Source organism: Tiliqua scincoides, chromosome 12 (genome assembly GCF_035046505.1).
Source record: "Tiliqua scincoides isolate rTilSci1 chromosome 12, rTilSci1.hap2, whole genome shotgun sequence".
Taxonomy (NCBI): Eukaryota; Metazoa; Chordata; class Lepidosauria; order Squamata; family Scincidae; genus Tiliqua; species Tiliqua scincoides.
Genome location: NC_089832.1, coordinates 24004 through 84951, shown reverse-complemented (window position 1 = coordinate 84951; position 60948 = coordinate 24004). Strand labels below are relative to the sequence as shown.

At 60.7% G+C, this 60948-nt stretch overlaps 1 protein-coding gene across 4 annotated transcripts; it reads left to right on the top strand.

Annotated features, from left to right (window-relative positions):
• The first annotated feature begins 317 nt into the window (after nucleotides 1-317).
• Nucleotides 318-11513, top strand: LOC136663246 (ficolin-2-like). 4 transcript variants are annotated; one of them, XM_066640237.1, is made up of 11 exons: nucleotides 318-404; nucleotides 6246-6365; nucleotides 6681-6794; nucleotides 6954-7007; nucleotides 7768-7803; nucleotides 7985-8020; nucleotides 8503-8538; nucleotides 9105-9247; nucleotides 9364-9493; nucleotides 10585-10719; nucleotides 11104-11513. In XM_066640237.1, exons 1-11 carry the CDS (start codon nucleotides 350-352, stop codon nucleotides 11352-11354), a joined length of 1110 nt encoding a protein of 369 aa, XP_066496334.1. In that variant the 5' UTR covers nucleotides 318-349; the 3' UTR covers nucleotides 11355-11513. The 4 variants fall into 4 exon arrangements, with proteins under 4 accessions (XP_066496334.1, XP_066496335.1, XP_066496337.1 ...); XM_066640238.1 differs by lacking the exon at nucleotides 318-404 and adding an exon at nucleotides 3505-3642; XM_066640240.1 differs by lacking the exon at nucleotides 318-404 and adding an exon at nucleotides 3651-3814.
• The last annotated feature ends 49435 nt before the right edge of the window (nucleotides 11514-60948 follow it).

The following is a 60948-nucleotide window of genomic DNA, read 5'->3' as shown; positions in this document are numbered from 1 at the left end:
CTCCCTCAGAGCAGTTTGCGGGCGCCCAGGAGGTGAGCGCCACCCACCTCTTGAAGCAATGCTCGCCTGTCCTGGGCAGCGCTTTCCGCAGCCCCAAAGCCATTAGCTGGAATGAGAGACCAGCTGGTAGACCTGGGCTCCTGCCTGGATATGGAGCCCAGATCTACTGGCTGGGTAGGCCTGGGCTCCCATTCCAGCCACTCTCACCCAAGGCGCTGCCCTGCCCAATGGGCGTTTTCCTGGCGCCTGATTTTGCTCCCCAGCCCAGCAGGCGCCCTTCCCTGCTGGGCTGGCAGTTTGGATGGGCCTCCACCCTAAGGCGGGGAAGCAGAAATGAGCCCAGCAGCACATGCACCTTCTGCAGTGCCCAGCAGGGCCAAGACGCGGAGGCAGCTCCATAAGGAGTGAGTCAGTCCTTGCGCGTTCCCAGACAGGCAGCGGCCTCTGCGGAGACACTGGACGGGGCGGCCTGGGGGGCTCTTGGCTGAGTCTCGAGTTGACTCCAGGGGTCTGTCGCTTTTAGGGGTCTAAAAGGGCTTGGGAAGTCTAAAGGGGTCTCCGGGTGTCATTAAGGGGGTCTAGAGTGGGTTTTGAGGGGTGCCAAGGGGTCAATAGGGCACTGCGGGGTTTTAAGGGTCCGAAGGGGCTTCAGAGGGTGTCCAGGGATTTACAGGCGGCCTTGGGGGGCCTCCAGCGGGCATTTGGGGTCGGGTCATCCTGGGGTCTTCGGGCGCGCGGCCATTAAGCCCTCTGGGGCTGCTGGCGGGGCTCGGAAGGGCTGAACGGGTCTTGGGGGACTGACGGCTTTTCAGGGCCAGTGAGCTTCGAGGGGTCTCGCTGTCAGCGGGCCCTGGAAGGGCCTTTCCGGGCCTCCGGCCACCCTCGGCGCGCCTCGCGGGGTCGAGGGGCTTCCGGGAGCCTCGGGGGTTCTCGCTGGGCGTCCGCGGGCCATTGGGGCTCTTCGGGCGCCTCCAGGGCCTTTCCCGTCCCGACTGCAGTTCCGGGCGCGTCCACCGGAGGGCGGCGTCCCTCGTCCCGGCTGCAGCTGCACGCCGTGGCCGCCGGAGGGCGGGTCTTCTTGCGAGGGTTTCCATAGAGAGCAGGGGGCTGGAGCGGCACACGGGTCCAACGGCCGGCGTTTCCACGGAGAGGAGGAGGGCTAGAGCGGCAGCGGGGAGCCCGGAAGCGGCTCCACACGGCCCTCTGAGCAGCGGACCTTCCTCCGCTCTTCCTGCCCCGCCCCTCGCTTTGGTTCCGCCTCGCAGCAGCCCGACTGCTCGGCTGCCTGCAGCCTGGAGGGGCCTGGCGGCGGCCCGCGTAAGCGCCTGGAACGACAGCCCCGCAGGCAGGCCCCGCCCCCCGCCCTCGCTGCAGCCCGCCCGGCGGGAGCCCGGCTGCCGGTGGGGCGCGGCCTGGCCGGCCGGCCTGCCTACCTACCTACCGGGGAGGGCGCGGGCTGCTCCCTCCGGGGCTGGGCTCCCGCCCTCCGAAGCCGCGGCGCTTAGCGAGGCAGCGGCGGCAGCACAGCCAGCTTTGGCGCGGCTCCCCCGAAGGCCGTGTTTCCGTACGGTGGGTCGCGAGCCAAGGTCAAGTGGGTCGCCATTCATGTCAACGTGCCTGCTATGTGAGGCCAACAGAGCTGCGCTTCCCACAGGCCACTGCAGGCCTCCACCAGCGACAGGCATAAGAACCTAAGAACAGCCCCACTGGATCAGGCCACAGGCCCATCTAGTCCAGCTTCCTGTATCTCACAGCGGCCCACCAAATGCCCCAGGGAGCACACCAGATAACAAGAGACCTGCAAGGCCTCCTGGGAATTGTAGTTAAGAACCTAAGAACAGCCCCACTGGATCAGGCCACAGGCCCATCTAGTCCAGCTTCCTGTATCTCACAGCGGCCCACCAAATGCCCCAGGGAGCACACCAGATAACAAGAGACCTCATCCTGGTGCCCCCCCTTCTCGTTTTGCTTAACAAGCAGCCAGATGAAGAATTTGGGAGACTTGCTCATCACTGTGCAGTTTCGCTAGTCCCTCTTGCCACAATTTGCCAATTTTCAGATGCCCACCCCCCACCCCACACAACCAAATAAGAGGTACAAGAGGCAGTGTGGTCTAAAAGGGGGTGGATTACATAAGAACATCAGAAGAGCCCCACTGGATCAGGCCATAGGCCCATCTAGTCCAGCTTCCTGTATCTCACCGCGGCCCACCAAATGCCCCAGGGAGCACACCAGATAACAAGAGACCTGCAAGGCTTCCTGGGAATTGTAGTTAAGAACATAAGAACAGCCCCACTGGATCAGGCCATAGGCCCATCTAGTCCAGCTTCCTGCATCTCACAGCAGCCCACCAAATGCCCAGGGAGCACACCTGTTAACAAGAGACCTGCAAGGCTTCCTGGGAATTGTAGTTAAGAACATAAGAACAGCCCCACTGGATCGGGCCACAGGCCCATCTAGTCCAGCTTCCTGGATCTCACAGCGGCCCACCAAATGCCCCAGGGAGAACACCAGATAACAAGAGACCTGCAAGGCTTCCTGGGAATTGTAGTTAAGAACATAAGAACAGCCCCACTGGATCAGGCCATAGGCCCATCTAGTCCAGCTTCCTGGATCTCACAGCAGCCCACCAAATGCCCAGGGAGCACACCTGTTAACAAGAGACCTGCAAGGCTTCCTGGGAATTGTAGTTAAGAACATAAGAACAGCCCCACTGGAGCAGGCCATAGGCCCATCTAGTCCAGCTTCCTGTATCTCACAGCGGCCCACCAAATGCCCCAGGGAGCACACCTGATAACAAAAGACCTGCATCCTGGTGCCCTCCCTTGCATTGGCATTCTGACATAGCCCATTTCTAACATCAGGAGGTTGCACATACACATCATGGCTTGTACCCCGTAATGGATTTTTCCTCCAGAAATTTGTCCAATCCCCTTTTAAAGGCATCCAGGCCAGATACCGTCACCACATCCTGTGGCCAGGAGTTCCACAGACCAACCACATACCAAGTAAAGAAATATTTTCTTTTGTCTGTTCTAACTCTCCCAACACTCAATTTTAGTGGATGTCCCCTGGTTCTGGTGTTATGTGAGAGTGTAAAGAGCATCTCTCTATCCACTTTATCCTTCCCATGCATAATTTTGTATGTCTCAATCATGTCCCCCCTCAGGCGCCTCTTTTCTAGGCTGAAGAGGCCCAAACACTGTAGCCTTTCCTCATAAAGAAGGTGCCCCAACCCAGTAATCATAGTCGCTCTCTTATGCACCTTTTCCATTTCCACTATGTCCTTTCCCCTGGGGGCTGGGGATAAGAATAGGCCCTCAGTTTGGCTGTACTTGTCGTAAGAGGCGACTAAACAGCAACCGGGTAGATGGGACTCGTCAGCCTGGGAAGGCAGCTCATCTGAGAGAAGGAAAACTCTGATCCCAAACCTCCACTGCCTTGTGGCTACATCCAGTTATGGAAAAGGCTTCAGGAGTCAACCTCGAGGCAAAATCCGGAGCCGGAGTCCCTGAGGCAGTTCATGGCTGAACACAGTCACGTTCTGGCAACTCCTGCAACGCCGCTGGAACCAACCGTATTGGCCTCTGCCTTTCCATTGGACCATTTCAGCGACGTGGAGAGGGGGAATTTGCTGCATGGGTAACAGCCTATCCTCCATACCTACTTTACCCAGGCTTCGCGCAGTGGAGAGGACACTCTGTTCCAGAACCACCATTCAGAGCGTGACACCATAGTCTTCCGAGACTGAAGGATGCCAACATGTTATGTCCTTTCTGAGATGTGGCGACCAGAACTGAACACATTACTCCAGGTGTGGCCTTACCATAGATTTGTACAACGGCATTATAATATTAGCCGTTTTGTTCTCAATACCTTTCCTAATGATCCCAAGCATAGAATTGGCCTTCTTCACTGCTGCTGCACATTGAGTCGACACTTTCATCGACCTGTCCACCACCACCCCAAGATCTCTCTCCTGATCTGTCACAGACAGCTCAGAACCCATCAGCCTATATGCGAAGTTTTGATTTTTTGCCCCAGTGTGTATGACTTTACACTTACATTGAAATGCATCTGCCATTTTGCTGCCTATTATGCCAGTCTGGAGAGAGCCTTCTGGAGCTCCTCACAATCACTTCTGGTCTTCACCACTTGGAAAAAGTTTGGTGTCATCTGCAAACTTAGCCACCTCCCTGCTCAACCCTGTCTCCAGGTCATTTATGAAGAGGTTGAAAAGCACCGGTCCCAGGACAGATCCTTGGGGCACACCGCTTTTCACCTCTCTCCATTGTGAAAATTGCCCATTGACACCCACTCTCTGTTTCCTGGTCTTCAACCTCCATGAGAGGACCTGTCCTCTAATTCCCTGACTGTGGAGTTTTTTTAGTAGCCTTTGGTGAGGGACCGTGTCAAACGCCTTCTGAAAGTCCAGATATATAATGTCTACATGTTCTCCCGCATCCACATGCCTGCTGACCTTTTCAAAGAATTCTATAAGGTTCTTGAGGCAAGACTTACCTTTACAGAAGCCATGCTGATTCTCCCTCAGCAAGGCCTGTTCGCCTATGTGTTTTGAGATCCTATCGTTGATGAGGCATTCCACCATCTTACCCAGTATAGATGTTAGGCTGACTGGCCTATAGTTTCCCGGGTGCCCCCTCTTTCCCTTTTTAAAGATAGGTGTGACATTTGCTATCCTCCAATCTTCTGGCACCATGGCCGTTTTGAGGGACAAGTTGCATACCTTAGTCAAGAGATCAGCAACTTCATTCTTCAATTCCTTAATAACTCTAGGGTGGATGCCATCAGGGCCCAGTGACTTATTGATCTTTAATTTAACAATGAGGTCTGAAACATCTTCTCTTTTAACCTCTATCTGACTTAACTCCTCGGTCAGGAGGGGCCGTTCGGGCAGTGGTATCTGCCCGAGGTCTTCTGCCGTGAAGACAGATGCAAAGAACTCATTCAATTTCTCTGCCATCTCTAAGTCTTATTTCCCCTTTCCCTCCCTCACCATCCAGAGGGCCAAGCACTTCTCTGGCAGGTTTCCTGCTTCTAACATATTTGAAGAAGCTTTTATTATTCCCCTTAATGCTGCTGGCCATGTGTTCCTCATAGTCTCTCTTGGCCTCCCGTATCACATTTCTTTTGCCACAGTTTATGTTCCTTTTTATTCTCCTCATTAGGGCAAGACTTCCATTTACGGAAGGAAGCTTCCTTACCCTTTACAGCCTCTCTAACTTGGCTCATTAGCCATGCGGGCATCCTCCTGGATATAGTGGAACCCTTCTTTCTTTGTGGTATACACCTCTGCTGGGCCTCTATTACTGTTCTTTTAAGCAGCCTCCATGCTGGAGAGATTGGACTCTTTTTATCTTCCCTTTCAACCTCCTTCTAACCAGCCTCCTCATTTGAGGGAAGTTCGCCCGTTGGAAGTCCTGGCACTCCCGGGCGGGCGGGCAGGACCCCCAGATCACAAGAACCCTCCTGCTGGATGAGGCCCCTTCCGGTGGGTCCTGACAGACCCTCATCCTGAAGGTGGGTCCTGGCGCTGAGCCACCTTCGGGGCTTCTGCGAGGAGGAGGCTTGGAGCGGCTCTTATCCCAGTGGCTCAGTGGGGGGCCTGGGAGAGCCGCCCCCCTGCAGCTGCTGCAACGGAAGAGAGAGACCCCAAGGCTGAGCCGGGGCGGCTTCTGCTGCCTGCAGCCTTCCTTGGAGGGAAGGGGGTGTCGTGGCCACCCCAGAACTTCCCCTTTCAGCCTGGCTGGCATGCGAACTTCCTCTGGCACCAGCTTTGCTTCCAGGAGTCTGGGCAGCATCTCCCACAGTGCCAAAAATACCCTCTTGCAACCACTGCAGCAAAAACAGGAACCTCCCCCATGGTGTGGTGGTGGGGAGACCAGAGGTCCTTCCCCTTGGTGTGTTTTTAGATGAAGAGCAGTGAGCCTTGAAGCTCCACCATAGCCGAGGCTCGTGCAAGGGAAGGGCTGCTTGATCTTCTCCAGCCTGTCACTGCTGTCCTCTGAGCCTTCCCTTCTAGGTCCTTTCCTTTCCTTGCAGAGAAGCGCAGGGCCTGCAATCTCAGCCTCAGGTGTGTGCTTTTGGTTTATTAATTTTTTTAAAAAACCTTTAAGAGGAAGACCTGAGCAACTGGCCATCACCCGCTGCTTGGCACCCAGAGGTGTGTCAATGATGCAGAGGGAAGGGGGTTGTAATTCTTATCTGACAGAACTCTGTTTCAGACAAACTCCTCGCAGAGGAGAGATCCCCAAGTGCTGCCATGAAGAAGGTTACAGAAGAAACCCTGATCTTGCTTTGCCTCATCACTGTCACTTCAGGGATTGCAGACGACACCTGCCCAGGTGAGTGGCACAGAGGCTTCAGCCTGTTGCTTTGGAGCTGTGACTTGCATGGTCACAGATGAGGAATGGAAACTTGGGCACATGGCCAGAGTTCTGAACACCGTCAAAGCCACACCTCACAACAGCCAGAGCCTTGAGGAAGCTGAAGCCTGCATTACAGAAACCGCCATCTCTGGATGAGCTGTTTATTGCCTGACTTCCACAGTGGGCTTTGGGGATGGCAAACATCTCCCCTGGCAGCCAGGTGTGGCAGGGCATCCTCTCTGTCTGGGGGTTTGTCTCCAGCACAGTTGTGTACATTTGGTTTGTCTGCAGATGTGAACATCGTGGGTCTGGGGGGGAACGAGAAGCTGGCCATCCTCCAGGGGTGCCCAGGGGCTCCTGGGGCCACAGGACCCAAAGGAGATCCAGGCACAGATGGTGCAAAAGGTAGGTTCTCTGATCTAGAAGTTTACCCCTCCCTTCGCTTAGAAAACACAGAGCATCTTTGATGGGGCTCCCAACCAGCCACAGCTCAGAACCCCTCGGCTCCACTGGTGCTCTCTCTGAAATGCCCCCCAAGTAGCATTGTGATTTTTGTGTTTGCAGGAGAAAGGGGTCTCCAGGGGATCCCTGGGAAAAGTGGACCTGCTGGTGGGAAAGGTAAGAGCTGAGGCTGGGTGCCGGGGAAAGGAAGGGCGACCCCATGTCTTGAATCTGAAGGAGGCTGTCCTGGGGGGCGTCCCTCCCATGGTTTCCCTGCAGGATGAAAAGAGGAACCTGCAGTGGGTGCCTCCCCTTGCACTTGCTTTTTCTTTTTTTAAAAAATTGCAATATGTTTGTAATGTGCTATTAATGGAGATCACTCTCTGCAAGGCTGATAAGAGATTTGTGCAAAGGAAAGAGTTCTCTATCCTCAAAGAGCTTGCAGTGTGCCTTGAATCTTGGAGAAGACAATAAAGAGAGAGGACAGGGCAAGAAGTCAGAAGGACACATACAAGGGATCATAGAGACCAGACCTTGGTGGTGCCTTGGGGAAAATGTGGGTTATGACAAGGGTTTGAAGGTGAGAGAATGGTGGCAGCACACACAGATTCAGGGAGCCCAAGAGTTGTGTGCTTTGCTGTAAAAACTACTGCAGCCTCCTTTGGCCTCAGGCAATTGGAGGGCTCCACTCTTCACGGGGCACCTCCAGTTCAAACTGCCTTGCAGGCAGCACAGAGACTCTTCACAGACCTGGAGATGTTCCAACTCTGCTTGCAAGTTTCTACGACCACCCTTCACCCCACCTCCAGGTAGAAAAAGCAGAGATCCAACACTCTGCCCCTGTTGGTTCTCCAGTCAGAGCTTGCCCCCTCCCTTTTCACTACTTTCAAGATTAGGAACCCTAATTCTTTCCCTCTTCCCCTCCCCTTTCCACCAGGAGAGAAGGGCGACCTTGGTCCTGTGAGCCCAAAGGGTAAGCGAGCTGTTGTGAGGCTGCAAGTGGGTTTCCCAATTCCCTGTGATTGGGGAGGGAAGGGCTTCCGTGGCGGGACAGACCCTGGGGCTTGCCTCCTGCTCCTAGAGTCCCACCTGCCTGAAGGAACCTGGTTTGCACCCAGTGGTTGAAAGTGATGCATTTTGACTCTCGTTTGTAGGGGATAAAGGAGACACGGGACCCCCAGGGACGATAGGTAAGATGTCTTTGACTTTTATTTATTTCTAGCATGTTTATTCTGCCCTTCCTCCCAGAACTACAGGGCAGTTCCCCCCCCTCCCCAACACTTTACCCTCCCAGCACCCTGTGAGGCAGGCTTGGCTGTCCCAAGGAGCTTCAGGGATGAGTGGGTTGGAGACTCAGCCTCACTGTCCATGGTCCTGGTTCAGTCCTCTTCCTGGCTTCCTCTTTGGAATGGGGGGGGGTATATTTTGGCTCAGATTTCGTGTCTGTTCTCCCCTTCTCCCCCCACCCACTCTCTCAAAATGGCGTCATTGAGCTCACTCCTACTGGTCTGGGGTTTCTGTTCCATATCAAACTGTCTTTGCCTTGAATATGACTGATAGTAATTTGCAGACCTGGCTCTGATTATTGCTTTGCGGAAAGTGTTTCAATTTATTTTCCATCCTACCTGCCTCTTTCCCTCTCTCCCGCTCACCTTCTTGCCTTGTTTTGCAGGTGAAGGAGAGCTGACTGGCATCCAATGTAAGCAGGGTGAGTGTTTTCCTAGACCCCCCTCACCTTCAGAAATACCACCTACAAAAGCATGGAGAGAAAGAAGCTTTTCTCCCTGTCAGTCATTTCTCCCCCATGAAATGGATGAGCAGGAGATTTGGGGCAGGCACATGGAGGACCATGCAAAAGAACAAGAATGAATGCCTGGGATGCAGTGCCAGAAGGGACCCACCTGTGGCTTCCTATGTTTTAAAAGGGAACTAGAAAAGCACATGGGAGAAAGCTGCCTTGACCAATGGCTAGAGGACAGGATGCAGTATGGAGCCTCCATGTTCAGGGGCACTGTAACTGCATATCCCAGTTGCTGGAGAGCACCACAGGAGCACAGGCCTTGATGCCTTGTTTGGGGTTTCTTGGAGGGATCTAACTGGCCAGAGTGAAAAGTGGCAAAGAGGCTTGGCCAGTCAGGGTCTGGGAGGGGAGCGGTTTCCTGGGAGGGCCCAATCCCAAAAGGATCCTTTATTCCTGACTGTCCTGGACCTGTGGTTTGCATTCAGCAATGCAGAATGTGGGGACTGCTGTTGAGTCTCTGTCTCCCGATTTAGGTGCAAAGAACTGCAAAGAGCTCCTGTCCAAAGAGCTCAACACCTCCTCAGTGGTGCTGAGTGGCTGGTATACCATCTACCCCAAGGACTGCACCCCCCTGACAGTGCTCTGTGATATGGATACTGATGGAGGAGGATGGACTGTAAGTTCTGTCAGCCTCATTTTAACTAAGGCCCCTCGCTGCACCACTTCTTGTGCAGTAGTCCTGGGAGCCGGGATTCTGTTGAACAGAAAGGTGTCCTTGTGGCTTCCTTGCAGGTCTTCCAGAGACGGTCCGACGGCTCTGTGGATTTCTACCGGGACTGGAGCGCTTACAAGAGGGGCTTTGGGAGCCAACTCACAGACTTCTGGCTGGGCAATGACAACATCCACCTCCTGACCTCCTTAGGTAAGTGGCCTCACACGCTCCTGCTCCAGTCCAATCTCCAGGGACCCTTTCTGGTGCTTCCCAGCCTATTTGGGGGGACTCCTTGTGGAGGGAGTAACCAGGCACAAAATGGTTGGTGGGTCCAGGTGATGCTCCTTGCCCGACACCACCACAAGCACACGTGTGTCATACTGAGGAACACTGTCCTACATGGAAATAATCTTGATGTGGGTGTGGGTGTCTTCATACTGTGTGTGTGTGTGCAGGATTTTACTCCATTCCGTCTCCATATTGACAAAACACCACACAAAAGACCTGGTATCTACCAAGGGCCCAATGTGTCCAGATTGTCGCTTTGTCTACTATTACTCTGAATCAGGTTTTATGATTGTCCTGAGTTACTTTTTGTGTGGTGTTTTACTGGTGTGTGCATGTGCTCCAGCACATTGGTAAAACCACACAAAAATCTTTCGAAATGGCTATTTGTACAAGTGTGTTACAATTGCCATTTAGCTTTGTTGTCTCAAAGCAGATCTGCAGATGTGGAGAGATGGAAGGACACAAATGGAGTGAAGGAACAGAAAATGGGGTCTGTTTCCAGAAGTACAGGAGGCTGTACATGATTCATAAAGAGCGATTCTCTGCTGTCCTGTTTTTATTGGTTCTATTTCAGAAAAAAGAGCAAGGGCACAATCCTAACCAGGCCTACTCAGCAGTAAGTCCTATTTTGTTAAATAGGGCTTACTCTCAGGAAAGTGTGGTTAGGATTGCAGCCTAAGTCATTTGATTTTGGAATCTGAGGTGGAATTGGGACAATTGCTCTCTCTACCCTAAACTCTGCTGAAAAGGGCAAGGAGAGTGAAGCTATCGTGGAATCCCGTGCAGACTTGTGCAAGAATTCCTGGTGGGTTGTGACTCCATAGAGCTCAAGAGAGTCTTGAGCAACCAGGAGCTCATGCTCTTGATTGGAAACGGCTACACAGTTCAGAAAAGTAGAGTGACACTCTCCCCCTCCACCCAATCTTTTGAATAACAACCTCTTTTTCTGCTTCAGCGGTTTGGGGATTGCAGCCCTAGAATGTAGAGACCTGACCTTTTCCTGTTTTGAATAGGAGAGCAGGAACTACGCATTGATCTCACTGATTTTGATAACAGCCACACATCTGCCAAATATGAGTCCTTCAAGATTTTGGGAGAAAAGGATAAATACAGGCTGGTGCTGGGAAGCTTCCTTGAGGGCACTGCAGGTATATGTTTCAATATGCTTTTCTGCTGGCCTTTTTCATGACAGCTGGTAAAAGTCATGTGAGGTGGTGCACTGTCCCCTCAGGGATGAAAACACCTGTGGCTCCTTGGCCGAGCATCCATGGGGAGGCTCTTTTCTGCCCCATGGTCATGGTGGCCCCTTTCCAGGATAGCAGTTAGCGCAGTGATAGAAACACTGAGTGGAGAATCGGATTTCCCGATGTTCTTGAACAGTGATTGCTGGTTCGATGCCTTGGGCTGCATTGCTGGGAATGGTGGGTCAAAAGCCCTCGTCATGAATGAAGAGCAACTAACTAATAGCTCTGTGCTTTGAATCAGCTTGAGTAATGGCCCCCCTGACTTGGAGCTTCATCTCTTCCTTGCAGGTGATTCACTTTCCAGTCACAACAACACAAATTTCACCACTGAAGACCAAGATAATGACATGTACACGGGCAACTGTGCAGTGCTCTATAAAGGAGGCTGGTGGTACACCGACTGCCATTACTCCAACCTCAATGGGATCTACTGGCTGGGCACGCACAGTTCCTATGCTGACGGTGTGAACTGGAGAAGTGGCAGAGGTTACAACTATTCCTATAAGCGTTCGGAAATGAAATTCAGGCTCCGAGCTTAGTGGAGCTCAGGCAGGGGCGAGAATTTCAAGAGCTGCTCTTAGCTGCTCCCTACCTGGGGCTGCCCTTAGAGACAGTTCAGAAACTTCAGCTGACATAGCAGTTCAGTCACTGAGAGGCACAAGCCCAGTTTTGTCCTGCAATAAATACTTTAAAACATCCACACTGGCTGCTGATCTGTTTCTGACTTCTGTTTATGTAGCTGCCCTCAACCTTCAATGCTTCAAAGGCCTGGGGTCTCAGACCATGATTTGAATCATTTCTGCTGCCCCATCTTCTCCCAGCCAAGCATCAGAGGGAGGTTTTAAACCAGGAAACATCACTGAAGAGCACCGTAATATGCAGATTTTGGGGGCTGCTGTGTGCATTACAAGAAGAGCAAGCAACACTTAAACACTCCCCCATTTCCCTGGTCTGGGACAATGGACTGCCAGATAAAGGACTAGCTGTAGGCTAGGAACCCCTGCCTTTCTGACTGCCAGATGCAAGGAAGTGGCAGTAGGATACAGGTATCTTGTCAGGTGAGCCACTGTGAGCTGCAGGACACTGGACTAGATGGGCCCTTTTGTTGACAGTAAGAACTCTGCTCCCCACTTGCTATGCAGGGGGAGATTTCAGGAGGGGCAATGAAAAGGGATCTTCTTCCTTCCCCCCACACTAGAAATAGTGCTGAGGGACAGGGCTACTACCCAGCCCAAACCTGGGCTCTCACGTAGCACAACGGGAAGGTGGTGGGAGGGTAGGAAAATAAATTTTCCTTTCTCATAGAATCATCGTGTTGGAAAAGAGCCACAAGATCATCCAGTCTTCCTGCTTGAAGATCTTCCTCTTTTCTCCCCCCCCCCAACCTTCCTTCATTCTCTGCAGTCGTGGGACAGATGCTGCAGGGCTGCTGTTCGGAAGTGTTGTAAGCCCCAACCCAGAGCATCCTCTTGAGGAGGGGGCTCTCATGCAACTCTTGGGTCCTGCTTGTTCATAGTCATTGAAAGACACAGCACAGTTCAACACTGACAGGCTCCGGAGGGGATCTGTTCCTTCTATTGCTTGGTATACCAAATGTAAACACCCGCTCAGATATTTGATTTATTTAAAAATTTATCTTGCCTTTCCCCTGATGCCCAAGGTGCATTTATAAAAAAAGATAAAACAGTCTTTTAAAGCAAAAGATAAAATAAACCACTTGCTTTTTTTCTCCATGAGCTCAGAATAGATGCACAGGTCTAGAGGCCCCCATGCTGGGGCTCCAGCTGCCCCATGTTATGTGAAAATCCCCTTTTTCCTTTTAGTTGTAATTTTCTCTTTATCTGGTTATGTTACTAAAATATCATGCAGGCTAAACTTCTCACACAGGCCACATTTCCAGAACTCTGGTCAAGTCACAAGCTCATGGTTACACAACCACCACCTCCCCATGGTCACACATTATGGGAGGAAGTCTGGCATCTTAAATCATGGTTTGTCTCCTACATTACTATATTCATTGTATTGTTTTAACCCAATCACTGTTTAAGAACTGTATGCAAACTTGAACTGCCTTCTTGTGTTGCTGATTCATTGTATTGTTTAAGTTCCCCCATCTAGGAGGCCAGCCATAGACCCCATTGAATTTTGCTGATAACTGACATTCTGATCCTTTCAATGTTTTACACACTCCAAGCACCCTGCTGTGTGGTAGTAATCAAGCTACCAGCACTGTCTGCAAACCCCTTTTAAGTGAGGGCTTCCTCTCTCTCTGGTTCTCTCTCTCCAAGGACCAACACATCTGTGTTGTGTCAGAGGGTCCTCTTCGCAGGACTCTTCCGCCCCCCCCATCTAACTGCTCTACAGGACAGGTAACTATCTTGTGCCCAGAACTCTAAGCAAAAGGGAATTTCTCTGCATTACGCCGGCTTGTTATCCAGCCCACGATCCTAAGGGTCCAATAAGGGCAGTGTAATAATTCCCCGAAACAAAACAGCCCTTTTGGTAACACCCATCCCAAAAGCAATTTATTATTAAGACGTAATTGAAAGGAAGATATTTATATTTGCAGCTTATTCACAGGCCTGTAATTTTTCAGCAGTTATGTGTAACTGGAAGTGTCTGTATTTAGTGGAACCACAGTAATGGGAGGACGCACCAGCAGCGTACGTGGCTTGTGCATAAATCCTGCCTATCGGTGCACCCGTTTGTTTTGATGATGGCTGGGCTTCACGCGCATGACAAAGTGGGGGCTGACCCAGGGAACTCTGCCCACAATCAGGGCTATGTAGAGCTGGATAGAGGCCCGGGCCAGATGGGAAATGAAGGCCCCACCCTTCAAAATTCTACGCCAATTGGCCCCACTGCCCCCCCTTCTGTTCTGGTCTGGTGGCAGAAAATTAGATCATCCTATTTGGGCAGCTGTAGTTCCATGACTTTGTCCTTGATGGTAAGGAATTTTATTGGGATTAAAACCACCGATCTACAAATACAAGTACAAGGAGGGGAGATGCCTGTTACAAACAGTCAAGCAGAGCTCCCCGGCACAACACAAATACGAAGTTAAAAGGTTACAAAGTCACATTCCCCCAAACAGCACCCACCCCCTCACAAAGTCCCTCCTGGCACAAACAGAAAGGAAAAAAACACAAATGCAAAAACACAAAGGTCCATCCTGGGTCCAATACACAGCTAAAATGACAGTGGAGAACTAAGTACAAAAACGCTGACATATATATACAGATATTTAGACAGATATTTACAGTTAATGTGATGGGTGGGTGCGCCCCCAGCTGCCAGCGCCCTTGCAGCCAGCCCACCGCCACTGCCACTTGTCCCATGGTAGGACGCCCCGCTCGTAGCCGGCCTGGTTCCGGAGCCGGGATACCACGAAGTTGGTCCGTGCCCAGGCGTCGGTGGGCTTCCCACCCCGCAGCTCCGTGCCCCGCTGGATGGAGAGGACGAAGAGGTTGACGATTCAGGCCACTGCCCAAGGGACTGCGGCGAAGGCCACCTGGCCATCTGCACTGGCGGTCCTGGGCCCGCTCCATGCCCCAGCCACGGGCTCCACCCCTAAGACAACCGTCTCCCAGCCCTGCTCCTCCAGGCTTGGCCAGTCCAGGGCCTGGGCAACCCCCTCCCACAGGCGCCAGGCTTGCGTGACTCCACCAACCAGGGGCTGGTGGCGCTCACCCGCAGCACCTGGTGGAAGGCCCGCCAGCGCAGCTCCCACAGGCTGTAAAGGGTCAGGCGGTCCCCAAAGGTGGCCCTGGCCGCCCCTCCTCAAATAGGTACCCCAAGAGGTGGGCCTTGCACTGCACCGCACTCGCCCCGTGCTCCCGGATCCAGCCTGCCGCTTCCTGCCAGTAGTCCGGGAGGCCGAGCTTGAGCGCCGCCGAGAAGCGGAAGCCCGTCTCTTCCCCCGCCCACCAGCGGCGCCCCCAGACTGTGCCCTCAAGGATGTCCCGCAGCCAGGCCCAGGCCGAGTCGCCCTTCGTCGCTGCTGGGGCGACGCCTGCCTCCTCCTCCGCCCGCCGCCAGCACTGCCACCGGACCACTCCTCCGCAGTTGGCCGCCAGGAAGACAGCCAGGAAGATCGGGCTCAGCGCCCACAATCTGAGGACGCCCTCACCCATATAAATTGAAAGACCCGGCCTGTCACTCGGTCCACCAGAACCTTAGGCGGAGGGTACACTGCCGCCAATCCCATGACCATTGGCATGCAATATGTACAAAAATAGCGAACCCGTTGACATATATTCAGGGACCATGGCTTCCATAGTTGACATTTATCCTCCACCCTCTTCTCCCAGCGGGAGACTTGGGACTTAGGGAAATAGATTTTTTTTTAGGAAAATAGGGTTAGGAATATAGATTTCTTTATTGATAAAACCATACTACACAAAGAGATACAGAAAAACATACAAAATCATGTTTCTTAAAACAGACAATACTATAAACAATTAACTTTTTATTAGAGAATGTTTCAGTTTCATGAGCAGAAAACAACTGGTTAGCAAATACGAGATCCCGAAACACGACTACATACAGTGAGAGAGTATTTTTCTTTAGTTTCTAACTAATACAGTTTTGTACCTTACTGACTTATCTCTAGTACATATTTCCCACTATCACTATTACTTCACAGTCTCTTCAGAGAAGATTGTTTTCATATTCAAGTAATTGGTGGAGTGGTCCCTTGGTCCCATGGCCATAACTTGGCCCATTTTACCTTAGACATTCTTTCTTTTTCATACAGGCTTAAAGCTTTCATTTTAAACAGGATATATTGAACCGAATTAGTTACATCACACTCTTTTTGTGTTTTTACTTCTCTATGTCTTTGGTATGTTAAAGCCAATAACACTAGTAAATTTATTAATCTTACTGTGGACCAAGGAACCATCCAGCAATCTCTGACTGGGATCTCTGTAGTTTCTCTTCGACATTTCCTGTTGGTCGTCTTCTTTCGTGGTCCTGGATAAAGTTCTCCATCGCCATTCCCTGACACGATCGCCTCCCAGTTTTGACATGCCAAAGCAGGCCAGTTCAGTTGTTTACTTAGCTCTCTCCATGTTGCTTTAACCGAAGGACACTCGCTAACAAAGTGTTTAATAGTCTCTTTTTGAACTTCTCCGGTTTTTGCCATCTGTTTTTGACAAAGCAATCTAACACATACCTGGGCATTTTCATTCAACCAGGGTCTGGCCTCTTGAACCCCATAGACCTGGTGGTAAAAACGCCATTGCAAATCCCACAAATACAGTGGCACCCTGTTATCTCTAAAAAAACTCAATTGGATACACTGGCTCTTTCAAAAATTTACATAATGTAGGCTTAGACTTCTTTTTTTTTTTTTTCTAAATCAGGCTTAAAATAACACTTCTCTAAAATCTGGTGGTACATTCTCTTTTTGATGACTTTCACACTAATTTCCTCTTTCAACAATTCAGCTTCTATCTTCCATTTTTTAACTTTTCCATAAATTTCCGTCAAATAATCAGGACCTGTACACTTCATAATCTGGGTAACATTGTAAGAGAAAGTTCCTATTTCCCACCAACTGTTACCCCAAATTTTTCCTTTCCAACCTGTGGCAAAAGCCACTATCCAAAACTTAACATCACTTAAGATGTTCATCTGACCTTCTATTTGTGCCCATCTTCCAAAATTGAAAGATAGAAAAGTAACTAGGAACATGGGCCCGATAGCTGGTAAATCCAATCCTCCCTCCTGGATGGGTCTGTAAGCGGTGGCTCTCGCCAGAGGAAAATGGGCCGTGCCCCACAGAAAGTTAAAAATCAGGGTTTCAACTTCTTTCATTACCCATTCTGGTGGAGGATACACCATAGCTACATTAGTTGCTACCGGCATCAGATAGGTCTTAACATATATTGCCCTTTGGTATACTGTTAAACTTCATTTATGCTAGAGGCATAAAAACTTCTAGGAAACATATCAGCATAAAATAACAAAGCTAATTCGCTATCTCTATTATTTCCAAACGCTCACCTGGGTCAGCTTCTTTTGTAGATCCTCAGTTACCTATGAGGCCACATGGTCCTGTCGGGCAGGATGTGCACCCACCACCTTTTCCACCAAGGGACAAAGACCAAAGACAAAGACACCCCTTTGGGCTTTGTTCTTATACTTCTCATGCCAAGAGGATGGTGTGACTCTCTACTCATTTCAAACTGCCCAATCAGAACTCTTGGGGACAGAATCTTCTCGAAGTGGGGCTGGATGCTAGTCCTCTTAGTTCTCCCCCTCCCCACTGGGGATTCCTGGGCGCTGCTCTGGCTACTGAGGTGCTACATTTATCACCTTCCATTGAGTTGCAAATTCCTTGCAGCTAGGACTCAAGCCACTTCTATGTTACTGGGTTACTTTGGTTCAGGCTTTGCAATGCTACTAGGCCTAAACTGCACATATTCATGACACTCCTCCTCTGCCTTCCTCCCTCTTCCCTCCCTCCTCCTCTGCCCTCCTCCCTTCTCCTCCTCCTCTGCCCTCCTCCCTCCTCCCTTCTCCTCCTCCCTCCTCCTCTGCCCTCTGCCCTCCTCCTCCCTCCTCATCTGCCCTCCTCCATCCTCCCTTCTCCCTCCTTCCCTCTCCTCCTTCTCTCTCCTCCCTCTGCCCTCCTCCTCCTTCCTTCCTCTCCTCTGCCCTCCTCCTCCTCTCTCCTCTTCCTTCTTGCAAAGAATGTGGCTGCAAGTGTTTGGAGTTCTTGTGGTTGCTGCTCAAAAAGCTATGTGTTTGGAGGGAGTAAAGGAGGACAGTTTGGGGGGCAACCCCCTCACCATGTAGGGGAACCCCTGGGCGATCTGAGGAGGAGGTTTTGGGGTGTGGGGGAGGTAAGGTGCAAGTGTTAGAGGTGGAGGAAGGACTGCAGCAGCAGCCTCCAGCCTCAGCAGCCATTATGGATAAACAGCAAGGGAAGAAGAAGCTGCAGTAGAAACATTATGTGTAACAGCCTTCTCAGCTTCAATCCTCTCAGGAGGAGGCAGGGGAGGTGGAACAGGGGGTTGTGCAACCTTTGAGGCAGGAGCAAGTTGTCTTAAGTGGTGAGGAGAGTTTGAAAGAGACTTCTCTCTGCTCTGAGGAGAGGAGGGGGAGGGGTGAGGAGAAAGAAGGTGAAAGTACTGTAAGTGTTGTGCAAGTGAGAGAGAGTGAGGAGTTGGGAACTCAAGCTGTGGCTTCACAGTTGGAGTGTGTGGTTCAGCAAGTGGCTCAGGAGATGGAGGATGGCAGGGTCTTGGTGGTGGATTATCAGTACTGGGTCAGACGCCCAGAAGCCAAGATCAGGGATGGAGGCTGCAACAGCAAAGTAGCAGTTTACCATTTAAAGGGCCAGAAGGCCACTTTCATTCATGGGAGCGTGGCATGGGTAGAGGGCAATCTGGCGACCAGAGAAGACGTGACAGATACTCGGAGGTAGTGTCCCTTGCTTCGGAGGGGAGTCTACAATGTGAGAAGAACAGTACAGAGGTGGAGGGGAAAGAGGAGCAGGAGGAGAGGCATGGAGAGATGGAGTGGGAATGGAATGAGCGCCCACGCAAGCAGCTGGAGGATTGGGCACAGGATATTGTTGAGCCCCCTTGGAGTGAGGATGATCTTGTCATTTTATGGGCTGATTTAGTCCATTGTATTAAAGTGGCTGAAGAACAGGTTCGTTGGAAGAGCCTAGATAAGTTGGGGCAGAAAGGCATACAAGCAGTGCTGGAGGCTGGGAAGGAGGTGATGGTGGCTGTCTTATAAGAACAATGGATGGGCCCGCCAGGTTGAGCCTTCCAAGGGAAGGTGGACTCAGTGCTAACTTAAAGGAAAGTTTTGCAATTTAGAAAGTTTAAGAGGCCAAGGATTCATCCTTTGCCCTGGATGGAAGAGGAAGGGATGGCTCAGCTGTTTTCAGAGGTTGCAAATTACTGGGAACAGAGGGCAGAACAGCTGGGGTGGAGGAGGAAAGGCAGGAGAATAGATCCTGCTTTCAATATGCCGAGGAAACATCACCGCTGATGGCCACGGCCTTTGCTGGAGGCTTGTGGCTGTTGGCAGCAGCTTTAGAGGAATGGCAGCGGTGGCGGCTGCGATGATGGAAGGCATCTGACGAGGTGGCAGCAGGACGGGTGAGCAGTCCGGATCCACAGCAGGGATGAGGGAGAGGAGGGGGAAATGCAGAGGCGGCCTAGCAGAGGCAGAGTTCTTCTGGACCATCGAGTAGGCGAGAGGTATCAATGGCAGGGGTGACGATGTGGGCATCAACATGGGTGTCGACGGCAGTCAGATCGGGATAGGGATCGGGATTGGGATGGGAGAGAGGACGAGTGACGAAGGTGAAGGAGACCGGGCGGACGACGCGGATGGCAATGGCGGGAGCGCAGGAGGTGGCGGTGATGACAGCGGAGTCGACGGAGATCAGCCAGACAAGGAGGAGGACCACAGTGGTGGGAGCGCAGGAGGTGGCGGCGATGGCGGCAACAGTGACGGCGGCGACAGCGGTGACAGCAGCGGCGGTGGCAATGGTGACAACGGTAGCGATCGAAGGGACAGGGGCGAGTGAGGACAGAGTGGTGTTGGCATCACCACAAGGATCTTTACAGCAGCAGCAGCAGCTACAGCAACTGCAACGAAACAGTGGACAACAGTGATGGGGAAGAGGAGGACTTGAATGTGGCGAGTGTGGGACATGAAGTGGATCAGGCTATGGACACAGCAAGCCCAGGGACAAGTGGGATTGGGGGTACTGGACAAATGGGTCAGAGACGATGCTTCCCTTCCCCGCCTCTTTGAGTTCTTGTGGGGCACCAAGTTCTTCCCCCTGGCGTGGGCCACCGCCTACAGGCTGGTGGGCGAGGGTGGCCTTGGCTTGCGGGCACTGGGCATGCTCTTCCTGGCCGTCTTCCTGGCGGCCAACTGTGGGGGCATGGTCTGGTGGCAGCAGCAGCAATGGGAGGAGAAGGAGGAGGGCATCGCCCTGGCTGTGACAAAGGGCAGGGCCTGGGAGTGCCGCTGGTGGATGGTGGAGGTGACGGGCTTCCACCTCTCCGTGGCGCTCAAGCTCAGCCTCCCGGCGTACTGACAGGAGGCAACAGGCTGGATCCGGGAGTACGGGGTTAGGGTTAGGTTTAGGGTTAGGTATAAATGATTTTTTTTTTTTTAGGTATAAATGATTTTTATTGGACTAGTCACCATCCTACAGCACATAAAAACAGTTGTCAAGGAACACAAGCACAGCAAACAGAGAAGACAAAATACAAAGCAATGGCATACAAATCATAAAACACAGAAGCAAAGAAACAAACCTCCCTCGAAGACGTACAGCCCTCTGTACATAACCCAGGACAGACCTGGGAACCAAAAGCAAGACATGATCAATACAAAGAGAATACACAATGAATACAAAACAGGCATACAAAGAGTTACAGCAACAGATATATCATCAAAAGTGCACAACTATTTACAACTATGTACAGCTAGTTACAACAGGGTATATGGAAATAGAAACACAGGAGGGAGATGTACAAGAAAACTCCTGTATCCACAGGCCACCTTTAGTGCAGGGTCACCTCCACCTCCTTGTCCCCGACTCCATCAGGGGAGTCAGGAATCTGAGGACCATGATCTGCGGACCCATCCCCTGCGGCCCCCATCTTCTCTACCCCCTCCAATGCCAGAGGTGTAGCCCTACAGAGTGGAACACCCTCGCCACCGAGGGGCAGTGACAGCAGCGGGTCGCCCGCCTGCGGCGTGGCTGTCCCATCCCCCTCCGCTGCTGCCCCCTCCGGGGACGGGGCCATCCACAACCGGAGCGGCTCGCGAGCCTCCATCTCCGGCGGCCTGACGTCCTCCTCCCCTGCTGCCTCCAGACCAGGCGGGATACCACCTCGCCCCTGCTCCTCCAACTGCATTTCCACTTCTGCAGCGGGATCCGTCACCTCCACCTGTCTACCCCACTCCTCCAGCCGTGCCGTCAACACCCTCGGCTCCTCCATGTGCAGCTGGGCTCTGTGGACCTCCAGCGGCCCCTTGAGCCACTTCCTCTGCTGCTTTCCCTTGGGACTCCCCTTCCCGCCAGAGCCACCCGTCGGACTCTGAGGTGCGTCCAGAGAGTCGGGAGACGCCGGGCCTCCCTGGTGCTTCCCCGCGCGCCGTTTCCGTGCCCGTCGTTGTGGCTGCGGTCACGGTGACAACTCATCCTCTGCACCCCTTGCACTGCTGCTCTGCCCCTCGTCCGAGGAAGAGGAGGACCCCTCCTCCTCTGCGGAACCCTCACCCTCTGTCTCCTGGAGCACGGCATAGCGGGAGCCCAACTGCACCTCCGCTGACACACCTGTCAGGACCAGAGGCCCTGACACGCTAGGACCCGCTCCTCCTCCTCCGGCACAGGGACCCGAGCGACCCTTCCGGCTGCTGCCCACCACCTGCCATGCCTCCTCACAGCCACCTCCTCCTCCGCTACTTGTCCTCGGACACGAAGTGGCAGGCGCCTCTGCAGCCCGACCCTGAGCCTCGGGCTCGCTGCCCGACCGAGCATCACCTGGGGAGGACGATCTCTCCCACCCCCTAGCTGTCCCTGCTGCTCGTGGCCCCCGCTGCCGGACTGCCGCCTCCGCCTTCCTCTGCTCCCGCTCGAAAGCCTTAGGGTTAGGGTTAGGGTTAGGGTTAGGAAATGAGATTTTTTAGGAAATGAGATTTTTATTTGCAAAGAAAACCGTCCTACAAAACATAAAGTACAACCATAAAATCGTCAATAGCAATATACAAAGAACCATTCACGAATAAAATACCAGATCCATAAAATACGTGATATAAAATACGAAGCGCAAGATACAAGGTACAAAGTACGAGGTACAAAACACAAAGCAGAAAATGCATAAATTACACGAAATACACAACACTAATTACAGAAGACTAGCAATAAGAGACAAGAAGGTACAAATCAAATGTTACAAAGGACAAAAGACAAAATGCAACAAACCAACATACAGATCAGCACCATCAAAGTAATGCAGCACCTTAGGGTTAGGGTTAGGGTTAGGGTTAGGAAAATATAATTTTTAGGAAAATATAATTTTTATTGGGTTAAAACCACCGTTCTACAAAACACAAGTACAGGGAGGGGAGGTGCCCGCTACAAAAACTGCGAGCAGAGCTCCCCGGTACAAAACAAATACAGAAACAGAGTTAAAATGTTACATTCCCCAAACAGCACCCTCCCCACCCCAACAAAGTCCCTCCTGGTGCAAGCAAGGGGAAAGAAACACAAATGCATAAACACAAATGCATAAACACAAAGATCCATCCTGGCACAGATACATTTCTAAAGGAACATTGGAAAAACTATGTACAAAAACAGTGGCAGTTATACAGATATTTACAGCTATTTACAATACACAGAGCCCCATCTAAGTGATGGGCGGGTGCACCCCCTGCAGCCAGCCCCACCGCCGCTGCCACTTGTCCCGAGGCAGGACACCCCGCTCGTAGCCTTAGGGTTAGGGTTAGGGTTAGGGTTAGGAAAATATAATTTTTTTTTTTTAGGAAAATATAATTTTTATTGGGTTAAAACCACCGTTCTACAAAACACAAGTACAGAGAGGGGAGATGCCCGCTACATAAACTGCGAGCAGAGCTCCCCGGTACAAAACAAATACAGAAACAGAGTTAAAAGGTGACATTCCCCACCCCAACAAAGTCCCTCCTGGATGCAAGCAAGGGGAAAGAAACACAAATGCAGAAACACAAAGATCCATCCTGGCACAGATACATTGCTAAAGGAACATTGGAAAAAACCATGTACAAACCAGTTACAGATATACAACTATTTACATATATTTACAGTTCAAAAAGGCCCCTCTATGTGATGGGCAGGTGCACCCCCTGTAGCCAGGCCCACCGCCGCCGCCACTTGTCCCGAGGTAGGACGCCTCGTTCGTAGCCGGCCTGGTCGCGGAGTCGGGACACCACGAAGTCTGCCCATGCCTGGGCCTCGGTGGGCTTCCCGCCCTGCAGCTCCTTGCCCCGCTGGATGGAGAGGGCCAGCAGGACAAAGAGGTTGACCAGCCGGACCACGGCCCACGGGACGGCTCTGGCGAAGGCCCGGGGCCCGCTCCACGCTCCACGCTCCCGCACCTTCTGGCTCCGCCCCGGAGACCACCGTCTCCCAGCCCTGCTCCGCCAGGCTCGGCCAGTCCAGGGCCCGGGAGACGCCCTTAGGCAGTTTAGGCAGTTTATTGGAAAACCCTTCTACAAATCAAATGACAGACACGGCATGGCCGAAATGATAACACTTCACATACAGAAACTGAAATGCAGCACTCCATTACAGAGACCATAAAACCATAAAACCCCTCCCCCCCACAGAACATACACAGGGTCCCCCACATTTCCATAAACTTTACACTTTCAACTTAAAACTTTCAACTTTCAACATTTAAAACATTTAAAACTTTTCAACTTTTTACACTTTATACACTTTTTACACTTTTAACTTGACACTAAACTGTCCCCAGTCCTTTTTGCCCTCCCCCCTGCAAAACAATCAAGAACCCCATCTTCCTTTCTTCAGTTACTAGTCCGGTCTCTGCTGCTGTTGCTGGGCTATTTGCTCAGTTCGGGGCCCAGCAACACAGTCCCTTAGGTGATGGGGTTCGGGAAGCGGCTCAGCCACCGCCAGCGCCGCCTCCACCGCTCCGCGTCCCTCCTGTTGTCCTTTTCCCAGAGAGCACAGTTCCGGAGGCGCTGCAGGACAAAGTCCCCCCACGGGGCGGTGGGCGCTCGCCGCCGGGCGTCCCGCGCCTCCCGCTCCCTGTGCAGCCCCCGGGCGAGCAGCACATAGAGGTTGGTGAGCCTCACCACGGCCCACGGCACGGGCACGCCCGCAGGTCCGCTGCGCGCTGGTTCCGCCGGCCCCGCTGCCGCCGCTGCCGCCGTCCTGGTCGCCGTCACTGCCGCCGTCTCCGCCGCCGTCTCCTCCGCCGTCTCCGCCTCCGTCTCTGCCGCCGTCTCTGCTGCCGTCTCCGCTGCCTCTGCCGCGTTGGTCTGCTGTTGCTGCTGCTGCTGCTGCTGCCTCGGCTCCAGCCCCGAGACGACGGTCTCCCAGTGCTGCTGCTGGAGGGCCGGCCACCGGAGGACGGCCGCCACCGTCCGCCAGAGCCGCTGCGCCGTCGGGCAGTCGGCGACGTAGTGCTGCACGGTCTCCCGCACTGCCCGGCAGCTGGGACACGTCTGCTGCTCCCCAGGGAGCCAGGGCTGCGTGCCGCCCACCAGGAGGACTTGGTGGTAGGCCCGCCAGCGGAGCTCCCGCAGGCTGAAGGGGATCTCGGCGTCGCGCCCGCCGCCGAACGCCTGCTTCTCCGCCTCCCGGTCGAGGCGGTAGCTCGAGATGACGCTGCCCCTCAGCAGCCGCTGGCGCCACGCCTGCCGGAGCTCCTCGCCGATGGCCGCGTCGTAGAGGCGCTGCCGCAGCTCCCGCTCCCGCCTTTGCTGCGTGTCCACGTACTGCTGTCGCAGTTGCTGCCGCTGCTCTCCCTCTCCGCTCCTTCGGCACTCTGCCGCCTGGATCCGGCACGCGTGGATGACTTTCGCGGCCTCGATCAGGTCTTCCGGCAGAGCGGAGAGGAGGGCGGCCGTGAGGCGGCTCGGCGGCGGCGGCTGCTGCTGTCCCTCCGGCTCCTCCTCCGCCGCCCCCCACCATCGGCGTCCCCAGGCGGTCTTGCTCCACACGGCCCCAAAGTCCCGCCACACGGCCTGCTGGCGTCTGGTCGTCGTTGCCGCCGCGGTCGGGGTGGCTGCTGCTGCTGCTGTCGCCGCCTCCTCCTTCTCGAACCACCACCTCCCGAAGTTGGCCGCCACGTAGGTGGCCGTCAGCCACGGGAGCAGCGCCTTCAGCCCCAGGCCGCCCTCCGTCGTCGGCCGGTAGAGTTCGGCGCGGGCCAGCGGGAAGAAGGGCGTGCCCAGGACAAAGCGCATCGTCTCCTCGGTGACTCTACGGATGACGGCTTGCGGGGGCGGGTAGACGCCGGCGACAAAGACCGCCCCCGGGACGCAGTACACGTTGACGTACTGCGCCCGTTGGTAGACGGACAGGCGCCACCCTCGCCACCGGCCCACTTGGAAGCGCGTCTTCTCCTCCCACAGCTGCCAGTTCTTCTCCCACGCCCCGTCGCCCGGGCCGAACCAGATGCCCAGGACCCGCACGTGCTCGGCCGCCTCCTCCTCCTCGTCTCTCTGTTGCTGCTGCTGCTGCTGCTGGGGCCCGCTTCCCGCCCTCTCGAGCGACGTCACCCGCATGGTCTTGTGGCCTCTGCCTCGGAGGAGTCGGTACGCCCGGGACTTCTTCTCGTTGACGGCCGCTCCCGAGGCGCCGGCGTAGCGGGCCACGTGTCGCCGCAGGATCTCGAGCTCGCCCGCGTCCCTCGCGAAGAAGGTGGCGTCGTCCGCGTGGGCGATGAAGGACACTCTGTGCTGCTGCTCTCCTCCTCCGAACGACGCCCCCGTCAGGCTGCGGTCTTGCTGGACGTGCTCCAGGAACGGGTCCAGGGCGAGGACGTAGAGGAGCGGGCTGAGCGGGCAGCCCTGCCGCAGGCCCTGCGTCTGCCGGATCTCTGCCCCCTCGTAGCCGTTCACGCGGGGTACGACGTGCGCCTCTTGATACAGCAGCTGGAGCCAGCCGACGAACCGGTCCGGGACGCCTTTGCGGCGCATCGCCTCCCACAGGTAGGGCCGGTGCACGCGGTCGAAGGCCTTCGACTGGTCCAGGGCCACCAGCCAGCCGCCCCACTCGCCTCGCCGCGCCCTGGTGAACAGCTGCCTCAGGATCAGCAGGGAGTCCCGCATCCGGCGCCCCGGGACCGCCGAGGTCTGGCCTTCCACCACCCAGCGGTGCGCCTGCGCTGCCAGGCGGTTGTTGAGGACCCGTGCCCAGATGCGGTAGTCCACGTTACTGATGTTGATCGGACGCCAGTTGGAGAGGAGGCACGGGTCCCCCACGTCCTTGTAGATGAGGTGCAGCAGGCCGCCGAAGAAGGTTCTGCTGAAGCGGCCGCGCCCCTCCAGCGCCGCGTTGAAGGCCTCCGCGAGCGGCTCCGCCAGCAGGTCTTTGAAGCGCTGGTAGAAGGCGTAGCCCAGCCCGTCCGGCCCCGGCGCTGACTCCGCCCGGCCCTGGGTGATGGCCCTCCCGACCTCCTCCGCGGAGATGGGCGCCAGCAGCTCCTGCGCCTCCTCCTCCGGCAGCTCTGTCCTCCGGAGACCACCCACGTAGTCCCGCATGGTCGCCTCCTCGATCCGCCGGCCGTCGAACAGCGCCTGGAAGTGGTCGCGGATGATGCGCAGCATGCCGCCCACGCTGCGGTCCGGGTCGCGCTGCGGGTCTGGGCGCAGGCCGTCCAGGCTCCGCGGCGGCCTCCGGCCCAGCTTGGCCTTCTGCCAGTCCGCCGCCTCCAGCGGCGGCCCCGTGCTCCGGGCGCCTTCCCGCCGCTGCCGCCGCTCCCGTTTCTCCTGCAGGTACTCTTTGATGACTCGCTCGTCCCTCCGCAGCCGCTCTGGGTCGTGGGCGCGCCCCTCGTTTGCGCTGACGTGTGCCTGCAGGAAGCCCGCCACGGCTCGCTGGTACTTCGCCAAGTCCCGGCGGTAGACGTGTCCCGTCAGCGCCCGGCAGCGCCGGCCGATGTCTGGCTTGAGGCGCTCCCACCAGCCGATCGGGTCCGTCCGTCGTTCCTCTTGCAGTGCCCTCCGCGCGTGGAGGAGCGTCTCCAGCTCCTGGGCGTACTCCTGCTGCCGCAGCTGCCGGGGGTCCAGGCGCCAGCGGGCCGCTCGGCGCCCCTCGCCTTCTCCTCCTCCTCCCATGGTGACCAGGGTGGCCTGCAGCGCGGCGTGGTCCGACCACGGGGTGATCAGGATCCGGACGGACTGCGCCTCCCACTCCGGCCCCGCGTAGATCCTGTCCAGCCGGCTGGCTCCCGTCGTCGGGTGGTAGTAGGTGTAGCCCGCGCGGTTGCCGTCCAGCTGCTCCCTCCCGTAGGTCGCCTCGTAGGTGCGGCGGCTGCTCATCGGGTGGAATTCCAAGCGGATGAGGTCGGGCGCGCTCGCCGCTTGGTCCCTCAGCCCTTTGTTCTCCAAAAAGTCCCGCAGCGACCTCTCCTCCGGCGTCAGGGGCGGAGGGGCGGTCGTTTGGCTCCGCAGCAGGGACCCCGTCCGGTCCTCGGGGCGGGCGCGGTTGTTGAAGTCCCCCGCGACGATCAGGGGCCGCGCCGTGTCCGTCGCAAAGTCCTTCAGCCGCGCCCAGAGGCGTCTCCGACCCTCGAGCCGCACGGGCGCGTACAGCGCGCAGAGTCTCAGCGGCGTTCCTCCCGTGGGCAGGGGCGGCGGCGGGCCCGAGCCGCCCCCTCCTCTTCCCGGCTGGAGCAGCAGGTCCGCGATCACCAGGTGGCCGGGCTCGACGGCGAACCAGGACTGGATCTTCACCTCGCTCCTCCAGCGGGCGAGCACCGCCACGCCGCCTTGCCCGTCGGCCCGGTAGGACCAGAGGGAGGGCCCCCAGGTCCACTCTCGCTGGGCGGCCGCTCGGTCGCGCTCGTCCTTCAGGTGCGTCTCTTGCAGCACCACCACGTCGTAGGCCAGCGCGCCCAGGTAGCTCAGGATCTCCCGCCGGCGGCTCGGCTGACGCAGACCTCGCACGTTCCAGGTGGCGACGGTCAGTCGGTGGGAGAACGTCGCTGCTGATGGCGGATTCGGGTTTGCTAACGGGGGTTGCAGACTGTGCGGGTGGGGAAAGCCTCTCTGTTGCTGTTGTCTTGAACTCTCCATGATTAAGCTTGACTGGGGTTGAAGAAGTAACTCATAACATAAAGTCCTTTCAATTAACATGTCCTCGCTCTCTCTCTGCCGTTGGCTCCTTCTGTGGCCGCTGCTGCCTCCTCCACTGTCTCGACATCGATTTCCTCCTCCTCCTCGCCCTCGTCGGCCTCGGTGGCATCAGCTGCTGGTTTTTTATCCGTCTCCCGTGAGGACGCTTCTGCGATCACGTCCTCTCCGGGCACGGCACTACTGTGGGTGTTGAGATCTGAGCTGCCTCCCCCTCCCCCCGGGTCTTCCATTTCCCGGGAGTCCAGCTGCTCCTGCTCTTCGACCCTCCCTTCCTCCGGCCTCTCTGAGGTTGGTGATTCGGGCACCTCGGTCGGCGTTGGCAGCTGCTGCGGTGACGGCGACAGCAGCAGCAGCGGGGAGAACGGTGGCGACTCGGGGCGTGGTGCTGGTGGCTCTGGCGGGGGCCCCCCTTCCTTTCCAGGCTCCGGCTCCGTCCTGATCTTCTTTTTCCCGCTCGCTCGGACAGCGGTCTTTCCCGGCTTTGCCGTCGCCGTTTCCTGCCTCGGCGGCCGCTCCTCCCGCACGTCCTCCCTGCTCCTTCCGCTCGTGCCTTCTCCCGCATCGGAGGACGCCGAGTTGGTCATCTCCCTTTCCTTGGCTCTTTTCCGCGGCTGGCTCTGCCGTCGTGGTGCCCTCGGCGGGCAACTCCCTCCGCTCTCCTCTCCTCTCTCCACCGGGCCTCTCCTCTGCGCCCTCTCTTGTTCCCTCCTCCGCCGTCTCCGTTGTCGACTGTTGGGTGCCTGCTCTACCGTCCTCTCTTCGTCCTCTTCTTCCTCCTCCTCCTCTGTCTGTTCCGGCTGCTGCGGCTGGTCCTCCTCCTCCCTTCGCTCTTCCCTCTGGCCGTTCTTGCTCTGGCGCCCCCCTTGGTGCTGGCTTTGGGGAGCGGACTCTGGGCCTGCGCCTCTGCTTGCGACGCGTTGGCGTCCTCGAGCTGCTCTTCTTCCCCCCTCCGTGGACATCTGCCTTTTCCACTCCTCGAGCAGCTTGTCCCGTTCCTCTGCCTCCTGGGCTCTCCGCCGCTCTCGCTCGAACGCTTCCGGGAACCGCTTGTTCAGCTCGGATTCCGGGCAAAAACGGTACGGGTGCCCGCACTGGCCGCAGAGGCTGCAGGTGACGGGTCGCGAGCACCTCCACGTGCGGTGGCCCCGGATCCCGCACTTGGAACACAGCTCCGAGGCGCACGTGGCGCGGAGGTGGTCGAAGGCGCCGCAGAGGTAGCACGCCGGAGGCTGCCCGCTGTAGCGCGTGATGGCCCGGTCCGCGCCCATGAAAAAGAACTTGGGCAAGTGCCTCAGGAGGCCCGTCGCGGGGTTCCTCTCCAGCGCCGCTATGGCTCGGTACTCGCCCGTCCACACTCCCCACTCGTCCCTCTTCTTCTGCGGCGCTTGCAGCACCCGGCAGTGCCGCTGCAGCCAGTAGTGGATGTCTTCCTCGGGCACCGCCGTCGTGCGCAGGATGATGGTCACCACCTTGGTCTCGCCGCGGTAAAGGGGGACCAGCGTCACTCCCCGCAAGAAGTCCTCGTCGTCCCGGAGCGCGGCTTTGCACCGCTCCCAAAAGGAGAGGTAGGCCCCTTCCGAGGCGAAGCAGATGTCGATCTCGGGGATGGCCTGCGGGCTGATGACTGCCAAAATGTCCTCGTCCACATCCATCCCCAGGGTCTCGATCAGCAGGTCTCGCACCACCCAGTCCCTTGTGAACTCCTCGCTGTCGCGTTGCCCCGGTCGGGCCCGTAGGCGGACGACATACCGCTGGCGGTGGTCCCTCTCTTCTGGCCGTTCTCGGAAGAACTCCTGCAGGAAGACGTCGTCTTCCCAGATGTCCAGCTCGGCTTGGAGCTGGGCTTGACGCTGGGCTTGTCGACGCTCCTCCTCGGTCCTCCCTCTGCGTCTCTCCTCCGCCGCCACCGCCGCTCCAGGGCCCCTGCCACCTGGCTGTGTAGCCGCGGCGGCGGCAGCGGCGTAGGAGAACCCTGGTCGCGTATTTGCAGGTCCTCCCGTCGTCGTTGCTCTCTTCCCCGGGCTCGGTGTCCTTCTCAAGGGGCTGCGCGACCTGCTTCGGCTCCTCCTGTTTCCTCGGGCCCTCTCTCTCTGCCCTGGCCTCACGTCCTCCCTCCTGCCTGCCGCCTCTGGGTTCGGGTTCGGGTTCGGGTTCGGGTTCGGGTTCGGGTTCGGGTCCGGGTCCGGGTCCGGCAGTTTAGGCAGTTTAGGCAGTTTAGGCAGTTTATTGGAAAACCCTTCTACAAATCAAATGACAGACACGGCATGGCCGAAATGATAACACTTCACATACAGAAACTGAAATGCAGCACTCCATTACAGAGACCATAAAACCATAAAACCCCTCCCCCCCACAGAACATACACAGGGTCCCCCACATTTCCATAAACTTTACACTTTCAACTTAAAACTTTCAACTTTCAACATTTAAAACATTTAAAACTTTTCAACTTTTTACACTTTATACACTTTTTACACTTTTAACTTGACACTAAACTGTCCCCAGTCCTTTTTGCCCTCCCCCCTGCAAAACAATCAAGAACCCCATCTTCCTTTCTTCAGTTACTAGTCCGGTCTCTGCTGCTGTTGCTGGGCTATTTGCTCAGTTCGGGGCCCAGCAACACAGTCCCTTAGGTGATGGGGTTCGGGAAGCGGCTCAGCCACCGCCAGCGCCGCCTCCACCGCTCCGCGTCCCTCCTGTTGTCCTTTTCCCAGAGAGCACAGTTCCGGAGGCGCTGCAGGACAAAGTCCCCCCACGGGGCGGTGGGCGCTCGCCGCCGGGCGTCCCGCGCCTCCCGCTCCCTGTGCAGCCCCCGGGCGAGCAGCACATAGAGGTTGGTGAGCCTCACCACGGCCCACGGCACGGGCACGCCCGCAGGTCAGCTGCGCGCTGGTTCCGCCGGCCCCGCTGCCGCCGCTGCCGCCGTCCTGGTCGCCGTCACTGCCGCCGTCTCCGCCGCCGTCTCCTCCGCCGTCTCCGCCTCCGTCTCTGCCGCCGTCTCTGCTGCCGTCTCCGCTGCCTCTGCCGCGTTGGTCTGCTGTTGCTGCTGCTGCTGCTGCTGCCTCGGCTCCAGCCCCGAGACGACGGTCTCCCAGTGCTGCTGCTGGAGGGCCGGCCACCGGAGGACGGCCGCCACCGTCCGCCAGAGCCGCTGCGCCGTCGGGCAGTCGGCGACGTAGTGCTGCACGGTCTCCCGCACTGCCCGGCAGCTGGGACACGTCTGCTGCTCCCCAGGGAGCCAGGGCTGCGTGCCGCCCACCAGGAGGACTTGGTGGTAGGCCCGCCAGCGGAGCTCCCGCAGGCTGAAGGGGATCTCGGCGTCGCGCCCGCCGCCGAACGCCTGCTTCTCCGCCTCCCGGTCGAGGCGGTAGCTCGAGATGACGCTGCCCCTCAGCAGCCGCTGGCGCCACGCCTGCCGGAGCTCCTCGCCGATGGCCGCGTCGTAGAGGCGCTGCCGCAGCTCCCGCTCCCGCCTTTGCTGCGTGTCCACGTACTGCTGTCGCAGTTGCTGCCGCTGCTCTCCCTCTCCGCTCCTTCGGCACTCTGCCGCCTGGATCCGGCACGCGTGGATGACTTTCGCGGCCTCGATCAGGTCTTCCGGCAGAGCGGAGAGGAGGGCGGCCGTGAGGCGGCTCGGCGGCGGCGGCTGCTGCTGTCCCTCCGGCTCCTCCTCCGCCGCCCCCCACCATCGGCGTCCCCAGGCGGTCTTGCTCCACACGGCCCCAAAGTCCCGCCACACGGCCTGCTGGCGTCTGGTCGTCGTTGCCGCCGCGGTCGGGGTGGCTGCTGCTGCTGCTGTCGCCGCCTCCTCCTTCTCGAACCACCACCTCCCGAAGTTGGCCGCCACGTAGGTGGCCGTCAGCCACGGGAGCAGCGCCTTCAGCCCCAGGCCGCCCTCCGTCGTCGGCCGGTAGAGTTCGGCGCGGGCCAGCGGGAAGAAGGGCGTGCCCAGGACAAAGCGCATCGTCTCCTCGGTGACTCTACGGATGACGGCTTGCGGGGGCGGGTAGATGCCGGCGACAAAGACCGCCCCCGGGACGCAGTACACGTTGACGTACTGCGCCCGTTGGTAGACGGACAGGCGCCACCCTCGCCACCGGCCCACTTGGAAGCGCGTCTTCTCCTCCCACAGCTGCCAGTTCTTCTCCCACGCCCCGTCGCCCGGGCCGAACCAGATGCCCAGGACCCGCACGTGCTCGGCCGCCTCCTCCTCCTCGTCTCTCTGTTGCTGCTGCTGCTGCTGCTGGGGCCCGCTTCCCGCCCTCTCGAGCGACGTCACCCGCATGGTCTTGTGGCCTCTGCCTCGGAGGAGTCGGTACGCCCGGGACTTCTTCTCGTTGACGGCCGCTCCCGAGGCGCCGGCGTAGCGGGCCACGTGTCGCCGCAGGATCTCGAGCTCGCCCGCGTCCCTCGCGAAGAAGGTGGCGTCGTCCGCGTGGGCTATGAAGGACACTCTGTGCTGCTGCTCTCCTCCTCCGAACGACGCCCCCGTCAGGCTGCGGTCTTGCTGGACGTGCTCCAGGAACGGGTCCAGGGCGAGGACGTAGAGGAGCGGGCTGAGCGGGCAGCCCTGCCGCAGGCCCTGCGTCTGCCGGATCTCTGCCCCCTCGTAGCCGTTCACGCGGGGTACGACGTGCGCCTCTTGATACAGCAGCTGGAGCCAGCCGACGAACCGGTCCGGGACGCCTTTGCGGCGCATCGCCTCCCACAGGTAGGGCCGGTGCACGCGGTCGAAGGCCTTCGACTGGTCCAGGGCCACCAGCCAGCCGCCCCACTCGCCTCGCCGCGCCCTGGTGAACAGCTGCCTCAGGATCAGCAGGGAGTCCCGCATCCGGCGCCCCGGGACCGCCGAGGTCTGGCCTTCCACCACCCAGCGGTGCGCCTGCGCTGCCAGGCGGTTGTTGAGGACCCGTGCCCAGATGCGGTAGTCCACGTTACTGATGTTGATCGGACGCCAGTTGGAGAGGAGGCACGGGTCCCCCACGTCCTTGTAGATGAGGTGCAGCAGGCCGCCGAAGAAGGTTCTGCTGAAGCGGCCGCGCCCCTCCAGCGCCGCGTTGAAGGCCTCCGCGAGCGGCTCCGCCAGCAGGTCTTTGAAGCGCTGGTAGAAGGCGTAGCCCAGCCCGTCCGGCCCCGGCGCTGACTCCGCCCGGCCCTGGGTGATGGCCCTCCCGACCTCCTCCGCGGAGATGGGCGCCAGCAGCTCCTGCGCCTCCTCCTCCGGCAGCTCTGTCCTCCGGAGACCACCCACGTAGTCCCGCATGGTCGCCTCCTCGATCCGCCGGCCGTCGAACAGCGCCTGGAAGTGGTCGCGGATGATGCGCAGCATGCCGCCCACGCTGCGGTCCGGGTCGCGCTGCGGGTCTGGGCGCAGGCCGTCCAGGCTCCGCGGCGGCCTCCGGCCCAGCTTGGCCTTCTGCCAGTCCGCCGCCTCCAGCGGCGGCCCCGTGCTCCGGGCGCCTTCCCGCCGCTGCCGCCGCTCCCGTTTCTCCTGCAGGTACTCTTTGATGACTCGCTCGTCCCTCCGCAGCCGCTCTGGGTCGTGGGCGCGCCCCTCGTTTGCGCTGACGTGTGCCTGCAGGAAGCCCGCCACGGCTCGCTGGTACTTCGCCAAGTCCCGGCGGTAGACGTGTCCCGTCAGCGCCCGGCAGCGCCGGCCGATGTCTGGCTTGAGGCGCTCCCACCAGCCGATCGGGTCCGTCCGTCGTTCCTCTTGCAGTGCCCTCCGCGCGTGGAGGAGCGTCTCCAGCTCCTGGGCGTACTCCTGCTGCCGCAGCTGCCGGGGGTCCAGGCGCCAGCGGGCCGCTCGGCGCCCCTCGCCTTCTCCTCCTCCTCCCATGGTGACCAGGGTGGCCTGCAGCGCGGCGTGGTCCGACCACGGGGTGATCAGGATCCGGACGGACTGCGCCTCCCACTCCGGCCCCGCGTAGATCCTGTCCAGCCGGCTGGCTCCCGTCGTCGGGTGGTAGTAGGTGTAGCCCGCGCGGTTGCCGTCCAGCTGCTCCCTCCCGTAGGTCGCCTCGTAGGTGCGGCGGCTGCTCATCGGGTGGAATTCCAAGCGGATGAGGTCGGGCGCGCTCGCCGCTTGGTCCCTCAGCCCTTTGTTCTCCAAAAAGTCCCGCAGCGACCTCTCCTCCGGCGTCAGGGGCGGAGGGGCGGTCGTTTGGCTCCGCAGCAGGGTCCCCGTCCGGTCCTCGGGGCGGGCGCGGTTGTTGAAGTCCCCCGCGACGATCAGGGGCCGCGCCGTGTCCGTCGCAAAGTCCTTCAGCCGCGCCCAGAGGCGTCTCCGGCCCTCGAGCCGCACGGGCGCGTACAGCGCGCAGAGTCTCAGCGGCGTTCCTCCCGTGGGCAGGGGCGGCGGCGGGCCCGAGCCGCCCCCTCCTCTTCCCGGCTGGAGCAGCAGGTCCGCGATCACCAGGTGGCCGGGCTCGACGGCGAACCAGGACTGGATCTTCACCTCGCTCCTCCAGCGGGCGAGCACCGCCACGCCGCCTTGCCCGTCGGCCCGGTAGGACCAGAGGGAGGGCCCCCAGGTCCACTCTCGCTGGGCGGCCGCTCGGTCGCGCTCGTCCTTCAGGTGCGTCTCCTGCAGCACCACCACGTCGTAGGCCAGCGCGCCCAGGTAGCTCAGGATCTCCCGCCGGCGGCCCGGCTGACGCAGGCCTCGCACGTTCCAGGTGGCGACGGTCAGTCGGTGGGAGAACGTCGCTGCTGATGGCGGACTCGGGTTCGCGAATTGGGGTTGCAGACTGTACGGCTGGGGAAGGTCTCTTTGTTGTTGGGAACTCTCCATGATTTTTTCACTGGACTAGGGGGTTGTTGAGAGGGGCTTTAACAAAACTGCTCCGCTCTCTCCGCTGCCGACTCCTTCCGTGGCTACTGCCGCCGTCTCCGTCGCCTCCTCGGCGACGATGTCTGCTGATTTTATGTCCGTCTCCCGTGAGGATGCCTCTGCGACCACATCCTCTCCGGGCACGGCAATACTTTGGGGGTCCGGTTCTTGGTGGCCGCCCTCTCCTCCCGGGTCTTCGGCTTCCCGGGAGTCCGTCTCATCCTGCTCCCCGACCCTGCCTTCCTCCGGCCTCTCTTGGCTCGGTGTTTCTGACACCTCGGTCGGGGTCCGTTGCGGCGACGGCGACAGCATCAGCAGCGGGGAGAGCGGCGGCGGCGACTCGGGGCACGGCGCTTGTGGTGGCGTCGGCTCCTGCGGCGGGGGCCCCCTTTCTCCGGGCTCCGGCTCCTTTCGGACCTTCTTTTTCCCACTCACTTTCACTGTGGTCGTTCCCGTTTGCTCCTTTGCCTTTTCCCTCCTTTGCGACCTCTCCTCCCGGACGTCCTCCATACTCCTTCCGCTCGGGCCTTCTCCCGCCTCGGAGGAGGCCGAGTTGGTCAGCTCCCCTTCCTTGGTCCTTTTCCGCGTCTGGCTGTGTTCTTTTGGCGGGCAACTCCCTCCGCTCTCCTCAACCCTCTCCGCCTGGCTTCTCCTCTGCGCCCTCTCTTGCTCCCTCCTCCTCCGTCGCCGTTGTCTACTGTTGGGGGCCTGTTCTGCTCTCCTCTCTCTCTCCTCCTCCTCCTCCTCCTCCTCTGTGTCTCCCTGTTGCTGTTGTTGCTGCTCCTCCCTCCGCTCTTCCCTCCGGTCTTTCTCGCTCTGGCGCTCCCCCCTTGGTTGGCTACGGGGAGCGGACTCCGAGCCTGCTCTTCCGCCCGCGACATTTTGTCGCCGTCCTCGGGCTGCTCCTCCTCCGCCCTCCGCGGCCGTCTGTCTCTTCCACTCCTCGAGCAGCTTCTCTCGGGCCTCCGCCTCCTGGGCTCTCCGCCGCTCTCGCTCGAACGCTTCCGGGAACCGCTTGTTCAGCTCGGATTCCGGGCAAAAACGGTACGGGTGCCCGCACTGGCCGCAGAGGCTGCAGGTGACGGGTCGCGAGCACCTCCACGTGCGGTGGCCCCGGATCCCGCACTTGGAACACAGCTCCGAGGCGCACGTGGCGCGGAGGTGGTCGAAGGCGCCGCAGAGGTAGCACGCCGGAGGCTGCCCGCTGTAGCGCGTGATGGCCCGGTCCGCGCCCATGAAAAAGAACTTGGGCAAGTGCCTCAGGAGGCCCGTCGCGGGGTTCCTCTCCAGCGCCGCTATGGCTCGGTACTCGCCCGTCCACACTCCCCACTCGTCCCTCTTCTTCTGCGGCGCTTGCAGCACCCGGCAGTGCCGCTGCAGCCAGTAGTGGATGTCTTCCTCGGGCACCGCCGTCGTGCGCAGGATGATGGTCACCACCTTGGTCTCGCCGCGGTAAAGGGGGACCAGCGTCACTCCCCGCAAGAAGTCCTCGTCGTCCCGGAGCGCGGCTTTGCACCGCTCCCAAAAGGAGAGGTAGGCCCCTTCCGAGGCGAAGCAGATGTCGATCTCGGGGATGGCCTGCGGGCTGATGACTGCCAAAATGTCCTCGTCCACATCCATCCCCAGGGTCTCGATCAGCAGGTCTCGCACCACCCAGTCCCTTGTGAACTCCTCGCTGTCGCGTTGCCCCGGTCGGGCCCGTAGGCGGACGACATACCGCTGGCGGTGGTCCCTCTCTTCTGGCCGTTCTCGGAAGAACTCCTGCAGGAAGACGTCGTCTTCCCAGATGTCCAGCTCGGCTTGGAGCTGGGCTTGACGCTGGGCTTGTCGACGCTCCTCCTCGGTCCTCCCTCTGCGTCTCTCCTCCGCCGCCACCGCCGCTCCAGGGCCCCTGCCACCTGGCTGTGTAGCCGCGGCGGCGGCAGCGGCGTAGGAGAACCCTGGTCGCGTATTTGCAGGTCCTCCCGTCGTCGTTGCTCTCTTCCCCGGGCTCGGTGTCCTTCTCAAGGGGCTGCGCGACCTGCTTCGGCTCCTCCTGTTTCCTCGGGCCCTCTCTCTCTGCCCTGGCCTCACGTCCTCCCTCCTGCCTGCCGCCTCTGGGTTCGGGTTCGGGTTCGGGTTCGGGTTCGGGTTCGGGTTCGGGTCCGGGTCCGGGTCCGGGTCCGGGTTCGGGTTCGGGTTCGGGTTCGGGTTCGTCTCTGGCGTCGATGTCAGTGCTGCTCCGGATGCTGCCAGAGACGCGTCATCATCCGAGAACAACTCCTGCGACTGCGACGTCTCCATCCGCTCGACCCCTTCTTCCTCCGGCCGCTGCCGTGGTCCTTGTCGCCGCGCGGCTCTGTCGCGACTCCTCAACACCTCCGCCACCTCCGAACCCCTGCGGTTCCTGCTCCTGCTCCTGTTCCTATCCGCCTGCAACGGGAGGTTCCCGGCACGGAGGAGTGCGTCTGCCCGCCTCGTCCCTCTCCGTTCCCAAGTCTCCCTCTGCGGCATCGGGTCTGGGGCCTGGCGGGCCTGCTGGCTGTGGCTCTGGCCGCCCTTCCCCCTTCCCCCTTTCTCGCCCTCCTCCTCTCCTCGTCGCTCCCTCTCCTGCTCTGTGGCCGGCCCTCGACTTTCCCTCAGCGAACTGGCCTCTCTCAAGTCCTGCTGCAAACTCCATGTGCGCCGGTCTGATGCCGCCGCCGCCAGGACCGGCGTTCCGCTGCCCTCCCCTTCTCGCCCCGGACTCGATCCTCCCTGCTTGGGTCCTGGCCGGCTGTCCTTCTGGGGCCGCCGCCGCCTCTCCCGCTCCCTGCCCCTCCGTTTGGAGGCCTCCTGCTCTTTCTGCTCCTCATTCTGCTCTCCGCCCTCCTCCTCCTCCTCCATCCCTTCCTCTTCTGCAACCTCCTCCCTTTCCCCCGCCGCCGCACGAGTCTCACCCGGTTTGGGGGGTGCCTCCGCAGAAGCCACCCCCCGCTGCGTTGTCAGGGCCTCCGGGTGAGGTGATCGGCTGCGCCGTCGAGTCCGTCTCTCCGCGTCGTCTGTGCTGGCGCTGCGCCCGCCGCGCTCTGGCGTCCTCTCTTTCGCAAAGAGGGTGGCCGTCGTCTCCGGCCCGCTGTCGTCGTCAGAAGATGCCGTCGAGCTCCGACTCTGACTCCGACTCCGACTCTGCCCCTGGCGGCCCCTCTCCTCCTCCTCCTCCTTTCGGCGCCTCCTGTGGTCCAGGACTCGGACCACGAGGTCCAACCACTCCAAGAGCTGGTGGACCCCCACGGGCTGCAGACCTCCTTGTGCGATCGGTCCCCCTTGACGCAATGGGGGCCGGACCTCCTCTTCCACACTCCTTCCCTCCTGCTGCGCCTCCCACACTTGCACTCTCCAGTGGTCGGCGAGAGTCAGCAGCAGGTTGCTCATGCCCCTCTCCCCCAACCAGTCCGGCCACTTCACCCTCTGCTGTTGGAACGGGCGGAAGGAGACCGCTCTCTTGAGCAAACGCAGAGTCCACGCTCGCCGTTCCGCCAGCTTCTCCACAGGACCGTCCTGCCGCCCCTTCATCGCCTCCAGCAGCTCATCCCTCCCTCTGGACAGCCGGTCCAGCGTCCCTTGCTGGCTGAACTTGGACTCGTCCTTGTTCTTCCAGTTCCCTTCGTCAGGGAGTGTCAGGCTGGCGACCAGGTGGGCCCACAGAACCGCCAGGTCCCGCTCTTGGTAGGGGGGCTCTGACAACTCCACCACCACTTGCTGCCAGCCATGTTGCAGCGGACGCCCCCCTCGACTCCCTCTCTCTGGCCCCCACACCGCCGCCTCCTGGGCCGCGCACACTCTCAAACGGAGCCCCTCCACGTAGTCATCCGCTGCTGGGGCCCCTGCCGTTGCCACGGACTGCTCTTCCCGGAGTCTCCCTCTGGGACCGGGGGCGTCCTCTGTTAGCTGCCGAGAGCTCCCTTCCCCGTCTGAAGGCGGCCCCTTCCCCTTCTGCTCTCCTGAAGAGGGCTCTCCCATCTCCTTCTGCTTGCAGGAGGATTTGGACGCTGTCCCTTTAAGGGCTTTTCCCCCTGCTGCTGAGCAGGCTGAGGGCTCCTGGCCCCTCTGCTCTCTCCCCCCTTGTCCATCCTCAACCTTATTCTGTGTCTCCTGTGGGAGGGGGCGTCCTGATGATGTTCCTCCCATCTCCTTCTGCTTGCTGGAGGCATTGGACACTGTCCCTTTAAGGGCTTTTTCCCCTGCTGCTGCATGGGCTGGGGGCTCCTGCGCCTTCTGCCCTCTCCCCCTTTGTCCACCCTCTCCCCCATTCTCTTTTTCCAGTGGGAGGGGGGTTCTTCTCTCATTCCCCTTCTCCTGCTCCTCACCTTCCATTCCTCTCTGTTGTGTCTCTTGCCCTTTGCTTTGCTGCTCCTTGCCAGCTGAAGCTGCTAATTGCCTGGCTCCTGCAGTTTGTTGCAGAGCAGGCTCCTGGGATCCTTTCTTTGGACCTCCTGGGTCCATTTTTTGGTCCCCCCCGGTGGGGATACCACCAAAGGGGGCCCCTAACCTTCCTACAACTGGGTCCACACAAAAAACTTCAAAACAATCACTCAAAACAACTGAAAAATGCCTTTGTTTGGCAGACTCACTCAGAGCTCCTGGAGAACAGGTCCCACCCACAGGAAGTTCAGGTTAGGGTTAGGGTTAGGGTTAGGGTTAGGGTTAGGGTTAGGCAGTTTAGGCAGTTTAGGCAGTTTATTGAAAGTCCCTTCTACAAATCAAATTACATACACGGCGTTACATTGCCGAAAACTCCTCAAAAATACAGATTCAGAAACTTATATTTACAGCAACTACCAAACCAGTCCCCCCCACAGAACATACACATGGCCCCCCACAAATGCAACGTAAAACTGTAAACTTTAAACTTTAAACTAAAAACTTTTAAACTTTTAAACTTTAAACTGTTAACTTTTAACTTTTAACTTTTAACTTTTAACTGTCAACTTGACTTTCAACTGTACACTTTACACTGTAAAAAACTTTACTTTACTTTAAAGGTTAAACCTAAGTGTCCCCAGTCCTGTTTGCCCTCCCCCCTACAAAAACACTTCAGAACCCCTCCTTCAGGTCTTTGTCTTCCTCCGTTGTTCAGGTTCAATGCAGGCTTGATCACGTCTCTGCTGCCGCCGCTGGGCTATTTGCACAGTTCGCGGCCCATCAACACAGTCCCTTAGGTGATGGGGTTCGGGAAGCGGCTCAGCCACCGCCAGCGCCGCCTCCACCGCTCCATGTCCCTCCTGTTGTCCTTTTCCCACAACGCACAGTTCCTGAGTCTCTGCAGGACAAAGTCCCCCCACGGGGCGGTGGGCGCTCGCCGCCGGGCGTCCCGCGCCTCCCGCTCCCTGTGCAGCCCCCGGGCGAGCAGCACATAGAGGTTGGTGAGCCTCACCACGGCCCACGGCACTGGCACGCCCGCCGGTCCGCTGCGCGCTGGTTCCGCCGGCCCCGCCGTCGTCGCTGCCGCCGTCCTGGTTGCCGTCTCCGCCGCTGTCTCTGCCGCCGTCTCTGCCGCCGTCACCGCCGCCGTCTCTGCTGCCGTCTCCGCTGCCTCTGCCGCGTTGGTCTGCTGTTGCTGCTGCTGCTGCTGCTGCCTCGGCTCCAGCCCCGAGACGACGGTCTCCCAGTGCTGCTGCTGGAGGGCCGGCCACCGGAGGACGGCCGCCACCGTCCGCCAGAGCCGCTGCGCCGTCGGGCAGTCGGCGACGTAGTGCTGCACGGTCTCCCGCACTGCCCGGCAGCTGGGACACGTCTGCCGCTCCCCAGGGAGCCAGGGCTGCGTGCCGCCCACCAGGAGGACTTGGTGGTAGGCCCGCCAGCGGAGCTCCCGCAGGCTGAAGGGGATCTCGGCGTCGCGCCCGCCGCCGAACGCCTGCTTCTCCGCCTCCCGGTCGAGGCGGTAGCTCGAGAGGACGCTGCCCCTCAGCAGCCGCTGGCGCCACGCCTGCCGAAGCTCCTCGCCGATGGCCGCGTCGTAGAGGCGCTGCCGCAGCGCCCGCTCCCGCCTTTGCTGCGTGTCCTCGTACTGCTGTCCCAGTTGCTGCTGCTGCTCTCCCTCTCCGCTCCTTCGGCACTCCGCCGCCGGGATCCGGCACGCGTGGATGACTTTCGCGGCCTCGATCAGGTCTTCCGGCAGAGCGGAGAGGAGGGCGGCCGTGAGGCGGCTCGGCGGCGGCGGCTGCTGCCGTCCCTCCGGCTCCTCCTCCGCCGCCCCCCACCATCGGCGTCCCCAGGCGGTCTTGCTCCACACGGCCCCAAAGTCCCGCCACACGGCCTGCTGGCGTCTGGTCGTCGTTGCCGCCGCGGTCGGGGTGGCTGCTGCTGCTGCTGTCGCCGCCTCCTCCTTCTCGAACCACCACCTCCCGAAGTTGGCCGCCACGTAGGTGGCCGTCAGCCACGGGAGCAGCGCCTTCAGCCCCAGGCCGCCCTCCGTCGTCGGCCGGTAGAGTTCGGCGCGGGCCAGCGGGAAGAAGGGCGTGCCCAGGACGAAGCGCATCGTCTCCTCCGTTGCTCTCCGCATGACGGCCTGCGGGGGCGGGTAGACGCCGGCGACAAAGACCGCCCCCGGGACGCAGTACACGTTGACGTACTGCGCCCGTTGGTAGACGGACAGGCGCCACCCTCGCCACCGGCCCACTTGGAAGCGCGTCTTCTCCTCCCACAGCTGCCAGTTCTTCTCCCACGCCCCGTCGCCCGGGCCGAACCAGATGCCCAGGACCCGCACGTGCTCGGCCGCCTCCTCCTCCTCGTCTCTCTGTTGCTGCTGCTGCTGCTGCTGGGGCCCGCTTCCCGCCCTCTCGAGCGACGTCACCCGCATGGTCTTGTGGCCTCTGCCTCGGAGGAGTCGGTACGCCCGGGACTTCTTCTCGTTGACGGCCGCTCCCGAGGCGCCGGCGTAGCGGGCCACGTGTCGCCGCAGGATCTCGAGCTCGCCCGCGTCCCTCGCGAAGAAGGTGGCGTCGTCCGCGTGGGCGATGAAGGACACTCTGTGCTGCTGCTCTCCTCCTCCGAACGACGCCCCCGTCAGGCTGCGGTCTTGCTGGACGTGCTCCAGGAACGGGTCCAGGGCGAGGACGTAGAGGAGCGGGCTGAGCGGGCAGCCCTGCCGCAGGCCCTGCGTCTGCCGGATCTCTGCCCCCTCGTAGCCGTTCACGCGGGGGACGACGTGCGCCTCTTGATACAGCAGCTGGAGCCAGCCGACGAACCGGTCCGGGACGCCTTTGCGGCGCATCGCCTCCCACAGGTAGGGCCGGTGCACGCGGTCGAAGGCCTTCGACTGGTCCAGGGCCACCAGCCAGCCGCCCCACTCGCCTCGCCGCGCCCTGGTGAACAGCTGCCTCAGGATCAGCAGGGAGTCCCGCATCCGGCGCCCCGGGACCGCCGAGGTCTGGCCTTCCACCACCCAGCGGTGCGCCTGCGCTGCCAGGCGGTTGTTGAGGACCCGTGCCCAGATGCGGTAGTCCACGTTACTGATGTTTATAGGACGCCAGTTGGAGAGGAGGCACGGGTCCCCCACGTCCTTGTAGATGAGGTGCAGCAGGCCGCCGAAGAAGGTTCTGCTGAAGCGGCCGCGCCCCTCCAGCGCCGCGTTGAAGGCCTCCGCGAGCGGCTCCGCCAGCAGGTCTTTGAAGCGCTGGTAGAAGGCGTAGCCCAGCCCGTCCGGCCCCGGCGCTGACTCCGCCCGGCCCTGGGTGATGGCCCTCCCGACCTCCTCCGCGGAGATGGGCGCCAGCAGCTCCTGCTCCTCCTCCTCCGGCAGCTCTGTCCTCCGGAGACCGCCCACGTAGTCCCGCACGGTCGCCTCCTCGATCCGCCGGCCGTCGAACAGCGCCTGGAAGTGGTCGCGGATGATGCGCAGCATGCCGCCCACGCTGCGGTCCGGGTCCCGCCGCGGGTCCGGGCGCAGGCCGTCCAGGCTCCGCGGCGGCCTCCGGCCCAGCTTGGCCTTCTGCCAGTCCGCCGCCTCCAGCGGCGGCCCCGTGCTCCGGGCGCCTTCCCGCCGCTGCCGCCGCTCCCGTTTCTCCTGCAGGTACTCTTTGATGACTCGCTCGTCCCTCCGCAGCCGCTCTGGGTCGTGGGCGCGCCCCTCGTTTGCGCTGACGTGTGCCTGCAGGAAGCCCGCCACGGCTCGTTGGTACTTCGCCAAGTCCCGGCGGTAGACGCGTCCCGTCAGCGCCCGGCAGCGCCGGCCGATGTCAGGCTTGAGGCGCTCCCACCAGCCGATCGGGTCCGTCCGTCGTTCCTCTTGCAGTGCCCTCCGCGCGTGGAGGAGCGTCTCCAGCTCCTGGGCGTACTCCTGCTGCCGCAGCTGCCGGGGGTCCAGGCGCCAGCGGGCCGCTCGGCGCCCCTCGCCTTCTCCTCCTCCTCCCACGGTGACCAGGGTGGCCTGCAGCGCGGCGTGGTCCGACCACGGGGTGATCAGGATCCGGACGGACCGCGCCTCCCACTCCGGCCCCGCGTAGATCCTGTCCAGCCGGCTGGCTCCCGTCGTCGGGTGGTAGTAAGTGTAGCCCGCGCGGTTGCCGTCCAGCTGCTCCCTCCCGTAGGTCGCCTCGTAGGTGCGGCGGCTGCTCATCGGGTGGAACTCCAAGCGGATGAGGTCGGGCGCGCTCGCCGCCTGGTCCCTCAGCCCTTTGTTCTCCAAAAAGTCCCGCAGCGACCTCTCCTCCGGCGTCAGGGGCGGAGGCTGCGGAGGGGCGGTCGTTTGGCTCCGCAGCAGGGTCCCCGTCCGGTCCTCGGGGCGGGCGCGGTTGTTGAAGTCCCCCGCGACGATCAGGGGCCGCGCCGTGTCCGTCGCAAAGTCCTTCAGCCGCGCCCAGAGGCGTCTCCGGCCCTCGAGCCGCACGGGCGCGTACAGCGCGCAGAGTCTCAGCGGCGTTCCTCCCGTGGGCAGGGGCGGCGGCGGGCCCGAGCCGCCCCCTCCTCTTCCCGGCTGGAGCAGCAGGTCCGCGATCACCAGGTGGCCGGGCTCGACGGCGAACCAGGACTGGATCTTCACCTCGCTCCTCCAGCGGGCGAGCACTGCCACGCCGCCCTGCCCGTCGGCCCGGTAGGACCAGAGGGAGGGCCCCCAGGTCCACTCTCGCTGGGCGGCCGCTCGGTCGCGCTCGTCCTTCAGGTGCGTCTCCTGCAGCACCACCACGTCGTAGGCCAGCGCGCCCAGGTAGCTCAGGATCTCCCGCCGGCGGCCCGGCTGACGCAGGCCTCGCACGTTCCAGGTGGCGACGGTCAGTCGGTGGGAGAACGTCGCTGCTGATGGCGGACTCGGGTTCGCGAACTGGGGTTGCAGACTGTACGGCTGGGGAAGGTCTCTTTGCTGTTGGGAACTCTCCATGATTTTTGCACTGGACTAGGGGGGTGTTGAGAGGGGCTTTAACAAACTGCTCCGCTCTCTCCGCTGCCGACTCCTTCCGTGGCTACTGCCGCCGTCTTTGTCGCCTCCTCGGCGACTATGTCTGCTGCGTTTATGTCCGTCTCCCGGGAGGATGCCTCTGCGACCACATCCTCTCCGGGCACGGCAATACTTTGGGGGTCCGGTTCTTGGTGGCCGCCCTCTCCTCCCGGGTCTTCGGCTTCCCGGGAGTCCGTCTCCTCCTGCTCCCCGACCCTGCCTTCCTCCGGCCTCTCTTGGCTCGGTGTTTCTGACACCTCGGTCGGGGTCCGTTGCGGCGACGGCGACAGCATCAGCAGCGGGGAGAGCGGCGGCGGCGACTCGGGGCACGGCGCTTGTGGTGGCGTCGGCTCCTGCGGCGGGGGCCTCCTTTCTCCGGGCTCCGGCTCCTTTCTGACCTTCTTTTTCCCACTCACTTTCACTGTGGTCGTTCCCGTTTGCTCCTTTGCCTTTTCCCTCCTTTGCGACCTCTCCTCCCGGACGTCCTCCATACTCCTTCCGCTCGGGCCTTCTCCCGCCTCGGAGGAGGCCGAGTTGGTCAGCTCCCCTTCCTTGGTCCTTTTCCGCGTCTGGCTGTGTTCTTTTGGCGGGCAACTCCCTCCGCTCTCCTCTCCCCTCTCCGCCTGGCTTTTCCTCTGCGCCCTCTCTTGCTCCCTCCTCCTCCGTCGCCGTTGTCTACTGTTGGGGGCCTGTTCTGCTCTCCTCTCTCTCTCCTCCTCCTCCTCCTCCTCCTCTGTGTCTCCCCGTTGCTGTTGTTGCTGCTCCTCCCTCCGCTCTTCCCTCCGGTCTTTCTCGCTCTGGCGCTCCCCCCTTGGTTGGCTACGGGGAGCGGACTCCGAGCCTGCTCTTCCGCCCGCGACATTTTGTCGCCGTCCTCGGGCTGCTCCTCCTCCGCCCTCCGCGGCCGTCTGTCTCTTCCACTCCTCGAGCAGCTTCTCTCGGGCCTCCGCCTCCTGGGCTCTCCGCCACTCCCTCTCGAATGCTTCCGGAAACCTCTTGTTCAGTTCGGATTCCGGGCAAAAGCGGTACGGGTGCCCGCACTGGCCGCAGAGGCTGCAGGTGACTGGTCGCGTGCACCTCCACGTGCGGTGGCCCCGGACCCCGCACTTGGAGCACAGTTCCGAGGCACAGGTGGCGCGGAGGTGGTCGAAGGCGCCGCAGAGGTAGCACGCCGGAGGCTGCCCGCTGTAGCGCGTGATGGCCCGGTCCGCCCCCATGAAGAAGAACTTGGGCAAGTGCCTCAGGAGGCCCGTCGCGGGGTTCCTCTCCAGTGCCGCGATGGCGCGGTACTCGCCGGTCCACACGCCCCACTCGTCCCTCTTCTTCTGCGGCGCCTGCAGCACTCGGCAGTGCCTCTGGAGCCAGTAGTTGACGTCCTCCTCGGGCACCGCCGTCGTGCGCAGGATGATGGTCACCACTTTGGTCTCTCCGCGGTAGAGGGGCACCAGCGTCACTCCCCGCAAAAAGCTCTCGTCTTCCTGGAGCGCGGCTTTGCACCGCTCCCAGAAGGAGAGGTAGGCCCCTTCCGAGGTGAAGCAGATGTCGATCTCGGGGATGGCTTGCGGGCTGATGACCGCCAGAATGTCCTCGTCCACGTCCATCCCCAAGGTCTTCATCAGCAGGTCTCGCACCACCCATTCCCTCGTGAAGGTCTCGCTGTCGTGGTGTCCCGGTCGGGCCCGCAGGCGGACGACGTACCGCTGGCGGTGGTCCCTCTCTTCTGGCCTCTCTCGGAAGAACTCCTGCAGGAAGACGTCGTCCTCCCAGATGTCCAGCTCGGCTTGGAGCTGGGCTCGACGACGCTCCTCCTCGGTCCTCCCTCCGCGTCTCCCCTCTGCTGCCCCCGCTGCTGATGCCGCCGCTCCTGGGCCCCCGCCACCGGGCCTTTGCGCCACCGCCACCGCCGCTGCCGCCGCGGCGTAGGACAACCCTGGCCGCGCTGTCGCGGGTCCTCCCGTCCTTGTTGTTCTCCGCCTCGGGCTCGGTGTCCTTCGCAAGGGGCTGCGGGACCTGCTGCGGCTCCTTCTGGTGTCGCGGGCCCTCTCTCTCCTTTCTGGCCTCGCGTGTTCCCTCCTGCCCGCCCCTTCCACCTCGGGTTCGTTCGCACCGCTTCCTCCTGGCGACGACTCTTTCGCCAGCGTCAGATTTTCCCTTGACTCCCCGTCAGCATCCGGAAACAACTCCTGCGACTGTGGCATCGTCGTTGTCTCCATCTGCTCCTCCCCCTCTTCCGCTGGTGCTCGTCGCCGCGCTGCTCTCTCTCGACTCCGCAGCACCTCCGCCACCTCCGGACCCTCACGGCTCCTGCTCCTGCTCCGGTCCGCCTGCAACGGGAGGTTCCCGGCACGGAGGAGGAGAGAGTCCGCCCGCCTCGTCCCTCTCCGTTCCCAACTCTCCCTCTGTGGCATTGGGTCCGGGTCCGGGCTGGCCTGCTGGCTTTGGCTCCGGTCACCCTTCCCCGCTCCCCCTTCCTCGCCCCTCCGCTGCTCCTGCTCCTCTCCACATGCTTCCCTCTCCTGTTCTGTGGCCGGACCCCCATTTTCCCCTTGCGGTCGGGCCCCTCTCCGGTCCTGCTGCGAGCCCTGCATGCGCGGGTCTGACGTTTGCTCCCCATCTGGCCCCGGGCTCAACCCTCCCCGCACAGGTCCTGGCCTGCTGTCCTTCTCGGGTCGCCGTCTCCTCTCCCGCTCCTGGCCCCTCCGTTCGGAGTCTTCCTGCTCCTCGACCTCCTCTCTGCCCTCCTCCTCCATCCTTTCTTCTTCTGTGGCTTCCTCCCTCTCCCCTACCGCCGCACGAGTCTCACCCGGTTTGGGGGGTGCCTCCGCAGAAGCCACCCCCCGCTGCGTTGTCAGGGCCTCCGGGTGAGGTGTCCGGTTGCGCCGTCTAGTCCGCCTCCCCGCATCGTCTGCGCTGGCGCTGCGCCCGTCGCCCTCCGGCACCCTCTGTTTCCGGAAGAGAGCGGCCGCCGCCTCCGTCCCGCTGTCGGCATCGGAAGAGGCGGTCGAGCTCCGACTCCGACTCCGAGTCCGGGGTCCCCTCTCCTCCTCCTCCGCTTCCTTTCGGCGCCTCCTCTGGTCGAGGACTTGGACCACGAGGTTGAGCCACTCCACGAGCTGGAGGGCTCCCACTGGCTGGCGACCTCCTTGCGCCATCGGTCCCCCTTGACACAACGGGGGTCTGACCTCGTCTTCCCCGCTCCTTCCCTCCCGCTCCGCCGCCCACCCTTGCTCTTTCCAGTGGTTGGCGAGAATCAGCAGCAGGTTGCTCATTCCCTTCTCCCTCAACCAGTCTGGCCACTTCACTCTCTGGTGTTGGAATGGGCGGAAGGAGACCGCTCTCTTGAGCAGCCTCAGAGTCCACGCTCGCCGTTCCGCTAGCTTCTCCAGGGGACCGTCTTGCCGCCCCATCATCGCCTCTAGCATCTCGTCCTTCCCCCTCGTCAGCTGGTCCAGCGTCCCTTGCTGGCTCAGCTTGGACTCGTCCTTGGTCTTCCAGTTCCCTTCATCGGGGAGTATGAGGCTGGCGACCAGGTGGGCCCACAGAACCGCCAGGTCCCGCTCTTGGTAGGGGGGTTCTGACAGCTCCACCACCACTTGCTGCCAGCCGTGCTGCAACGGACTCTCCCTTTGACTCCCTCTTTGTAGCCCTAGCATTGTGTCCTGGGCTGCCATCACTCTCACTCTGAGTCCCTCTATAAAGTCCGTGACTTCTGGCTCCCCTGCCATTGTCCCGGACAATTCTTCTCTCAGCCACTCTCTGGGACCTGGAGTGCCCTCTGTGTACTGCTGAGAGTGTCCTTCCCCATCCTGATGCAGCCCTGTCCCCTCTTGCCCCCTTAGAGATGGCTCTCCCATCTCCTGCTGCTTGCTGGAGGAGTTTGACCCTGTCCCTTTAAGGGCTTTCCCTCCAACTTCTGAGTGGGTTGGGGGCTCCTGTTCTTTCTGCCCTCTCCCCCTTTGTTCCTCCTCTCCCCCCTTCTGGGTCTGCAGTGGAAGGGGGTTCCTTCTTTCATCCCCCTGCTCTTGCTCCTCACCTTCCATTTCTCTCTGTTGTTTCTCACTGTTCTTGCATTGCTGCTCCTTTCCAGCTGCAGCTGCTAATTGCCTGGCTCCCTGAGTTTGTTGCAGAGCAGGCTCCTGAGCTCCTTTCTTTGGACCTCCTGGGTCCATTTTTTGGTCCCCCCCTGGTGGGGATACCACCAAAGGGGGCCCCTAACCTTCCTACAACTGGGTCCTCAAAAAACTGCAAAAAAACCCCACTTAAAACAACTGAAAAATGCCTTTGTTTGGCAGACTCACTCAGAGCTCCTGGAGAACAGGTCCCACCCACAGGAAGTTCAGGTTTAGGTTTAGGTTTAGGTTTAGGTTTAGGTTTAGGTTTAGGTTTAGGTTTAGGTTTAGGTTTAGGTTTAGGTTTAGGTTTAGGTTTAGGTTTAGGGTTAGGGTTAGGGTTAGGGTTAGGGTTAGGGTTAGGGTTAGGGTTAGGGTTAGGTTTAGGTTTAGGTTTAGGTTTAGGTTTAGGTTTAGGTTTAGGTTTAGGTTTAGGTTTAGGTTTAGGTTTAGGTTTAGGTTTAGGTTCAGGTTCAGGGTTAGGGTTAGGGTTAGGGTTAGGGTTAGGGTTAGGGTTAGGAAATGAGATTTTTTAGGAAATGAGATTTTTTATTGGCAAAGAAGACCGTACTACAAGACAGAAAATACAACCATAAAACCGTCAACAGCAATATATACAAAGAACCATACATGAATAAAATACCAGAGCCATAAAATACGGGAGATAAAATACAAAGCACTACAGACAAGGCACACAGTACGAGGTACAAATTACAAAACAGAACATGCACAAATTACACAACACTAATTACAGAACACTAGCAATAAGAGACAAGAAGGTACAAATCAAATGTGTTACAAAAGACAAATTACAAAATGCAACAGACAAACATACAGAGCAGCACCCTCAAAGCAATGCAGCAGCTCGTCCAGTTCAGGTGATGGGTTAGGGTTAGGGTTAGGGTTAGGGTTAGGGTTAGGGTTAGGGTTAGGGTTAGGGTTAGGGTTAGGAATAAATGATTTTTTTTTTTTTTTTTTTTTTTTTTAGGAATAAATGATTTTTATTGGACAAAGCCACCGTCCTACAGCACGTAAAAACAGTTGTCAGGAACACAAGCACAGCCAAACAGGGAGGACAAGGTACAAAGCAATGGCATACAACGCAGAAAAACACAGAAGCAAATAAGCAAACCCCCCTCGGAGAAGTACATCCCTCTGTACAGAACCCAGGACAGACCTGGGAAACAAAAGCAGTTCAAAGCAAATACATAACGAATACAAAACAGGTACACAAAGAGTTACAGCAACAGAAAACAGAAGCAAAAAGTTTCAACTATTCACAACTATGTACAACTATTTACAACAGGGCATACGGAGAGAGAACACACAGGAGGGAGATGGACAAGGAACCCCCGTACACACAGGCCGCCCTTGCTACTGGGGCACCGCCACCTCCTTGTCCCCGACACCGTCAGGGGGGTCAGGAGTCCGAGGACCCCGACATGCGGACCCATGGCCTGCGGCCTCCATCTTCTCTACCCCCTCCGATGTCAGAGGTGTAGCCCTACGAAGGCCCTCGCCACCGAGGGGCAGTGAAGGCGGCGGGTCGCCCGCTTGCGGCGTGGCCATCCCATCCCCCTCCGCTGCCGCCCCCTCCGGGGACGGGGCCATCCACAACCGGAGCGGCTCGCGAGCCTCCGTCTCCGGCGCCCTGACGGCCTCCTCCCTCGCCGCCTCCGGACCGGGCGGGATACAGCCGCTCCCCCGCTCCTCCGACTGCATCTCCACCTCCGCAGCGGGATCCGCCTCCTCCACCTGTCTACCCCCTACCTCCGGCCGTGCCGTCAACACCCTCGGCTCCTCCGTGTGCAGCTGGGCGCTGTGGACCTCCAGCGGCCCCTTGCGCCGCTTGCGCTGCCGCTTCCCCTTGGGACTCCCCTTCCCGCCAGAGCCACCCGTCGGACTCGGAGGCGCGTCCAGAGAGTCGGGAGACGCCGGGCCTCCCCGGTGCTTGCCCGCCTGCCGTTTCCGCGCCCTGCGTTGCAGCTGCGGTTGTGGCGACAGCCTGTCCTCCGCACCCCCGGCACCGCCGCTCTGCCCCTCGCTCCCCTCGTCCGAGGATGAGGAGGACCCCTCCTCCTCTGCGGATCCCTCGCCCTCCGTCTCCTGGAGCACGGCATAGCGGGAGCCGGACGGCACCGCCGCCGACCCGCTCGGACCCGCTCCTCCTCCTCCTCCGGCACAGGGACCCGAGCGACCCTTCCGGCCGCTGCCCACCACCTGCCACGCCTCCTCACAGCCACCGCCTCCTCCGCTACTGGTCCCCGGGCGCGAAGCGGCAGGCGCCTCTTCCGCGGCCCGACCCCGAGTGTCGGCCGGGGAGGATGACCTCTCCCACCCGCTCGCTGTCCCTGCCGCTCGCGGCCCCCGCTGCCGAGCCTCCGCCTCCGCCTTCCTCCGCTCCCGCTCGAAAGCCTCCGGGTGCCAGATGTTGAGGGCGGACTCGGGACACGTGCGGTACGCGTGCCCGCGAACCCCGCAGAGGCTGCACGTCACCGGCCGATCGCACGCGTCGGTGCGGTGGCCGCGCACGCCGCACTTGGAACAGAGTTCCGAGGTGCAGTGGCGCCGGATGTGGTCGAAGGCGCCACAGAGAAAACAGGCCGGCGGCTGGCCGCTGTAGCGCGTGACCCCCCGGTCCGCCCCCATAAAAAAGTACTTGGGGAGGTGGCGGAGCCGCCCCGTACCGGCGTCGCGGCGCAGCGCCACCACCGCCCGGAACTCGCCCGTCCAGTACCCACGGGCGTCGAGGCGCCGCTCCGGGGGCCGCAAGACCGTGCAGCGCTGCGCGAGCCAGATCCCCACGTCCTCCTGCGGAACCACCGTGGTCCGGAAGAAGACCGTGAGGACCTTGGCCTCCCCACGGAACAGCGGCATCAGCATCACGTCCCGGGCGAAGTCGGGGTCCCTCTGGAACGCCTCCCGAACCCGGGCCCAGAAGTAGCGCCTTAGGGTTAGGGTTAGGGTTAGGGTTAGGGTTAGGGTTAGGGTTAGGGTTAGGGTTAGGGTTAGGGTTAGGGTTAGGGTTAGGGTTAGGGTTAGGGTTAGGGTTAGGGTTAGGGTTTAGGGTTAGGGTTTAGGGTTAGGGTTAGGGTTAGGGTTAGGGTTAGGGTTAGGGTTAGGGTTAGGGTTAGGGTTAGGGTTAGGGTTAGGGTTAGGGTTAGGGTTAGGGTTAGGGTTAGGGTTAGGGTTAGGGTTAGGGTTAGGGTTAGGGTTAGGGTTAGGGTTAGGGTTAGGGTTAGGGTTAGGGTTAGGGTTAGGGTTAGGGTTAGGGTTAGGGTTAGGGTTAGGGTTAGGAATAAATGATTTTTTTTTTTTTTTAGGAATAAATGATTTTTATTGGACAAAGCCACCGTCCTACAGCACATAAAACAGTTGTCAAGAACACAAGCACAGCCAACAGGGAGGACAAGGTACAAAGCAATGGCATACAACGCATAAAAACACAGAAGCAAATAAACAACCCCCCCCTCGGAGAAGTACATCCCTCTGTACAGAACCCAGGACAGACCTGGGAAACAAGAGCAGTGCAAAGCAAATACATAACTAATACAAAACAGGTACACAAAGATTTACATCAACAGAAAACATAATCAAAATCAAAATGTTCAACTATTTAAAACTATGTACAACTATTTACAACAGGGCAGATGGAAAGAGAAAAACACTTGAGATGGACCAGAAAACCCCCGTACCCACAGGCCGCCCTTGCTACCGGGGCACCGCCACCTCCTTGTCCCCGACTCCGTCAGGGGGCTCAGGAGTCCGAGGACCCCGACATGCGGACCCATGGCCTGCGGCCTCCATCTTCTCTACCCCCTCCGATGTCAGAGGTGTAGCCCTACGCACGCCCTCGCCACCGAGGGGCAGTGAAGGCGGCGGGTCACCCGCTTGCGGCGTGGCCATCCCATCCCCCTCCGCTGCCGCCCCCTCCGGGGACGGGGCCATCCACAACCGGAGCGGCTCGCGAGCCTCCGTCTCCGGCGCCCTGACGGCCGCCTCCCTCGCCGCCTCCGGACCGGGCGGGATACAGCCGCTCCCCTGCTCCTCCGACTGCATCTCCACCTCCGCAGCGGGATCCGCCTCCTCCACCTGTCTACCCCCTACCTCCGGCCGTGCCGGCACCACCCTCGGCTCCTCCGTGTGCAGCTGGGCGCTGTGGACCTCCAGCGGCCCCTTGCGCCGCTTGCGCTGCCGCTTCCCCTTGGGACTCCCCTTCCTGCCAGAGCCACCCGGCGGACTCGGAGGCGCGTCCGGAGAGTCGGGAGACGCCGGGCCTCCCCGGTGCTTGCCCGCCTGCCGTTTCCGCGCCCTGCGTTGCGGCTGCGGTCGTGGCGACAGCTTGTCCTCCGCACCCCCGGCACCGCCGCTCTGCCCCTCGCTCCCCTCGTCCGAGGAAGAGGAGGACCCCTCCTCCTCTGCGGATCCCTCGCCCTCCGTCTCCTGGAGCACGGCATAGCGGGAGCCGGACGGCACCGCCGCCGACCCGCTCGGACCCGCTCCTCCTCCTCCTCCGGCACAGGGACCTGAGCGACCCTTCCGGCCGCTGCCCACCACCTGCCACGCCTCCTCACAGCCACCTCCACCTCCGCTGCTGGTCCCCGGGCGCGAAGCGGCAGGCGCCTCTTCTGCGGCCCGACCCCGAGTGTCGGCCGGGGAGGATGACCTCTCCCACCCGCTCGCTGTCCCTGCCGCTCGCGGCCCCCGCTGCCGAGCCTCCGCCTCCGCCTTCCTCCGCTCCCGCTCGAAAGCCTCCGGGTGCCAGATGTTGAGGGCGGATTCGGGACACGTGCGGTACGCGTGCCCGCGAACCCCGCAGAGGCTGCACGTCACCGGCCGATCGCACGCGTCGGTGCGGTGGCCGCGCACGCCGCACTTGGAACAGAGTTCCGAGGTGCAGTGGCGCCGGATGTGGTCGAAGGCGCCACAGAGAAAACAGGCCGGCGGCTGGCCGCTGTAGCGCGTGACCCCCCGGTCCGCCCCCATAAAAAAGTACTTGGGGAGGTGGCGGAGCCGCCCCGTACCCGCGTCGCGGCGCAGCGCCACCACTGCCCGGAACTCGCCCGTCCAGTACCCACGGGCGTCGAGGCGCCGCTCCGGGGGACGCAAGACCGTGCAGCGCTGCGCGAGCCAGATCCCCACGTCCTCCTGCGGAACCACCGTGGTCCGGAAGAAGACCGTGAGGACCTTGGCCTCCCCACGGAACAGCGGCATCAACATCACGTCCCGGGCGCCTTAGGGTTAGGGTTAGGGTTAGGGTTAGGGTTAGGGTTAGGGTTAGGGTTAGGGTTAGGGTTAGGGTTAGGGTTAGGGTTAGGGTTAGGGTTAGGGTTAGGGTTAGGGTTAGGGTTAGGGTTAGGGTTAGGGTTAGGGTTAGGGTTAGGGTTAGGGTTAGGGTTAGGGTTAGGGTTAGGGTTAGGGTTAGGGTTAGGGTTAGGGTTAGGAATAAATGATTTTTTTTTTTTTAGGAATAAATGATTTTTATTGGACAAAGCCACCGTCCTACAGCACGTAAAAACAGTTGTCAGGAACACAAGCACAGCCAACAGGGAGGACAAGGTACAAAGCAATGGCATACAACGCATAAAAACACAGAAGCAAAGAAACAAACCCCCCTCAGAGAAGTACATCCTTCTGTACAGAACCCAGGACAGACCTGGGAAACAAGAGCAGTTCAAAGCAGATGCATAACTAATACAAAACAGGTACACAAAGAGTTACAGCAGCAGAAAACAGAATCAAAAAGGTTCAACTATTTACAACTATGTACAATTATTTACAACAGGGCATACGGAGAGAGAACACACAGGAGGGAGATGGACAAGGAACCCCCGTACCCACAGGCCGCCCTTGCTACCGGGGCACCGCCACCTCCGTGCCCCCGACTCCGTCAGGGGGGTCAGGAGTCCGAGGACCCCGACATGCGGACCCATGGCCTGCGGCCTCCATCTGCTCTACCCCCTCCGATGTCAGAGGTGTAGCCCTACGAAGGCCCTCGCCACCGAGGGGCAGTGAAGGCGGCGGGTCGCCCGCTTGCGGTGTGGCCATCCCATCCCCCTCCGCTGCCGCCCCCTCTGGGGACGGGGCCATCCACAACCGGAGCGGCTCGCGAGCCTCCGTCTCCGGCGCCCTGACGGCCTCCTCCCTCGCCGCCTCCGGACCGGGCGGGATACAGCCGCTCCCCTGCTCCTCCGACTGCATCTCCACCTCCGCAGCGGGATCCGCCTCCTCCACCTGTCTACCCCCTACCTCCGGCCGTGCTGTCAACACCCTCGGCTCCTCCGTGTGCAGCTGGGCGCTGTGGACCTCCAGCGGCCCCTTGCGCCGCTTGCGCTGCCGCTTCCCCTTGGGACTCCCCTTCCTGCCAGAGCCACCCGGCGGACTCGGAGGCGCGTCCGGAGAGTCGGGAGACGCCGGGCCTCCCCGGTGCTTGCCCGCCTGCCGTTTCCGCGCCCTGCGTTGCGGCTGCGGTCGTGGCGACAGCCTGTCCTCCGCACCCCCGGCACCACCGCTCTGCCCCTCGCTCCCCTCGTCCGAGGAAGAGGAGGACCCCTCCTCCCCTGCGGATCCCTCGCCCTCCGTCTCCTGGAGCACGGCATAGCGGGAGCCGGACGGCACCGCCGCCGACCCGCTCGGACCCGCTCCTCCTCCTCCTCCGGCACAGGGACCCGAGCGACCCTTCCGGCCGCTGCCCACCACCTGCCACGCCGCCTCACAGCCACCTCCACCTCCGCTGCTTGTCCCCGGGCGCGAAGCGGCAGGCGCCTCTTCCGCGGCCCGACCCCGAGTGTCGGCCGGGGAGGATGACCTCTCCCACCCGCTCGCTGTCCCTGCCGCTCGCGGCCCCCGCTGCCGAGCCTCCACCTCCGCCTTCCTCCGCTCCCGCTCGAAAGCCTCCGGGTGCCAGATGTTGAGGGCGGACTCGGGACACGTGCGGTACGCGTGCCCGCGAACCCCGCAGAGGCTGCACGTCACCGGCCGATCGCACGCGTCGGTGCGGTGGCCGCGCACGCCGCACTTGGAACAGAGTTCCGAGGTGCAGTGGCGCCGGATGTGGTCGAAGGCGCCACAGAGAAAACAGGCCGGCGGCTGGCCGCTGTAGCGCGTGACCCCCCGGTCCGCCCCCATAAAAAAGTACTTGGGGAGGTGGCGGAGCCGCCCCGTACCGGCGTCGCGGCGCAGCGCCACCACCGCCCGGAACTCGCCCGTCCAGTACCCACGGGCGTCGAGGCGCCGCTCCGGGGGCCGCAAGACCGTGCAGCGCTGCGCGAGCCAGATCCCCACGTCCTCCTGCGGAACCACCGTGGTCCGGAAGAAGACCGTGAGGACCTTGGCCTCCCCACGGAACAGCGGCATCAGCATCACGTCCCGGGCGAAGTCGGGGTCCCTCTGGAACGCCTCCCGAACCCGGGCCCAGAAGTAGCGGTAGGTGGCGTCGTCCGTCAGGCAGACGTCAATCTCCGGGATCCCCGGGGGCGAGATCACCGCCAGGACGCCGTGCGGTGGAAACTTGAGGTAGCCCTCCAGGAAGTCCCGCTCCACCCATTCCCGCGTAAAGCCCTGCGCCCGGTCCCCCTGCCTATGGCGCAGGCGGATGACGAAGCGCTGACGGGGGTCACGCTCCTGGGGCAGCTCTTCAAAGAAGCGCTGCAGGAATTCCTCGTCCTCCCACAACTGCTCCTGCCAGGCCTCCTCCCTCCCTGCGGCCCCTCCGGCCGCGCGCCCCGACGGCCGCGGTCCTCCGCCACCACCGAGGGCCGAAGCGTAGCTCCGCGGGGCTTGCTCCCTGCCTCTGCCACTCTCCGGCACCCGTACCCGCTCCCCGCCGATCGGCTGCGTCGGCCGTCGAGGCAGAGACTCCGACCGGGGCGGAGCAGGAGCCCGCAGACGCCCACCCTCCGGCTGAGGAGGGGCGCGGGGACCACTCGGCCCAGGACCTTCCGTGGCCCGGGGCCCGACCACTGGCACGCTCACTGGCCCACTCGTGTCCACAGCCTCCTCTGCCCGTTCCCCAGTCCCAATGTTCACAGCAGCAGGAGTCTGAGTCCTTTCAAGTCCAGCAGCACCCACAGGAGGGGCGTCAGCAGCAGCAGCAGCAGCGTCTCCGCCACCCGCCGCCAGTTCAGCAACGTCCCCAGCATTGTCCCGGAGGGGGGCCAAAGTCCGCACCCCTCCATCTGTCCATTTTTGACTCTGCCCAGAGTCCGGGGACGAGCTCGGCCCCGTCGCCGCGTCATCAGCGTCCGGCACGACCGGCTGCACGATCGCCGGCATCGCCCCGGGCGACTCCACCGCCGTCTCCGGCACAGGCGTCCTCCTCCTCCGCTCCCGACCTCGCTCTGCCGGCAGCTCCTGGCGTCGTCCCGGCTCGTCTCCCGACCTCGATCCCGCTCCCGTCACCGCCATCCGCGCCGTTCCCCGCGCCGGCCGCCGCGGCGATCCGGAAGGACCCCGTCGCTCGCTCTCCTCCGACGCCTCCCGTCCGACACTCCGGTCCCGCTGCGAGTCCGAGCTCTCATCCATCGCCCGCCACCGCCGTCGAAGTCGGCGGCGCTCCTCCAGGCCGCCCACCAACAGCCGCAAGCCTCTCGCAAAGGCCGCGGCCGTCAGCGGCGATGCAGCGTCCTCATAGCGGAAGCACGTCCAGAGCTCCGCCCGTGTGCCCTCACTATCCCCCAGCTGCGCTGCTCTCATTTCCCAATAATCCGCCACCTCACGCAGCCGCCGGGCCATCCCCTCTTCCTGCAAGGCGGCCAAGGGCTTCGTGCGCGGCCGCTTAAAGCGCCGGAAGTGCACCATCCGCCGGGCCGCCCTGAGGAAGTCCACCTTGCCCTGAAAGGCCAGGTCCAAGGGATTGTACCACCGCTCCCTGAGCACCGCCACCATGGCCTCCAGCCCCGCCTCCAAGACCCTCTGAACCCCCTGTTGCCCCAACTTGTCCAGGCTGCGCAGCTTGACCCGATCACCCGGCACCCGAATGCAGTGGACCAAGTCCACCCAGAGAATGAGGAGGTCATCTTCACTGAAAGGAAACGACGCCACATCCTCCGCCCACTCCTCCAACGTCCGACAAGGACGCTCGTCCCACACCCAGCTCTCCTCCGTGGCCTCCACCCCCGCGATGCCCAGTGCTTCCTCCATATGCTCCCGTTCTTCCTCCTCCCACCTCCGTTGCCTGTCCTCCCGCATCTCCCTCTCCGTCTCCATCTCCGAACTGCCTCTCTCACTTAAGAGACTACTATCGGAGGCGAAGGAAGACACCTCCCAGTCCCAGTCACGCCGGTCACGCCGGTGCCGCTCCACCGAGTGACCGCCACGCAGACTCCAACCACTGGTGCCAACTGCCCCCACTGGCCTCCTGAAGCCCTCATCGCCACTATGCTGCTGCTGTTGGTGCTGCTGCTGCTGCAGCCGCCGCCCTCCTCCTGGCTGGGGCCCAGCCCCCTGCTGCCCAGACCCCTGCTGCCCAGCCCCTTGCTGCCCACCCCCCTGCTGCCCTACAGAAGTCTCTCCCGGGTGAGTGACCACCTGAGGTACATAAGACACCTGGGGGGAAGGAGGCAAGCCCAAACTGCCTTCCCCTTCCCTGCCTGCACCCTCCTGGACTGCTCCACACAGCTGTTCTGCCCGCTCCTCACCCATCCCCCTCTCTCCCACAGCACCCCCAGACACCTCTCCCACCTCCATGGAGACTGCCTCCTGCTCAGAGGGCTGCAGGAGCTGCAAAAGCTCCCTTTCTATGGCACTTTCCCCAGCAAGGTCAGGCAAAGGAAAGCCCTGCAGCTGCAGCTCTTCCAAAGCCTGCTGCCCTTCCCCCTGCTCCTGCATCTCAGCTCCCCAGGCTGGAGGACAATGCAAACTTTCCTCCACCTCCTGCACCTCCACTTTTCCACTCCCACACCCCAAACTAACTTCCCCAGAACCCCCAGGGGTTCCCCCACCTGGGGAGGGGTCACCCCCCGACTTTCTCCCCCTCCCACTCCCTCAAAAACTCACTTTCTCTGGAGAACAAACAGGAGCTCCAAAAAATGCTGCCACTCCCACAGGAAGTTAGGGTTAGGGTTAGGGTTAGGGTTAGGGTTAGGGTTAGGGTTAGGGTTAGGGTTAGGGTTAGGGTTAGGGTTAGGGTTAGGGTTAGGGTTAGGGTTAGGGTTAGGGTTAGGGTTAGGGTTAGGAATAAATGATTTTTTTTTTTTTTTTTTTTTTTTTTTAGGAATAAATGATTTTTATTGGACAAAGCCACCGTCCTACAGCACGTAAAAACAGTTGTCAGGAACACAAGCACAGCCAACAGGGAGGACAAGGTACAAAGCAATGGCATACAACGCATAAAAACACAGAAGCAAAGAAACAAACCCCCCTCAGAGAAGTACATCCTTCTGTACAGAACCCAGGACAGACCTGGGAAACAAGAGCAGTTCAAAGCAAATACATAACTAATACAAAACAGGTACACAAAGAGTTACAGCAACAGAAAACAGAATCAAAAAGGTTCAACTATTTAAAACTATGTACAACTATTTACAACAGGGCAGATGGAGAGAGAAAAACACTTGAGATGGACCAGAAAACCCCCGTACCCACAGGCCGCCCTTGCTACCGGGGCACCGCCACCTCCTTGTCCCCGACTCCGTCAGGGGGGTCAGGAGTCCGAGGACCCCGACATGCGGACCCATGGCCTGCGGCCTCCATCTTCTCTACCCCCTCCGAGATCAGAGGTGTAGCCCTACGAAGGCCCTCGCCACCGAGGGGCAGTGAAGGCAGCGGGTCGCCCGCCTGCGGCGTGGCCATCCCATCCCCCTCCGCAGCTGCCCCCTCCGGGGACGGGGCCATCCACAACCGGAGCGGCTCGCGAGCCTCCGGCTCCGGCGCCCTGACGGCCTCCTCCCTCGCCGCCTCCGGACCGGGCGGGATACAGCCGCTCCCCCGCTCCTCCGACTGCATCTCCACCTCCGCAGCGGGATCCGCCTCCTCCACCCGTCTACCCCCTACCTCCGGATGTGCTGTCAACACCCTCGGCTCCTCCGTGTGCAGCTGGGCGCTGTGGACCTCCAGCGGCCCCTTGCGCCGCTTGCGCTGCCGCTTCCCCTTGGGACTCCCCTTCCCGCCAGAGCCACCCGGCGGACTCGGAGGCGCGTCCGGAGAGTCGGGAGACGCCGGGCCTCCCCGGTGCTTGCCCGCCTGCCGTTTTCGCGCCCGTCGTTGCGGCTGCGGTCGTGGCGACAGCTTGTCCTCCGCACCTCGTGCACTGCCGCTCTGCCCCTCGCTCCCCTCGTCCGAGGATGAGGAGGACCCCTCCTCCTCTGCGGATCCCTCGCCCTCCGTCTCCTGGAGCACGGCATAGCGGGAGCCGGACGGCACCGCCGCCGACCCGCTCGGACCCGCTCCTCCTCCTCCTCCGGCACAGGGACCCGAGCGACCCTTCCGGCCGCTGCCCACCACCTGCCACGCCGCCTCACAGCCACCGCCTCCTCCGCTGCTGGTCCCCGGGCGCGAAGCGGCAGACGCCTCTTCCGCGGCCCGACCCCGAGTGTCGGCCGGGGAGGATGACCTCTCCCACCCGCTCGCTGTCCCTGCCGCTCGCGGCCCCCGCTGCCGAGCCTCCGCCTCCGCCTTCCTCCGCTCGCGCTCGAAAGCCTCCGGGTGCCAGATGTTGAGGGCGGATTCGGGACACGTGCGGTACGCGTGCCCGCGAACCCCGCAGAGGCTGCACGTCACCGGCCGATCGCACGCGTCGGTGCGGTGGCCGCGCACGCCGCACTTGGAACAGAGTTCCGAGGTGCAGTGGCGCCGGATGTGGTCGAAGGCGCCACAGAGAAAACAGGCCGGCGGCTGGCCGCTGTAGCGCGTGACCCCCCGGTCCGCCCCCATAAAAAAGTACTTGGGGAGGTGGCGGAGCCGCCCCGTACCGGCGTCGCGGCGCAGCGCCACCACCGCCCGGAACTCGCCCGTCCAGTACCCACGGGCGTCGAGGCGCCGCTCCGGGGGCCGCAAGACCGTGCAGCGCTGCGCGAGCCAGATCCCCACGTCCTCCTGCGGAACCACCGTGGTCCGGAAGAAGACCGTGAGGACCTTGGCCTCCCCACGGAACAGCGGCATCAGCATCACGTCCCGGGCGAAGTCGGGGTCCCTCTGGAACGCCTCCCGAACCCGGGCCCAGAAGTAGCGGTAGGTGGCGTCGTCCGTCAGGCAGACGTCAATCTCCGGGATCCCCGGGGGCGAGATCACCGCCAGGACGCCGTGCGGTGGAAACTTGAGGTAGCCCTCCAGGAAGTCCCGCTCCACCCATTCCCGCGTAAAGCCCTGCGCCCGGTCCCCCTGCCTATGGCGCAGGCGGATGACGAAGCGCTGACGGGGGTCACGCTCCTGGGGCAGCTCTTCAAAGAAGCGCTGCAGGAATTCCTCGTCCTCCCACAACTGCTCCTGCCAGGCCTCCTCCCTCCCTGCGGCCCCTCCGGCCGCGCGCCCCGACGGCCGCGGTCCTCCGCCACCACCGAGGGCCGAAGCGTAGCTCCGCGGGGCTTGCTCCCTGCCTCTGCCACTCTCCGGCACCCGTACCCGCTCCCCGCCGATCGGCTGCGTCGGCCGTCGAGGCAGAGACTCCGACCGGGGCGGAGCAGGAGCCCGCAGACGCCCACCCTCCGGCTGAGGAGGGGCGCGGGGACCACTCGGCCCAGGACCTTCCGTGGCCCGGGGCCCGACCACTGGCACGCTCACTGGCCCACTCGTGTCCACAGCCTCCTCTGCCCGTTCCCCAGTCCCAATGTTCACAGCAGCAGGAGTCTGAGTCCTTTCAAGTCCAGCAGCACCCACAGGAGGGGCGTCAGCAGCAGCAGCAGCAGCGTCTCCGCCACCCGCCGCCAGTTCAGCAACGTCCCCAGCATTGTCCCGGAGGGGGGCCAAAGTCCGCACCCCTCCATCTGTCCATTTTTGAC

What these genes read in the sequence shown, in the direction of transcription:
- LOC136663246 (XM_066640237.1), top strand. Translation starts at nt 350, where the DNA reads ATGCACCTTCTGCAGTGCCCAGCAGGGCCAAGACGCGGAGGCAGCTCC. An exon ending in TGGTCCTGTGAGCCCAAAGG is followed by an intron (nt 7,804 to 7,984) that starts GTAAGCGAGCTG and finishes TCTCGTTTGTAG; the next exon opens with GGGATAAAGGAGACACGGGA. An exon ending in CTTCCTTGAGGGCACTGCAG is followed by an intron (nt 10,720 to 11,103) that starts GTATATGTTTCA and finishes TCTTCCTTGCAG; the next exon opens with GTGATTCACTTTCCAGTCAC.